The sequence below is a fragment of the Giraffa tippelskirchi genome, chromosome 4, assembly GCF_054371585.1.
Source record: "Giraffa tippelskirchi isolate mGirTip1 chromosome 4, T2T-mGirTip1v1.2.pri, whole genome shotgun sequence".
Lineage (NCBI taxonomy): Eukaryota > Metazoa > Chordata > Mammalia > Artiodactyla > Giraffidae > Giraffa > Giraffa tippelskirchi.
The window spans coordinates 120,866,682-120,938,770 of NC_137278.1; the positions used below are offsets into that span (position 1 = coordinate 120,866,682).

Below are 72,089 nucleotides of genomic sequence, written 5' to 3' on the forward strand. Positions count from 1 at the left end.
CATTGAATAGACACTTCACAACAGAGCATATCCAAATGGCAAAAAATACAAAAAGAAAACACTGTACCTCATTGATCATCAGTTCAGCCCACAATGAGATACCACTACATACCCAGCAGAAGGGCTAAAATAAAGACTAACAAGATCAAGTCTTGACAAAGAAGTGAAACAACTGGGAGTTTCATACGTGGCAACTAAGTGTAATTCTGTCCTTAGACCCAGTCAAGGGGGGCCCGCCCTGACCCTGCTGCATCCCATGGAGTGAGGAACCCAAGAACATGCCCACTCAGAACCTATATCCCCTCCTCCCTGGACAATAGTCTAGACACCCAGGACTCCAGAGTTGGACCTGAAGTAGGCCTCTTCCCTAAGCCCATTTTCCAAAGGCAGGTGACATTGCTGGTGTGGGCAAATCTTGATCCAAGGAATGCCCAAAGGTTGGCTGTGATGACATAGCCTATGCATGTTAGGCTGGTTGCAATACAGGACAGAACCAAAGGTGGGAAAGAATGTCAGACTTTGTGCTAAAGAATGAGAGATGGCTCTCCTCATGCTGAGTATAATGGGCAAAATCACTAGAAACAATGGTTTGGCAGTATATGTGTATATATATACACATGTATAAACAAATATGTTGATTTCTGCTGGTTCTGAACATATATATATATATATATATATATACATACATACATAGTTAGATACATACATATTGTTAGACAGAACTAGTACCACTATTCATTATAATGAATTCATTATAAACAACCAAATTTTCTGTTAAAGTGTATAAATGAACTGCAGTATAATCATACAATGGAGTAATGACACCAATGAAAATGACTAAACTACTGCTACAATCAGCAATGTGGACAAAGCTCAAAAATATAACATTGAACCAAAGAGACCAGATACAAAAGAGTATGTGCCATATGATTCCATTTATATAAAGTTCAAAACCAGGCAGCACTAATCTGTACTGACAAGTCAGGATTGTGATAGCTTCGGGGAAGACGAGGGTAATATGGGGACGTGTCTCTGGGGTGCTACCAGGGTGTTCCATGTATGAAAGTTCATGGAAATGTACACTTAGGATTTATGTGTATCATGTATATGTATATTTTTTTTCAATAAAAATGTATTGAAAAAAGAAAAATGGTGTCTTATCTCACAGGCTTGTTACAGGGATTAAACAATTCAAGAGACCCAAGCTACTGAGACAGAGTATGTCACACGGCGAGTGCTGTGTTATACCTAGGATGTCAGTGCTCTCTTTTTTTTTTCTTTATTAATAGAGTTTAGCTGGTTTACAATGCTGCTGTTAGACTCTGCTGTAGAGCAAAGTGAATCCTCTATATGTACACATATATCCCCTCCATCACACAAGGCATTGAGTAGAGTTCCCTGTGCTATACAGTAGTAGGTTGTCATTAGTTATCTGTGTTACACGTTGTACTGTATGGGTATATGTCCATCCCAATCTCCCAATTCATCCCAGCCCCCCTTCCCCCCTTGGTCTCCATAGATTTGTTCTCTACCTTTGTGTCTATTTCTGCTTTGCAAATAGGTTCATCCATACCATTTTTCTAGATTCCACATATGTGTGTTAATATATGATGTTTGTTTTTCTCTTTCTGACATACTTCACTCTATATGAGAGTCTCTAAGTCCATCCATGTCTCTGTAAATGGTACGATTTCATTCATGTTTTTTGGGCTAAGTACTATCTATATATTAATATTTATTATATATATAAGCACTCTTTCTAAAACCAACCCTGATTCTAACTCTCAGGTCTAAGATCTGAAGCACCTGCTAATGATCCTCGCAGAGCCTAGTGGCTCATCGGATAACTAGCAGCAGCAGTTAATGAACCCATCTAGTTGTCAGCTCCAAGACTTGGTGCCAGACAGGAGACATGGTAGCCGCACAATTCAGTATCAATAGGAAGGGAGCTCAAGGTCCCCGACCCTAACTCAGCGAAAGAGTCACTTGTCCCAGAACATCTATCCAGCATCTCCATGAGAAGCATTTGTACACTTTCTATATGTTGCATTGTGTGTTCTTTCACAATAATTGTTTCCTTCTATACGTGTCTCCCCAAGGTACCATAGGCTACGTGAGAGCAGAGACTGCGTCTTTTATTTTTTTCTTCCCAGTGCTTAGCACTGTGTCTGGCACATGAATGATTCTCAATAACTCTGAATCAAAAACAGAATTCCTGATCCATAGCAGACATGCAACAGAGAAGGCAATGGCACCCCACTCCAGTACTCTTGCCTGGAAAATCCCAGGGATGGAGGAGCCTGGTGGGCTGCAGTCAATGGGGTCTCAAAGAGTCAGACACGACTGAGCGACTTCACTTTCACTTTTCACTTTCATGCATTGGAGAAGGAAATGGCAACCCACTCCAATGTTCTTGCCTGGAGAATCCCAGGGACGGCGGAGCCTGGTGGGCTGCCGTCTATGGGGTCGCACAGAGTCGGACATGACTGAAGCGACTTAGCAGCAGTAGCAGTAGCAGCAGACATGCAATACATGTTAATGCCATACCTCCCATCTTTTTCTCTTCTCTTTTGTTAAAGTCTTTCTCTCTTTCTGAAGTTTTTTCTTCAACCAGAGGAACCTATATGATAAGGCAGAAGGCTTTGTATCTCTTCATATGAGACCCTTTAACAGTCTAAACTAAATAATCTAAACAGTTGAAATAAAACAGTAACTGAGCCTACCTTAAGGTGACTTCACATCCCCACTGCATACCATGATTTCACTCTTCAGTGGGACAAATGTTTCTATTGAAGAAATTTATCACCAACTTGTCATTTAAGCAGCAAACACCTGCAGTGGATGGGGTCTTTAAGGATGGTGGGTAAAGCTTCCAAAGAATCATTCATGCTATGTGGAATGGAAGAACAATAAACTCAACAGCTGATGGCAACCCAACCCACTTCATCTGGGGACAAACAGGTACAGCTAATGCACTTCACAGGCTCCCATGAATGCCGAACAAAATGCCTCCAACAAGGGAAGCATGGGGAGGGGAAAAAGGAAGGATGGGTTCAGAAAGAGAACTCAGCATCCAGTGAGCATTTGCTTATTGTGCACAAGTACAATGTTTTGCACATATTTTATTAAAAGAAACAAAAAAATTACTAAACACTGATGTATAATTGTGCACAAAATTAATTTCTATGATTTTTTAATATAAAAAATATGTATGTGCACAATAATATATGAAAAGAAAGTTCATGGAATAATTGTTTGGGATAATGAAAAGTTAGAATCAATGGAAATGTTTATTGTTAAGAGAAAACTAAAATTATGATGCCACCATACTAGGGAGTGATACACAGTTAATAAAAGAACCTGAAGTTCCTCTGTATGCACTGGCATGGAAGGATGTCCAAGTTATCAAAGAAAAAAATAAAAGCACTTCAGAATAGTATATATTTATTTGCCTAAAAATTTAAAATAAAGAAACATGCTTATAAAATGCACAGAAAATCATCTGGGAGAATTCATGCCAAAAGATGAATAGTGACTACCTCAGAAAGGAAGACTTAAGAAATGAGAAAGGGGGAGGGGCGGGAAGGAAAAGAGATGACATTTTACTTTTTTCTCATATATGTTTCCTATATATATATTCAAGATTTGCTTGACTCTTTCACAATGAGCTTTATTAGTTGAATACTTTTAGAAACTTTGAGATATTGGATTACTTTGAAATCAGGTTTGGAATCAGCTCCATTGCTTATTTTGGGCATTTATTCCATCTTTCTATCTATAACTTTTCCGAGCTGGAAAATAATTATATTGCTATTTCATGGCACGGTAGCAGAAGATGATCTGTGTAAAGCTTTTAACCTACTGAAGTGAAAGTGAAGTCGCTCAGTCACTGACTCTTTGTGACCGCATGGACTGTAGCCTTCCAGGCTCCTCCATCCCTGGGATTTTCCAGGCAAGAATGCTGGAGTGGGTTGCTGTTTCCTTCTCCAGAGGATCTTCCCACTCAGGGATTGAACCCGGGTCTGCTGCATTGCAGGTGGATTCTTTACCATCTGAGTCATTAGGGAAGCCCATTTTAACCCACTGCTGAGTACTAATAACACTGATTGTGCTATCGTGTCCAACTCTTTGTGACCCCATGGACTGTAGCCCACCAGTCTCCTCTGTCCATGGGATTCTCCAGGCAAGAATACTGGAGTGGGTTGCCATTTCCTTCTCCAGGGGATCTTCCTGACCCAGGGATTGAACCCACGTTTCTTACATCACCTGCATTGGCAGGCAGTTCTTTATAACTAGCGCCATGTGGGAAGCCCCCAATAACACTGATTGCTGCTGCTGCTAAGTCGCTTCAGTCGTGTCCGCCTCTGTGCGACCCCATAGATGGCAGCCCACCAGGCTCCCCCATCCATGGGATTCTCCAGGCAAGAACACTGGAGTGGGTTGCCATTTCCTTCTCCAATGCATGAAAGCGAAAAGTGAAAGTGAAGTCACTCAGTCGTGTCCGACTCAGCGACCTCATGGACTGAAGCCTGCCAGGCTCCTCCATCTACGGGATTTTCGAGACAAAAGAGTTCTGGAGTGGGGTGCCATTGCCTTCACCAATAACACTGATTAGTATAGGTTAATTATTTCTGAGTAATAAAGCACAGCAAAATCAGTGGTTCAAAATAACAAACGAATTTATTATCATTCATGCAAACCTAGCTTTTCTGGGGTAGGCTGATATAAACTGGGCTTGGCTGAGCTGCTTGGCTGAAGTTGGCTCTGCTCTGTACACCACTCTTCCTCCTTGAACTAATGGGGTAATCAGAGCATGTCCTTCTCATGGTGATGGCAAAACCACAAACATACAATGTCTTTTAATGCCTTAGGCTCAGAATCTACACTGCCATTTCAGCTTCCTTCTACTGGCCAAGAAAATCACATGGCCAAGCCCAAAGTAAAAGCGTGTAAAAACATACTTCGCTAAGTAAGGGTGGTCAAGAATCTTCAGTTGCCTAAGATAAAGAGGGCTTCCCAGAATGAGGAAATGTTCATGCTAGAACCAGGAAACTCCTGAGTAAATAAGGACCAGATGGTCACTCAGTATCTCTCTACTCCTTTAGTAGGATAACTTCAAAGTCACCCAGCAAACAGAGCGGTTATAGGGACCGGGTGATGAATTAGGGCCAAGGATGCAATTTACCACACTTTTAATAAAGTTATCATCTTCTAGGAAAATAGGCAAATAGCAGGTAGTCAAAATTATTTTTGGCAGGTTGGTTTGAAGCTGGCCAAACAAAATCAGATCCTCCCATAGTCTCCATGGACAGAATATTTCCCAGAATAGTCTCAGAATTGAAAATATCTTGGTAGTAAGGGGTTATGGCATCAGATAGGTGATCAGTCTAGATTCTCAAAAAAAAAAAAAGCTTAAGGTGGCTTTCAATCAAATTCTAATTTCATTTGACAGAGAATAAGACAAGTCTCTGTAAGATCAATGAGAATCGCTCTTATCTTTCCTTCCAGGGAGAACACTCTGCATATAACAGACTCTTAGCAAGAACAGGTTGACTTTTAATCATGTGTTTATGTGTGAACGTTAATATGTATTTAGTTCCCTCAGCTTCACTAATTCTTCCCCCCCCAACCCACAATGTGTGGTTGCCCAGAGGTTAAATCCATAGAGCCACAAGGAGCCTGCTATTTCCTGCTCCCCACCACTTCCTTCTTCCTGTCTAGACTGTGTATTTCTCATCCGAAGACAGATCCTTACTGGATAAGATCGGTGCGTGGTTACAAATTACAATGAATGACTTCTCTCTCTTCATAACCATTTTCTTTATCTGAAACATGCCAGAGGGAGGCCTCTTAAAGCCCACAGGTGTTTGGATGTTCAAATATTTTAAAAAAATTTTTTTAAGGAAAAGCAGGACTAGACATTCCTGACAAGAATGGGCTGTTAAAATGCTTTAGGGTTCATTTTTGTGTGAATTTGAAGAATGAAACAAAGAAATATTAATTTGTTAACTTAAACATATTCAACTGAGGCAGAGCTGACTGTCAAAAGCACTGGAGGATCAACATGTCAGCTTGTTTGGAAATTTCAGGGAAAATCAATTAAAATTCAAGTGACCTCTGAGGCAAGTATCTGGCCACTAACCTCTTTACGAATTACAATGTAGGTGCCAATACAAGTGGATTAAACTGCTTAGAGCACTTTTAATGATGAAGTAGTTTTAATGCTGCAGTTTAGATAGATTACCTTAAATTATAATCAATAATGTTAAAGGTACCCAATCTTGAACTTTATGACACTCTACAGACTAAGTAAGTGGGCTCAACCAAGAATGAAGGTCTTTTTAGCTGCCCATCTGCCCTCACAAATGGACACATTCCCCCCTCTTTGACATTCCACAGTTTATAGTTCTGAACAGACCACCTGCTCTAAAAGGCCTAGAAGCAATTTAATCTAAAGATTTAAGAGGCTGTTAATCACATGGGACTGATAGACACTGACAAGCTCTTTGCGTTGCCTGAGATTCCGGGACAGCTGAGCACCCAGGCCATTCCCAGCTTGAACATAATGAGGGCAAACTGGTCCCAGAGACCAGCTTCTTCCTAGACCTCCTTTTGATCTGTTGCCTCCCCACCCCAGCTATTTTCATTCTTGTTTTAATTTGATGAGGCAGGTGGTCAAGAAGTGCAACATCCCAGGAAGATGTAAAAAGGCATGAGGTAAATAATAATCAGCTGTGTTGCTGCCTTCAATCTTTTCTTTAAATGATCTCACATGACATTAGGATCAGAAGGATAAACTAGGATATTGAGCTTATCGGTTAATCATGATCTTCTCTGAGAAGGGTGGACCAACCAAGCATGCTGACGAATAAATACAAAAGAGATAAGACAAAGTGAATGCAGGAGACCCAGGTTCGATCCCTGAGTCAGGAAGATCCCCTGGAGAAGGGTGTGGCAACTCACTCCAGCATTCTTGGCTGGAGAATTCCATGGACAGAGGAGCCTGGTGGGCCACAGTCCATAGGGTCGCAAAGAGCTGGACACGACCAAGCAACTAACACAAGACAAAGTGATAAAGTTCCCTTAGTGTTTCAAATCATGAAGAAAATTTTAAAAATTGCAAGACAAATATCTTCCTTGATTTAATAGCTGATCAGGGGATAGGAAATAAGGAAGAATCTATTATGCCATAGAAAGGTTCTCCAGAGAACTGAGGCAATTTTTTTTACTTAATATGAGCCATTGATTAATGACTGGGAAAAAAAAAATGTTTAGGGAGTTAGAGACTTGTAATTTTATTTGCTTCTGAGAGTAGAAAGTGCGGAAGGAGGGAGGGCCACCTGAGTAATTAGAATTGAAAGATCTGAGCCTGTGAAAAACAGAGGAAATTAAATTAGGGAGTCTTATAGAAAGAGATGGAAGCTTGTAATATAAAGTCTTCATAGAGATGAGAATGAGAACTAATAGTTTCTGGTGACTAACAATGTGCCAGGAACTTCCCATGCTAATTCTACTCTTTAGGGCAGGCATTATCCCATATTCCATCAACTTTAAAATAAACACATACACAGGTAGATTGTGTGTATATTTAAATTTAATATATACATACATGGACTTCTCTGGTGGCTCAGTGGTAAAGAATCTGCCTGCCAATGCAGAAGTCGGTTCAATCCATGGGCCAGGAAGATCCCCTGGAGAAGGAAATGGCAACCCACTCCAGCAATCTTGCCTGAAAAATCCCATGGACAGAGGAGCCTGGTGGGCTATAGTCCATGGGGTTGCAAAGAATCAGACACAACTTAGCAACTAAACAACAACAATGCATATATATATATATGCATATATAATATCATATATATCATAATATCACATAGATAGATAGACACACATATTTGTTGTTGTCATTCAGTCGCTAAGTTGTGTCCAACTGGTTGCACCCCCATGGACTGCAGCTCCATAGGCTCCTCTGTCCTCCACTATTTCCTGGAGTTTGCTCAAATTCTTGTTCATTCAGTCAGTGATGCACACCCACAGATATAAGACATTTTAACACAAGATGTCACCTTACAATCACCATCGACTAGAGGGCAGACATGATGTAATTCTATCATTGTCTGTGAATGTGTAAACTCATAATACTGTCACTTCAGTTGACTTATGCACATCCTTGGCACTACATATGTTGGGTTGAATTGTTGTTTAAAATCTTTTATGCTATGATCTGGGTTTAAACTGAAGGTTATTTTATGAGCAGAACCAGCATAAAAACTGATCAAGAAAGTGGATCAAATTTGGTATTAGTAAAGCAAGTATTCATCACAGTAAAGACCCTGATTCCTGATTTTCTTACAAAGCAACAGCCAAATGCTTTAAGGGGTCCTAAGAAACGAAGTCACTAACAAAGAGATGAGACTATGCTTTCTTTCATTACTGAGCTTTATGTGAAATAATTGGCTATTACATGCCAAGCAATGCAAATGAAGTCAGGATAAATGACCAAATACCCAAAAAACTACTTAAGGACATTTTCACACTTGGAAAGCCTGGTCTGTCTGATTCATGTGTGATTAGCAGTGTTGTTTTGTAATTTTCTTGCTAGTACATAAAATCACGGTGCATCTTATGTCTAAAGGCACTTAGATTCAATTAACTAAGATATTACTACATCTTTTCTACAGATAAGAATTCAGAGGCTCAGATAAGTTAAAGTACTTGCCCCAAAGCCCACAGGGAGTCCGTTCTTAAAGTCATCTTTTAAACTGAGGTCAATCTGATTCCAGAACTTATACTCTTAACCATCATGATAAATTACTTCCCAAATAAGAGAGAGAAGATTGACTTAGTTCTTTGAAAAAATAAGTCAGATAATGGCAAGTCTCGATAAATATTCATCTCAGGAAAAAGTTGAGAAGTCTTTTTACAAAGGCCTACTACACCTCAGGGTGTCTTTGGTCTTCCCCACTCTGTCTCATCTAGCACTCCCCCTTACTCACTCTGCTCCAGTTTCACTGGCTTCTTGCTTTGCTCTTATGCTCTAAGTTGCTCCCACTTCAACTATGCTCCTATCTCAGGGCCTTTGCACTTGCTGTTCTCACTACTTGGAGTACTTTCCCATCACTGTGTGTAAAACAGAAGCTCTCTACCTCTTTTCAGACCCTCTCCATCCCCTTTAATTTATTGCTATATGAAATATTAGACATGTGTTCCTTTGCTTGTTGCTTGCGACAATATGAGCAAGCTTCAGAGCACAGGAGCCTTGTTGTATACATTTCCATATCTGTATGGAGTGTGGGTACTTGCATGAAAAAAACAAATCTTCCTCTGACAAGGTCAACACACTATCTTTCCTTTCTGTTCTGTCAATTCAAAAAATTACCATAAATTGGCATCTATAGATTATTATTACTCATAAATCAGTAATTCTGTTTTTCATTCCTTTGGGGGCTTAATGAGGAGTTATACTTTTGCAATATATATTTATTCTATTTTGTTTTTGTTTGTTTGTTTTTGGCTCCGCTGGGTCTCCGTTGCTGCTCATGGGGTTTCTCTAGTTGCAGTGAGATCATGGGCTTCTCATGGACATGGCTTCTCTAGTTGTGGAGAACAGGCTCTAGGGCATGCAGGCTTCAGTAGTAAGGGCTCAGTAATTGTGGCCTGTGGGCCCTACAGCACTGGCTTAGTAGTTGTGGGGCATGGACTTAGATGCCCCACGGCATGTGGGATCTTCCCAGACCAAAGATGGAACCCATGTCCCCTGCATTGCAAGGCAGATTCTTATCCACTGGACCACCAGTAGAATGTTTGCAAATGCAGATTCCAGAACCAGACCACTTGGATTTTAATGTGGGCTCTACCACTCACCTTTGTGATGTCATGAAAATTGCTCAACTCCTCTGAGTCTTAGTTTCCTCATCAGTAAAATGGAGTCAATTTTACTATCTGGACTGACTGTAAAGGATTGACTTCTGAGGATTCTAAAAAGGATTAAATTAAATAACACAGGTACATGGCCTGACTCATGTTGTCTTTTTTTTTTTTTTCCTAACTGAAGGATAATTTTTTTACAGAATTTTGTGGTTTTCTGCCAAACATCAACAAGAATCAGCCATAGGCACACCAATGTCCCCTCCCTCCCAGACCTCCTTCCCATCTTTCTCCCCATCCCACCCTTCTAGAGTGTCTCAGCATCCCTGTTTGAGTTCCCTGAGTCATACAGCAAATTCCCATTGGCTATCTATTTTACATATGGTATTGTAAGCTTCCATGTTACTCTCTCCAGACATTTCACCTTCCCCCTTCTCCTCCCCGCCTGCCCATAGGTCTGTTCTCTGTCTGTTTCTCCATTGCTGCCCTGAAAATAAAGTCATCAGTGCCATCTCTTTAGATTCCATATATATATGTCAGTATATGATATTTCTCTTTCTCTTTCTGACTTACTTCACCCTGTATAATAGGCTCTAGGTTCGTCCACCTCATTAGAATGGATTCAAATACATTCCTTTTTATGGCTAAATAGTATTCCATTGTATATATGTACCACTGCTTCTTTATCCATCTGACTCATACTAAGTCTTAAATGAGCTATTTCTTTTGATTGATGAATTACTTCCACTTTACCTAACAGGAGTGGTTAAGATGATTCCCAATCAAGGGAAAAAATTTCCCCAAAGGGATGTTTGGCAATGCTGGAAACAATTTTGGTTATCACGACTGGGGACGCTACTCTGTTTAGTAGGTAAGAAGCCAGGGATGCTGCTAAACATCTTATAGTGCAGAGGGTGAGGGATGAGGGTGGACGACAAAGAATTACAGAACCAAAACGTCAATAATGTCACTGAGGAGAAACCTTTATAGATAGAGAACATTTGTTTTGACATACTATGTGTGTGTGTGTGCCAAGTCACTTCAGTCATGTCTGGCTCTTTGCGATCCTATGGACTATAGCCCTCCAGGGTCGTCAGTCCATGGGATTCTCTAAGCAAGAATACTCGGCTAGGTTGCCATGCCCTCTTCCAAGGGATCTTCCCGACCTAGGGATCGAACCTGAGTATCTTATGCCTTCTGCATTGGAAGGTGGGTTCTTTACCACTAACGCTAACTGGGAAGCACTTAACATATTACTAGCTCCAGTATTTCAGAGAAATTAAGAAATTTTAAAGCGGGAGAGGGGGAACTTTTTTAAACTGAACCACTACTCCTTCTGTAATGCCTGTAAAACCAACTTAGAGATGAAAATCCACACTCACATTGCCCCACTCTAGAAGCCTTGTCTTAAATCTCTTCTTATCTCTGCCTTTTAAAATTTATGGCCATGTACATGCAGGTACTGTTGCCCAGACCCCAGAATTCCCAGGCAATTTTCCTTGGAGATTCTTGTTATTTCAGTTCTGCATCAGACCACTAGAGGGCACAGAAGCACCATCAATCATGCAGCATTTGTGTACCAGACTCAGTTTTCAATAATGCAAATCTTAACAAAAAATGCTGAATTATTCCTGGTCCCTAAAATAGAAACTACTCAAAATATATTTATTAAACACCTCTATAGGTACAGAGTTTAAAAGGTTGGATTCAACTGTCAGGCTGATGCAAAAGTAATTGCAGTTTTGCCTTGTTGAACTTTGCCATTTGATACTGGAGTACCTTCTTAAATAAATGTGGTTATGTTATACATAATTTTAGTATGCATTTCTAGCTTTATGTCTTTTTGCTAGTGAATTATTACTTGCTGTTTTTATATGTATTTTAGACTATGGAAATAATGTTAGACAAAAGCAAATTCAAGCAATTTTCTTATTTGAGTTCAAAATGGGTCATAAAGCAGTGGAGACAGCTTGTAACATCAACAATGCATTTGGCCCAGCAACTGCTAATGAATGGACAGTGGAGTGGTGGTTTTGCAAAGGAGATGAGAGCCTTGAAGATGAAGAGCATAGTGGCTGGCTATTGGAAGTTGATGACAACCATCTGAGAGCATCATCAAAGCTGATGCTCTTACAACTACATGAGAAGTTGCCCCAAAACTCAGTGTCGATCATTCTATGGTTGTTTGTTGTTTGAAGCAAATTGGAAAGGTGAAAAGTCTCAGTAAGTGGGTGCCTCATGAGCTGACTAGAAATCAAAAAAATCATCATTTTCAAATGGCTTCTCTTATTCTATGGAACAGTAATGAACCATTTCTAAATCCGATTGTAATGTGTGACAAAAAGTGGATTTTGTAAGACAACCAGCAACAACCAACTCAGTGGCTGGACCAAGAAGAAGCTCCAAAGCACTTCCCAAAGCCAAACTTGAACCAAAAAAAAAGCAAGTCTGTAGTATGTTACAATAAATCTTCTCATTCTATAAAGGTTTCTCCTCAGTGACATCATGGTCACCGTTTGGCAGTCTGCTGCCCATCTCCACTCAGCTTTCTGAATCTTGACAAAACCATTGTATCTCAGAAGTATACTCAGCAAATTGATGAGATGCACTGAAAACTGCAACCCCTGTAGCCAGCATTGGGCAACAAAAAGGGCCCAGTTCTCTGAGATGATGCGTAATTGCATGTCACACAACCAACACTTCAAAAGTTGAATGAATTGGGCTATGAAGTTTGGCCCTATCTGCCATGTTCACCTGACCTCTTGCCAACTGACTACCGTGTCTTCAAGCATCTCAACAACTTTCTGCAGGGAAAATGCTTCCACAACCAGCAGGACGCAGAAAATGCTTTCTGAGAGTTCATTGAATCCCAAAGCATGTTTTTTTTGTTTTTGGTTTTTACTGCAAGAATAAGCAAATTTGTTTCTAGTTGGCAAAGCTGTGTTGATTGTAATGGTTCCTATTCTGATTAACAAAGACTGTTTGAGCCAAGTTGTAATGATTTACAATTTACAGTCTGAAACTGCTATTACTTTTCCATCAACCTAATAATTTCACTCTAATTGTCATCAAACTGTAAATCGTGGTAGTAATTTAATTCAATGTCATGTTAAATGGAAATATAATGAATAACCACTGATGATATTGTGAAAAGTCTGAGGCTATAATGATGCTATTATGATAATATTTTATGACTATGCTGAACTCACTTTGATGAAGATTTGGTCATGCCGTGAGCTGTGTGTGTGTGTGTGTGTGTGTGTGTGTGCATGCGTGTTCAGTCATGTCTAACTCTTTGCCACCCCATGGACTGTAGTCTGCCAGGCTCCTCTGTCCATGGGATTTTCCAGGGAAGAAAACTGGAGTGGGTTGCCATTTCCTACTCCAGGGGAACTTCCCAACCCAGGGATCGAACTGAGTCTCCTGTGTCTCCTGCATTGGCAGATGGATTCTTTACCACTGTGCCACCTGGGAAGCCCCATGCTATGAGTTAATTCATATCAAATAGATACATATGATCTTATCTATCAGGAATTAAATAAAAATTAAGCAGGAATCAGAACCTAAATACGAACTCCAAGTTGGACTAAATAGCATTATTGTGCTGAGGCCTGAATCAAACACAGACCAAAGCATTAATAATCATTGTCTTAAGCCTGCATAACTGAAAAAAATATTATCACTAAATATTTAGATATATCAATTTCATACACTCAGGTTTAGAATAGAGGCACTGAGGAAAAATTGTAGAAAATTTCAGAAGGAACTGATTGAACAATTATTTTAAAGAGCAGAGCATCCAGCTGTTTCTCCTTTCAACTAAAGATTAACAGAAGCATGAATACAAATATTGCACAGTTGAGTCCTAAACTTGTGACATCCCAAGTTGTTCACAATTATCCCTAAAGAGATTCCAAGATTCTGTTTGAAAGTAATCTTAATTAACTTATACACACACACACACAAATCTAAATAAACAAAACTGCTGTGTATCTTGACATGGAACTGAAGAGCTAAAAATGGTGTCAAGTCCAATAAACGGAAATAGGTAAAACTATTTGGGTGTCGTTTGAGGGGCTCCAAAGAGCTCCAGTATCACAGTCCTTTATGTCTCAGCACAGAAAAGAATTCAGCGAGAAGTGAAGTGATTTATTAGAGTGAGACGCTTGTGAGGTTTACAAGTGGGTGGGCGAGAAATGTCTCACTGAGAACTTACTGGGCTACATTTTTATAATCAAAGGAAGAGTGGGGAAAGGGAAAATAATTTCTTTGTCTTTTCTGAGTAGACATCATTCTTCCATCTTCAGCTTCTCTGCCAGGTCGGGCGGATGAGTTTTCTTGTCCCTACATGGTCAAGCTAGGTCCACAAATGACTGTTTTTCATGTGTGTGGAGAGCACGTCCTAGGGAATCATTTCTGAGCTCACTGGGCAAGATACAGATCTCATGCCACCATTGTTTTATTGTTTTGGGGCATGACTTGTGTATGGTTTTGTTACTAAGAAAGCCTGCTTGGTTTTGTGGTTAAGCAAGACTTCTTTCTTGAGTAATCATTAACTTACAGAGGTCTCATATATATATATATGTGTGTGTGTGTGTGTGTGTGTGTGTGTGTGTGTGTGTATCTATATATATTACATAGCTTAGAACCCTGTAGTGGAACTAATTATTTAATCACCTACTTTGTCCTTTTACTCTATCTCTATCATAGGAATCAATGATTCAGAAAGTAGGAGACTGCATAGAATAGCGATTAACCACATAGGTCTGATATCAGACTCTCTAGGTTAGAAAACTGCCTGTACCAGTTAATTTTTTTCAATTGAGATAGAGTTGATGTATTATGTAAATCTCAGGTGTATAACATAGGGATTCATGATTTTTAATGGTTATATCCCATGTATAAAGTATTGCTGTATTCCCTGTGTTGTACAATATATTCTTGTAGTTTGTTTATTTCATACATGGTAGTTTGTACCTCTTAATCCCCCACCCCTACCAAGCCCCTCCCCTTTCCCTCTCCCCACTATCAGTTAATAGTTTTGAGCTTCTGGGAAAATCTTTTTATGTCTCTATGCTTTAGCTATAAAATAGCTGTGAATATCATAGTATGGTTTACCTCATAGGGTTGATGTGGGGATTACATGAGTGAATACAGGCACAGCACCTAGAACAGTGTCTAGAACATATTAACTCTACATAAGGGTTTTCCATTATAATTATCATTTCCATTAGAGGCTAGATCAACCCAAGATGTAAATATCTATACCCCTTCTCTTTTCAGTTGGCCATGCCCTTTCTTTCTAAAGTATCACTTGAACGTTTTTCTCTAAGAAAAGCAACAGACTGAACATATCAGACTTCATGGACCTTGAGATATACAAAAAAGTTGATTTCTGAGCTGTCACATCACAATCATCATAAAAGAAGCAGCCTTCCATTTTTTCCCTTTCCATTTCCCCATTATGTGCCCACTCCATTTTTTTTAATCAGTATTGATCTTTAAAAAAGTGCAAATAAAGGAGAGAGAAGAAATTATTTTTATTTTTTCATTGAACCTCCAACTTTCAAGCCAGACATGAGGATAAACATAATCTATAATAGAAAAATCCTCTTAAAATTTTTGTAAGGCACCCTTTGAAAAGGTTGAGTAATTTAATGAGAATACAATTTTTTCCTTTTATCAAGTTCTAGAAATGTTTACTGACTGCTAAAAGTTTTTTTTTCCTCCTGTAACAATTGTTTATCACTAACTTGTGAGGAAGTCAGGAATCCAAAGGAAGAAAGAATATAGGACAAACCCAGAACCCAAATCTTGTCATCGTGTAACAGTTAATGCCCTGACCTATTGCCATGGAAATAAGACCTCAGTGTCAGAATAACATGGTTTCCAGGGTGTACAGCATACCTCCCCCAGTATTTCATTCAACTTCAATCAATTTCATTTCATTCAGAAAAATCCTTATTTGGGGAGGTCAGTCCCAAATCCTAAAAAGGCCAAAATGTCAGATGCTCAGTATATTAAGGTGTAAATCCATTAGTGAAAACTCACTAACCCATGTCAGAATCAGTTTTATGTCACATCAGTATGTTATGTATTCCATCACAGCAAGACCAAGTTGCCCAGAAATGAAAAAAACTTAAAACATGCATGAAACTAAGCACAGATAGGGCCTCTCTAGATGAAAAATTCCATTAAGTATTTTTTTTACACCACAGAGCGTAATTGTGAAGTGATCAGACTCTAGAAACAGGGGGACTGGCTTTGGATCCTACCATTCCCACTTCTTATATAACTGTCATCAACATCCCTAATTCTCTATGCTTCAGTTTCTCCATTTGTAGAATAAGAATAGTTCTCACCTCACAGGATCATTGTAAGAATTAAATGAGTTAATATATACAGAGTACTCAGTGCCTCACACACTAGATAAGCACTAGATAGGCATTTGTCATCATAAAAATAATTATTTTATTATAAATTGTGATTGATGAAAGAACATTTCATCATTAGATGTTCAGTTTTTACTTTCATTTAAAATGTCCTGTTTGCAATGTTTAAACATTTTAAAAAAACTTACTTTTATTGTATGCAATGGCTAAATGAATAAATACAACTTCAAAAGAAGGGAAAAGTAAACTCACCCGAGGATTCTCCTTTTTTTTTCATTTTTTGTTTTTGGGCACTGTGCAAAGCATTTTGCTACATCCCATTACAGTTCAGGACAACCCAAAGTCAATGAATGAATGATGAACAGAACAGTTTCGTGACCAATTAGCAGCCAGGCCTATTCATTCTAATTGTGGGACCAGATCAGAGATTACTTAGCAACCACTTGAGTAAATGATGGGGAAGTCTCTGCAGAGCAGTTTCATAATTGTAATCAAGCAAACATCATTAAAGACTTTCTCCTGAACTTATTTCCTGAACTCTGCTTATCTGCAAGTCATCAGAATAAACAGGTCCAATTAAAGAAAGCAGAGACATCCTCCTCAGATCATGGATGCCCAGGAACATGTGGTCTCCAAACCTGGGAAAGAATGCTTGCTGGATCCTTTGGCTCACATGTGAACAAATATAAAGTTAAATAAAACAGTATTTTGGATTATAAATCTTCACCAGGACTTAGGATTAGCATCTTATATAAGCATATCTCAGAGGCTTCCCCAGTGGCTCAGAGGTGAAGAATCCACCTGCAATGCAGAAGTCGCAGGTTCAATCCCTGGGCTGAGAATATCCCCTGAAGGAGGATCTAGCAACCCACTCCAGTAGTCTTGCCTGGAGAATCCCATGGACAGAGGAGCCTAGCAGGCTAGAGTCCACAGGATCACATAGAGTCAGGACATGACTGAAGTGACTTAGCACACGGGCATAAGCATATCTCATCTCTGGGTGGGACTGCCACGTGAATAATTCTCTGTGCCCCTCCGTGATCCTTCTAGCTCAGTTCTATCATCTCCATCTATTCGTCTAAGAGCCTAGAGTCAGAAGGATCTGAGAAGTTGAGTTCAGCCTCTCAGTGGTTTTTGCTATAGAAAGTCACAGGCTGCCACACGAATACTTTCAGCTGTACATTTCAACTCCCCTTGAGTTCATCTACTCCATACATATTTATATAACACCTATATGTTACATATATTGGGTTGTATGTTAGAAATACAAAATTAAAAAAAATTAAGTCTTTGCTGGCAAGAAGCACATTATCTGCTGGAAGAGAGAGGTGTGAGAAAACAACGACAAAAGTGTGAAATAGTTCTATAGGAGTAAGTACTGCATGCTATGTGAGTGTATAATAATAGTTAAAATAGTCAACATTCATTTCGTATCAAGCTCTGCTCTAAAATTCAACACGCATTAACTCTCTCATCCTCACGACAGTCTTAAAGGTAAATTGAGGTGCTGACAGGTTAAGTCACTTACTCAGAGTCACACAGTAAGTGTCACAGCCAGTTTAGTTGAAATATGTACCCCACTCTGAGAGAATTAAGACTTCCTGGAGGAAGGAGGTGGAATAAGAGGATGTCTGAGAGACGGATGTGAATCAGTTAGATAAAGTAGGGGAAGGTCATCCTATGCAGAGGGAAAAATATGTGCCAGCCTCACCCCTGGGCCCCGCAATAGGACCTAGTGTTCATCCAGTGGTGTCCCTCCCCTTGGTTACGAGGACTACAGGCCAAGGGCTCATGGCCACCTAGAGCCCCTGTTCCCAACTCTTCCCATTCTAGACATGCGTGCGTGCTACGTTGCTTCAGTCGTGTCTAACTCTATGACCCCACGGACTGTATCCTGCCGGGCTCCTCTGTCCATGAGATTCTCCAGGCAAGAATACTGCAGCGGGTTGCCATGTCCTCCTCCAGGGGATCTTCCTGACCCAGGGATCATGGTGCTCTAGAAACCTCAATGGCTTCTTCCATTTTCCTAAGTGGGGGCCAAGCTGTTCTGTGCTTCTTGCTGGGGAACGGCCATGCTCAGGGGGTGTGAACGGTGCCTGGGTGTGCAGGCTGGAGTGTCCGTAAACTTACACACAGACGGGTTGTACAAGACAGATGAAGGAGTGGGAAGAGAAGGCTGGTGGGCTGGGTGTTGGGAGCTGGCTATGACATTCTGACGTGAAACTCTGAAGAGTCTGAGAATTCAAAATCTGAACCTAACTTTCTAGGTAGTTACAAAGCTGTTTTTGTCAAAGGTAAAGGATAGAACACATTTTATGTAACAGTGTGTTAGCTTAATGTACACATTTTAGGAACATGGCCTGTGGCCTGAATTTGTACCCAAGCCCTACAAATGTCAGAGGTAAACCTCCTGTGTGTAAGGGATGAAGATGTGAGAAAGACAGCTGGCCCAAGAAACTAAATGTAGCCAAGCTGAAGCCTAGACCAGGAGGCATAGAGTTCAGGGATGCTCCTGCCTGCTGAGTGACTTGAACTTAACTCAGAAGACTGCAGAGGTCATTACAGATTTTAAGGTGGAGAGTAGGCCAGGCTTTAGGTTTGGAGTGCTCACGTCACACGTGTCAAGCTGCTGTCTGCAAAAGAAACACATGATGATATTTTCATTCTCACTTCTTTCTTTTGCCTCTATTCAGAAGCAGGAAAGAAAAAGAATGGTGATGTCTTTTGTGGCAGTAGGAGTCCAAATAGCAAAGCCTGGTACAGGTAGAAGAGCAAACATGTGGGGGTCAAAAATAGCAAGCTGACATTCTTATCTGACTGATTCAGCTGGTGAGAGCCTGAAATCACATATTCAGAGAAGCTGGGCTGCCAAGACAAAGCCCAGGAGCCCACAGATGTCAAGGGTAGGATGCCTGGGAGTGGGTCAAGGGCATGGGGCAGAGCCAGGTGGATAATCAAAGAGCTAACATAGACCTGATGCACGTGAGTCCTTGGAGTGAGGCTTGCTTCACCCCTGGGGTGCAGCAGGAGACTCCCAGTTATTGAATGACATCCTGGAGCAAGGCCAGTTGGGCCAGGCGTTCAGATAGACAGGACATGTCTCTCATGGCCTTGGCCACACAAGACTGCATTTAACCACAATCAATGGACACTGGACAAACAGTAGGTCCTTCAGTAGGTCTCCATAATATACATTTATCAAATTTTGTTTCCAAAAATAACCTGACTTCCTTGTGGAGCATTATCCTTCCACCACCATACATGATTTTGAAAAGAACAATAAACTCTAACTGAGCTTCCCATCAACAGACAAATCTTTTGGGGACTGTCCCATCCCACCTTACAACCAGGTGAAAGTGATGTGACCTAAGTTCAAGCTATCAATCACTCACTGCGTGTGTGAGCTAAATTGCTTCAGTTGTGTTAGACTCTTTGCAACCCTTTAGGCTGTAGCCCACCAGGCTCCTCTGTCCATGGGATTCTCAAGGCAAGAATACTGGAGTGAGTTGTCATGCCCTCCTCCAGGGGATCTTCCACCCCAGGGATGGAACCTGCGACTCTTGTATCTCTTGCATTGGCAGGTGGGTTCTTTACCACTAGCGTGGCATGTGAAGCCCCAAACACTAACCCCAAGACTGTAAATGGTGTGCCAGTAAGGCAAGGATATGAGAACAGTTGGGGCGAAGATTAAAGCAGTAGCAGCCTCTGGGATTTCAGGAATCAGTGCTGTGAATGCCAGGGGTGGTTCTTGACCACATTGCTCCAAGAGAATGACCTTAGAGGCAGAAGATGATTCCCATCCTTTCCCCAAACTTCCTTTGAGCTTCCTTAATCCTGTTAATAAATCTCCAAGGGTTTTGATAAAATCAACAGCCTTTCCATCTGTGCCATGAGCAGTTCTTGCCCCTAGACCAGCAAGACAGTTTCTAACCCTGGAAGTTGCTGCTCAAAGTTCTTCATGAAGATGAAGATTTTCAATCATAGTTTAAACTGGCAAATGGGTGGCTTCTCCATTTTTAGCAAAGTACATTTAACACAATGGGCTTCCCAGGTGGCTCAGTGTAAAGAATCCTCCTGCAATGCAGGAATCGCAGGTTTGATCCATGGTTTGGGAAGATCTCCTGGAGAAGGAAATGGCAACCCACTCCAGTATTCTTGCCTGAAAAATTCCATGGACAGAGGAGACTGGCATGCTACAGTCCACAGGGTCGCAAGAGTCAGACACGACTTAGTGGCTAAACAACAATTTAACACAATGCTACATTATGTCTCTAGGTGCTCTCCTAGAATGCTGGGGTGAGCTAATTGTGACACACCCACTTGACTATAAGCTCACCCTGGGACAGGGGTCCCCAAAGGAAGAGAAGTTACTTTTTTGTGTCCATGGAACCCCATGATCCTGAAACTCCAGTGAAGAGCAAGGGGATGTCAACAGGAAGACCAATTTGCTGAGGTCCAGAGGGAAGTATCCCCTGGCCCTGCTCTCTGCACACAGAGATCCTGACAACTTGAGAAGGAACTACAGATGAAGGGAGAGCAGTCAGCACGTGGGGGGCCTGGGCCTTAGCTACTGGCTACCAGTCTCATTTGAGCAGATAGATTTTCATTAAAAATGTCATTTTGAAAATGAGAAAAGCATACACACACATATGCAGCTAAACAGATGTTCCGATTCCTCCTGCTCTTCCTTCTACAGTACTCACAGGAAACACATGTCTGTGTTGTCCTAAGTCCAGTTACTAATTAGCACGTTTCAGTAGCACATTTCATGGAGGACAGAGAGAATTTCAAAGGGATTCCTCCCTTTTAAGTTGAGACAGCTGGTGCTAATTACCAAGCAGGAAAAGAATGTGCAAACAGATCATTGAGAAGCCATCAGTGGAACAGAAGGCAGAGGGGTCTTTGGGTCCTATTGTAGAACTCCTCTGCAGTGGTCAGAAGGGACTGCATATTATCTACATCTTCACCTTGTCCCCAGGAAGCAGCTGTCAAGTTTCATCACCCTGCAAGTAGGTGGGAAACACAGTCCAAAAGCATGAACTTAAAGATCATTTCACAGCATGCTTACAAATTTCACAGAGATATAGTTCAGAGCTCTGGTAGTAAAACAGTACCCTCTCAGTCGAAGATGCACAGCATCTAGAAGCTAAGCATGGCCTTTACATTTTTAAACAAACCCAGGGGATGATCAGTTCGAAGTTCATCTTTATAATCGTGTTGCTACAAACTGAGGATGATCAAGTCACCCAAAATGATGCCTAATGAGGAAAAAAAGAATCTTGACCTTAATTCCATCACTCCTCTAATAGAAAGACCACTAGACAAGAAATCAAAAGCTTTCTGACATACATACTCATTACAAGACTTTGAGAAAGCTATCTAGTTTTCCTGAGCCTCAGCCTTTCCTCTGTAAAATGGGAATAATGGTACTTACCACATATGAACATTTTGGAATATTATAAGTACAAGGTATATTCAATCTGAATCTTTAGGTAAAGTCATTGGGTATCTTTGGAACGTGATTTCCAGCAAAAGCCAACCAAAGTAATCTCAGCCCAGGAAAAGTATATGAGGACCTTACAGAGGGGGTTGATAGTCCTGGGTTAAGAGAAACCTTGCAGGATGACTAATTGGATTTTCGCGACTGGCTTCACAGCTGGGGACAATTATGCAAAGACAGTGCCGCAAAGTGATTAAAAGTAGAAGTTCTAGAATCATACCACCTTAGTTTCAAATTCTACCCTATCACTTCCCACCTGGGTGACCCTGGGCAAGTCACTTAAACCCCCCTAGCATAAGTTAAGGAAAACAATAATGACACCAGCTCATGGAAGGCTTCATTGTGAAGACTGAATGAGATGTCAAACAGGCAGAGCGCTTGATAGATTATAAATTTCATCTCAAACACGATCAGTGTTATGAAGACAGTGTTAGCATTATTATAGTCACAGAGTTGAGTAATAAATTCATTTTCCTTTATTTTTATTTTAATGACTACTGTCAGCTAACATACAATGCTTACATTGTGCAGCTTTTATGCATAGTGAATCATTTAATCCTCAGATTAACAATCCTATGAGACATGTTAGTGATTAGCAGGGCTAGGATTTGAAGCAGAAGCTTATTCTTAATTATTGCACAAATTAATGTAGGCCAATGATTGAGATTGGGATGGGGGGATTTAAGAGTGAACTACTCAGTACAATGGTAGTTTGTACAGCTGGATTCAAATATGAAAATGCTACGTATGCTTGCTGGACTGAATGTCCACCTACACATCACAAGGGAAAATATATTTAGCTGTTTTGACATTATAAAGTAGTCATGGCTTGACTTATCCAAAGCATTTCCATTTGTCTTTTTCTCTCTGTTTCTATTTTCAGGAAACTGAACACATTCTAACAAATAAAAGAAGTGTTCCCCCATTCCAACTATTCTAAAGAGAAAAATAATAACTCAGAATAACAGCAAGATAAATTTGATGAATCAAATACCATTGAAAACCCACTTAACACCCACATTCACTGTCTGTCTGAAAAGTTCTAAGTTCTATCATTTTTAACAAAGCCCAGAGATTTCACTCAGCTCATTTGGTATCAAAGAAAAAAGAAATTTCTGAATCACCATGAGAGCTTTTTTATAAAACACCTAGTTTTTAGAAATAGTGCCTGCACCCGTACCCTGCAAATCAAGGAACTTGGTAAAAACTTGTTGATTGCTTAAGCGCTAATGAATAGTGTCTGGTTGATATTACATGATGTTTCCATAAATGGGAAATGTAGTGGGTTTTATGCATAGACTCCTTGGAACCAGGAAGACATACCTAGAAGATAGTTAGTGGCTGGCAGTAAGGCTGTAAGTTATTTATGAGTCAGTTGTATGAGACCAGAGAAGAAAATTATTTCATGTTTAAGAATTGTTTCTGTATGTCTTATACAAAAAGTCAAAGAGAGATTGTAGCAAACAAGATGGCCTGAACAATGCCTGGGGTCGTTTAAAGACCAGAGTCCCTCTGGGTACTCTGAGGTCATGCCAGCTTGCCCAAAGACCTGCTCTTCCCCCTGTTGGCTCTCTCTCCCAGATTCCGGTTCTAATCATGCCCACCACTTGCCAACTAAGTCGCTACATCCTGCATCTGTGCTCTTATTTATGCTTGGCTTCCTCTCCAACTTTTCTTCCATCTCTAATAATCTGTATCTGACAATTTTCAGACACCTGATCAAAACCTAGGTGCCGGCTCCCAGACTGTAGTTTTTGTGTACTTAGTAGACTTTACTCATTGAACCAGCACTATAACTCCTTTGAAATTAAATTCTTGCCATTTCATTATGCACCAGGTCTTTTATTACACTTACATTTTTCTCTTATTAAACTGCTTGACAATAGAGTCCATCATTTCCACATCTTTTCCATATGCCAATGAGTTTCTCCTTGTGCAATGCATCACAGCTAGTAGAGATTCCACAACTATAGCAAATTATCCAGAATTTCATGTCTTCAACTTGTCTGCACCATTGTGAGGGCTCTGTGAAAGATGTATAATTAGTTCTTGGTATTGTGACAAGAAGTTGCAGCACCATCAGTGTCGATACTGCCAAAATCTACAGATAACATCTGCTTAAATTCTAGGAGCAGGTGGAAAACTGCTTGATCACAGTTAATGCATGGAAGGCCAGTTAACATCATTATGAGCATGGTTTTGGGAGTTAAACTCTCCAGTCTCTTCCACTGTTTATAGTTGGTTGAGCCAATTAACCTCCCTAACCTCAGCTTTCTCTTCTATTTGTTGTTGTTCAGTAGTCATGAAGTTGTGTCCGATTCTTTGCGATCCCATGGACTACAGCATGCCAGGCTTCCCTGTCGTTCACTAACTCCTGAAGTTTGCTCAAATTCATGTCCATTGAGTTGATGATATAGTATCCGTCTTATAGAGTTTTTATAAATATAAAGAAGATATTAATAATACAGATAGCACTGTACCTGGAACAAGGAAAGCCCTCTATCAGGGTTAAAATAACTAACCAAGAATTCAAATATGTTTTAAAGACACAACAGACTACTGCTAATGATACTCAATGTATCCTGTTTTGAGGCTTAACTTATATAATATATATGTATTTAGTATTTAAGTATTTTATAATTAATAGTTTTTAATATTGAAAGCAGTGTGGCATCCAGGTGTCACTGAAGCTTGATATTCATTCAGACATAGGTTAGAGTTCTAGTTTTTCCACTTACTAGTCAAATGGCAAAGGACAATTTGGCTAATATCTTGAAACTTCAGTTTCCTTCTCTGACATGAAGCAAAAAAAAGGTCATTCTTACTTGGTGAGATGGTTAAAATTGGATGTATATCCTCTAACAGTCAATAAAGACAGCTGTCATGACTTCTGAGCCCTCTATTTTCCTGATTATCCTAAGGGACAGCAGCTGTGTAAGCTGAAGATCAATCTATAGCAGAAAGCCACCCAAGACGCTTCACAGCGTCTTCCTCTTCCTAAGGGCACTCTCTCAGAATTAAGAGGCAAGTATTTCTCTGGGAACAGACTCATGTGGGAGAGCTTGGAGTAGGCAATTTGTGGACTCATTTTCTATAGTGTTGGCAGAATGTGGGTTGTCATCACAGGCTGGGTATTGTCTTTGATTCCTGCAGTCTTACAATTGTCACACTGTGGCATGGTGTTATTTTCATCTCTATGATGGACTGATTATAAGGTAAACCTGTACAGCCTGACCAATGTGCCAGGTGTCTGCTGTAATAACACCAAGTATTATCACTTTAAAAAAAATAATAGAGATGTGGAGGGGAAACAAGGAGCCACTAACCCACAAGCACTTCAAAACACAGCACAAAGAGACCAGATGTTGCTAGGCTGTATTTTGCTAGGATAAGTTCCACTTAATCTTCCCTGGAATCAAATGATGAATTCAACCAGTATCTGGTGGTGATTTAGTCTGTAAGTCATGTCCAACTATTTTGCGACTCTACGGACTGTAGACCACCAGGCTCCCTTGCTATGGGATTTCCCAGGCAAGAAAACTGGAGTGGGTTGCCATTTCCTTCTGCAGGGGATCTTCCCAACCCAGGGATTGAACCAGCATCTCCTGCATTGCAAGTGGTCTCTTGCATTGCAGGCAGTCTCTTGCATTGCAGGTGGATCCTTTACTGCTTGCTGAGTCACCAGGGAGACCCAGAGCTATGAAGTTGAAAATTATTTAGCAACATCTGGAATGGAAGGCAGTTTCTTTTTCTTTTCTCTACTGAAGGGGCAGTGAGAATGTAGACAGAAGGTATATAGACCTATCCAAAAAGCAAAATAAAAATCTAGGTAATTCAATTCATTCTTCCTTACATAAAATAGAATTGGGGCCATTATTTAACTTATATGCAGAGTACATCATGAGAAACGCTGGGCTGGAAGAAACACAAGCTGGAATCAAGATTGCCGGGAGATATATCAATAACCTCAGATATGCAGATGACACCACCCTTATGGCAGAAAGTGAAGAAGAACTAAAGAGCCTCTTGATGAAAGTGAAAGAGGAGAGTGAAAAAGTTGGCTTAAAGCTCAACATTCAGAAAACTAAGATCATGGCATCTGGTCCCATCACTTCATGGCAAATAGATGGGGAAACAGTGGAAACAGTGTCAGACTTTATTTTTTGGGGCTCCAAAATCACTGCTGATGGTAATTGCAGCCATGAAATTAAAAGATGCTTACTCCTTGGAAGGAAGGTTATGGCCAACCTAGATAGCATATTTAAAAGCAGAGACATTACTTTGCCAACAAAAGTCCATCTAGTCAAGGCTATAGTTTTTCCAGTGGTCATGTATGGATGTGAGAGTTGGATGGTGAAGAAAGCTGAGTGCCGCAGAATTGATGCTTTTGAACTGTGGTGTTGGAGAAGACTCTTGAGAGTCCCTTTGACTGCAAGGAGATCCAATCAATCCATCCTAAAGGAGATCAATCCTGGGTGTTCATTGGAAGGACTGATGTTGAAGCTGAAGCTCCAGTACTTTGGCCACTTCATGTGAAGAGTTGACTCATTGGAAAAGACCCTAATGCTGGGTAGGATTGGGGGCAGGAGGAGAAGGGGACGACAGAGGATGAGATGGTTGGATGGCATCACTGACTCAGTGGACATGGGTTTGGGTGGACTCCGGGAGTTGGTGATGGACAGAGAGGCCTGGCGTGCTGCAGTTCATGGGGTCACAAAGAGTCGGACACGACTGAGCGACTGCACTGAACTGATCATTAATGGCCAATGAATTTGTCCATTTCTACTTGTTCCAATTTGTACTAGGAATTGAAAAATTCAGGGGATATAATAATTACGACAAGGACAAACATAAAAATAAAACACAGTCCTTGACCTCAAGAGGCTTATATTCTAGACTCTCTGGGATCCAATGCCTGACAAGCTGAGGTGGAGCTGATATAATAATAATAGAAATAAAAGTGCACAATAAATGTAAGGTGCTTGAAGCATCCCAAAACCCATCCCTGGCCCTGCCTGGTCCATGGAAAAATTGTCTTCCTCGAAACTGGTCCCTGGTGCCAATAAGTTTGGGGGGCCACGGTTCTAGAGGTTTAGCAAGCAGAAACCAACCAAACCAAGAAATAAAAAAGACCATAATTACAAACTAAAATAATACCTTTGAGCATGAAAGAGAGAGAGAGATGAGAGGGAAGAATCACAGGATGCTTATTGCAGAAACAGGCACCTGGAGGAATCATTTAAACTGAGACATAAAGGATGGAACAAGGAATGGATGTTTTCAGCTGAGGGAACAGGATGTGAGGAGACCTGAAGGCAGGAGGTAACCGTGTGTTAAAAGGCCTGAGGGAAGAATTCACTAAGAGTGAGTAATGTGGAGAGTGTCAGGATGAGAGTAGAAAAATAGTCAAGGGCCAGCTCACGCAGGCCCTCTAAGTCATGACGCATATTGTTAGCAGACTAGGAAACTACTGAACAGTTTCTAGGAGGAGAAAGACATAATATGATTTCGATAATCTAATATAACAATTGGAGAGCAGGCTAATGAGACAGATTTCTGAAACTCAAATCTCGGCTCCCCCATGTATTAGCTGTGTGACCTTGAGCAAATTGCTTTGTTTCCTCATCCGCAAAGAGCAATAATCATAGTATCTACTGCACTGTTTTGACGTTTAATGAATTATTTCATAGGAAACTGATAGGACAGAGGCTAAGACATAGTAAGTACTAAATTTTTCACTTTAAAATTTTTCATTTTATGTTATGTTCATTTCTCCTTAAATTTTTTAAAAGCAACTGGATGAAGAGTTGCTCAAGTCCAATGAGAGCAAAGGAGCTCAGTGTTCTGCTTGGGGTATTTGAGTATGTGACATTCACAATTTATACAAATGAAGAAGCAAGAAATAAGTTATCACAACTCAACACATAAAAATTAAAACAATGGAAATGTTTTATATGAGTAAGAAGAAAATTTAGACAAAAGATAAGACCTAGGACCACCTCTGAGCAATGGCAACATTTGAGAACCCAACAGAAAAGATTGAGAAAGAGAAGGAAATTAGGAAAATGATCCTGGAAACCAAGGGATAAGCATACTTCAAGCAAGTTGAGTGTCAGCTTTGAAAAATATTGCTGAGAAGCCAAGGAAGATGAGCAGAGAAGACCTCCACTGGATTAGAAAGCCTGAAGGCTGTTGCTAACCTTACCAGAGAGGATTCCAGGTAGAAGACATATAGAAGCACATTGGACTGAGTTGAAGGGTGGAAGAAAGATGAGGAGGTAGAAGCAGTTTTCTCAGTTATAAATTTAGAATTCAGTTACAAAGGAGAACAGAGAAATAAGGCAGGAACTGAAACAGTATGTAGGGTCATTAAAAAAAAAAATCTTTGAAGAAGGAAAATACTACAGCATGCTTGTATGATAAAGGGAACGATTAAATGAACAGAGAGATGTTACTGCTGAGTAAAAGCATGAATAACTCAAGGAGCAAAGTCTTTGATAACACAAAAGGTAGTTTAAGCCAGTGCAAAGGTGGAAAAATATCCCTTCTTGGCAGAGGAGGAGCACGTCCATTATGGTGGAGGAAGGAGAATTGGGATGCAGATGCACTGCACTGGCCGGTTTTGTGGTGGGAAGATGAGTTCACTTTCAATGACTTCTGTTTTCTCAATGAAGTATGAGTCTGGGTCATCCTTAAGTGGAGGATGTGTGGGAGGCTTGAGGAAAAAGATGATATGGTACAGTCATCTCACAGAGAGGGAGAAACTTAACAAGATTCCTGAGCAGCTCTGAGTGCCGGCTTGAGGTTTCTGAGTTCTGCATCAGTCATCTTGGCTGTGTGACTTTACCCAACAAAGTTGCTGTGTCTTGGGTTTGGGCAAGTGAAAAGCAGGGAAGATTCCTGCAACCTTAGAATAGCTGTTATGAATCACCCCAGGCCTATGGTGTCTGCTTCCTGCTCATTGGCTAGTGAGCATTGAAGGAAGTTCAATGAGCCCATCTGTTAAATATAGAAGAGGAGAAACCTCAGCATCAAGATGTTTTGTGCCTGGACAACTGCCAGCAGTAGTAACAAGGTTATGTCCAAATCCTTGGCTCCAGCTAGTCAAGGCATTCAGTAAGAAACAGTCTTCCAGCTGTACTTTCACTGATAATCAGAAAGGGTTACCATGGAAATTGTCATATTAGAAAGGTCAAAGTTGTCTCAGGAGCGTCAATGCAGCCTAATTTGGTGTGAGATATATCTGAATGAAAAAATAAAATACAGAAGAGATGGAAAGAAACGTATTTGTGTTTCTTCCAAGTATGTTGTTTTGCTGTTGTTCAGTTGCTAATCTTTACAACCCCATGGACTGCAGCATGCCAGGCTCCTCCGTCCTCCAATATCTCCTGGAGTTGGCTCAAATTCATGTCCATTGAGTCGGTGATGTTATCTAACCATCTCATCCTCAGCTGCCTCCTTCTCCTTTTGCCTTCAATCTTTCCCAGCATCAGGGTCTTTTCCAGTGAGTCAGCTCTTCACATCAAGTGGCCAAAGTATTTGAATTTCAGCTTCAGCATCAGTCCTCCCAATGATTATTCAGGGTTGATTTGCTTAAGTATTGACTGGCTTGATCTCCTTGCAGTCCTAGGGACTCTCAAGAGTCTTCTCCAGCACCAGAATTCAAAAGCATTAACTTTTTGGTGCTCAGCCTTCTAAACGGTACAACTCTCATATCCATACATGACTATATACAGCAATCTATTTGAGCTAAATTGTGTCAAAATAAGTTCCAAATGAGTGTGGTCTAAATTAATTACCTGATAAAGGAATGTGGGAAAAGGAAAAATAAAATGTTTATAAATCCTGTAGAAATCACTAAAATAAAAAGTAGGATATGAATAAAGGGTGGATTTTAATGGTGTCAGAAAAGTTTTCATATAGATTGATCAAAGAAGGAATATTGTAGCCACTAATGTTCTCACTATGCATCACATGAATCCTCTGTGCCTTCCTTTGGGAGTTTTCCTGTCTTTCGTCACTTCGTTTAGTGAGGCTCACATGTCCTCCCCTGCTTCTCACCATCTGTCCACACCTACTCCTCCTTCAGGGATCCATTCTGTCTTCTCATTATGCTTCAGGTGGCAGTTTAACAAACTCTCCAGGAAGATTTCCATTATGCCATTCAGCCTTGTTAATTCCATTTTACAGAATATGCTTTCTTGAGAACACTTAATAATCATATTTTTTTGGAGGGTATGGGGAATTGTTTGGTAGCCATCCATCTCTGCTAACCACTATATTCCCAGTTTTTGTCATACATCGTGGCACACAGAGACCATTACATAATTATGAAAGGAAAGAAAGAAAGAGAAGAGGGGACAAGGAGTAAAAACAGGGAGGAAGAACAACAGGGATGCCACTCAACCTACAAAGGTTTTCTCCCTTCTTTGAATTCATAGGAAATTGGTTCTTTGCCCTGTATTTAATACTTACATATATGCCACTCTGATACAACTCTTGTGTTTTCTGATGTACAAATTTGCACACACAGTTAAGTACTTAAATGTGTAAGACTCATACCATTCATATGTAAGAATACAGGAAATACCATATGCTGAGAATGGCATCAAAAAATTTATGTGGATAATTTTATCATGAATCTTCTAGGGTTTTATCTGAAATATTGTTTTTATTGATCTTATTCACTTTTTAAATTGCTATTTTTTTGAAGTATAGTTGCTTTGCAATGTTTCAAGATTACAGAAAAGTGATTCTGTTACACACACATATGTATATATTCTCTGTTTTTTTTCCATTGTGGGTTATTACAGGATATTAAACACAGTTCCCTGTGCTACACAGTAGATTCTTGTTGTTTATCTATTTTATAAATAGTAATTGTATATCTATTAATCCCAAATTACAAATTTATTCCTCTCCCTCTTTCCCTTTTGGTAACCATAAATATGTTTTCTATGTCTGTGAGTCTATTTCTGTTTAATAAATGAGTTCACTTGTATTATTTTTTAGATTCCACATATAAGTGATCTCATATAATTTTGTCTTTCTCTGTCTGACTTGTTTCACTTGGTATGAAAATCTCTAGGCCCATCCATGTTGCTGCAAATGACATTATTTCATTCTTTTTTAATGAGTAATATTTCATGCTATATTGGAATATGTACATCTTCCTTATCCACTCACCTATCTGTGGATATTGCAGTTGCTTCCATGTCCTGGCTGTTGTGAATAGTGCTTCTATGAACATTGGGGTGCCTGTATCTTTTCAGGTTAGAGTTTTCTCCAGATATATGCTAAGGAGTGGGATAGCTGGATCCTATGGTAACTCTATTTTTTTTAGTTTTTTAAGGAAACTTCACAGTTTTCTAGAGACTGCACCGATTTACATTCCCATCAATAGTGCAGGAGGGTTCCCTTTCCTTCACACCCTCTCTAGTATTTATTATTTGTAGATTTTTTGATGATGGCCATTCTGACTGGTGTGAATTGATACCTCATTGTGGTTTTGATATGCATTTCTCCAAAAAGCAGTGATGTTGAGCATCTTTTCATGTGCATGTTGTCCATCTCTATATTTTCTTTGGAGAAATGTCTATTTAAGTCTTTTGCCCATTTTTTGATTTTTTTTTTTTTTATTGAGCTATACAAGGTGCTTGAATATTTCAGAAGTTAATCCCTTGTTAGTTGCATCATTTGCAAATGTTTTCTCCCATTCTGTAGGCTGTCTTTTTGTTTTGTTTATGGTTTCCTTTGCCGTGTAAAAGCTTTTAGGTTTAATCAGGTCCCATTTGTTTATTTTTGCTTTTATTTCCATTACTCTAAGAGCAGATCCAAAAATATATTGCTGAAATTTATGTCAAAGAGCATCCTGCCTATGTTTTTCTCTAGGAGTTTTATAGTATCTAGTCTGACATTTACATCTTTAATCCATTTTGAGTTCATTTTTTATATGGTATTAGAAAATATTCTAATTTCATTCTTTTACATGTAGCTATTCAGTTTTCTCAGCACCACTTGAACTTGGGCCTTTCCATGGGATGATATAATCCTTAAATATCCTAAATGCCATCTAAAAGTAGGGTTCTTACTTTCTAGCTTTCATTGCCCATCACTCTCAACTTCACGTTTCATGTGTATATGTTAGTCGCTCAATCGTTTCAGACTCTTTGCGACTCGGTGAACTGTAGTCCGCCAGGCTTCTCTCTCTATGGGATTTCCCAGGCAAGAATACTGGAGTGGGTAGCCATTCCCTTCTCCAGGGGATCTTCCTGACCCAGGAATTGAACCTAGGCCTCCCACATTGCAGGCAGATTCTTTATTGTCTGAGCCACCAGGGAAGCCCACTTCATGTTTTAAGCTCTATCAATTCTGAATAATGCTCATAGTTCCTCAGAGGCCCTTTCTGTCTTCTGACTGCAATGTTTTCTTCTGAGGATCAAACTCTACTCATTCAAGATTTACTACATCCTTCACATCATCTAGGAAGCCCTCTAGCATTCCTACCACCACCTCTGTTCTACATAAATTACCGTATGAGTCCCTACTTCACTGCAAGACTATTTTCTTTGTATTCTCAGGGCTTAGTACATGGATTGAAATTCATAAACTCAATAAACATTTATGAAACTGAGCTATTGTTCATTTTGAAGCTACACCCTTCATGATTTCATAGACTTCACTTCAGCCTTCCTGAATATTTGTTCCAAGTTAATTACTGTAATTTTTATGTGTGTGTGTGTGTACCTCTTTCTAATTGTATTTCAAGTTCTTCCCAAAACAAGGCCCTGGGAATCCCCAAGTTGAAATACACCCTTGGCTTGGTCTATTGCTATCTTGTATTCATAGTTGGGTATTCATTCACAAACATTAAACTTCAGGAAACAAGATGTGACAAAACAGGACTCCCTCCTCCATGGCATGAGTCCTTGGCTGGTTTCAGAGTGGTTGGTGGCCAATGGGGAAAACACACAGGAACTTTTCCTTGGAACTGAGGTAAGATGAAAAGGGCCTGCTGTGTATATCACCATCTTTTCCCTGACACTTCCCTTTCAGTTTCTGAGAATATAACAGTAAATAACCTTTGAAGATGGGCTTCCCAGGTGGCTCAATGGTAAAGAATCTGCCTGATCATGCAGGAGCTACTTGAGATGCAGCTTTGATTCCTGGGTCAGGAAGATCCCCTAAGGGAGGAAATGGCAACCCACTCCAGTATTCTTGCCTGGAAAATTCCACAGACAGAGGAGCCTGGCGGGGTTAGTCCATGGGGTCACAAAGAGTCGGACATGACTGAGCGACCAAGCATGCATGCAACATTTGAAGATACTGGGTAACACTACAGGAAACAAAAACATGTGCTTCCAATGCACTGTACTTTCAGAGATTCTGGGTTTAGTTCACCTGCCCAGTGAGCTGAGTGTTGTGTTTGCCTCCATAACCAAGTGAGCCCACCTCCTTGAGGAAGCCCACTCTATTCTAGGTAGCACAGTGGGCCACTGAGAGTTGGAAAGGGCACAAGAACCCTGAGATCACCTGAAAATTCTTCCCTGGGAAGGCAATTTTATGAATGAAATCTTCCAAGCAAATAACACCAAACTTGCCCAAGTGCTGCTCAATCATTTTGTTGTCTGTCAGAGGGACGCTTTTATTCTTCTTGACCTTGGCTTGTCTGTGTTTCAGGTTAAGTTCCCGAACAGACTTTAGATTTGTAAATCCCCAGGTCTCATAAGGGTTTCCCTGGTGGCTCAGACAGTAAAGAATTCTCCTGCAATGCAGAAGACCTGGGTTTGAGCCCTGGGTCAGGAAGATCCCCTGGAGAAGGGAATGCAACCCACTCCAGTATTCTTGCCTGGAGAATCTCATGGACAGAAGAGCCTGGTGGGCTACAGTCCATGGGGTCACAAAGAGTTGGACACAACTAAACACGCACACGTACACAGGTCACATGAAGTTCCACTATTCCAAAGTGAGTTTATGGTATGAAAGGTTACTTTCACAAAGATACCACTGAAAATCTTATTCAGGCGAAGTCTTGGAACGATCCTCAGCGCTGGTTAATTCACCCCACTAACCCTCTGGATGCCTAGAACAAAGGTCAAGAAACGTTTATCTGGGACTTCCAAGCCATGAAGTTTCACTTCTAACTGTCTTAAGGCACACTCTGTTATGCAGTTGCTACCAGGAATCATTTACGAACCCTGATGCCTAAACTTGAGCTCTTCTCATTTCCTCTGCTTCTTCTTTTTTGCAAAAGCACCTGCTTTTCTTGGGTAGCTTTGGGTAGCTTTGAGGGCCTGATATGCCTTCTTCTTTCTAGGCGACTTTCTTTCTCTTTTTTTACTCTTCCTCCGCCATCTTTCTAATGTTGCTGCTACTGCTCATGCGCAGCCCCAGTGCCTTAACTAACCCTAGAGAGGTCGGATGGGAGGGGGAGGGAGGCCCGGGGAGGGGGGTGGATACACATATAATCATGACTGATTCATGTTGCTGTACGGCAGAAACCGACACAGCATGGTAAAGCACTTATCCTTCAAATAATAAAAAAATTAAAAATAAAAGATAACCACATTAGGAGAGGGCATGATACTTACCAGAAAAAGATTTTCCACATTAAACCACCCTTTTTTAAAAACTGTATATTGGTTATACAAGCGTGTGTCATAAATTTTACAAAATTATTCATACCTATAAAAATTACTTAAAAAAATCATACTATTTTATCTTCAGAAAGTGGCATCAGCTTATACCACACAATAAAAAATAAATGGCATTAAATGGACATCTTGAAAATAAGAACGCATGCTTTTAGTCCAGGCACTCTTCAGATTTGCCTCTTTCTTCTTCACCCTATTCCCTCTCTCCTACCATTTTCCTTCCTTTGTTCATGTCCATTTCCCCTCTGTTTTCCAACTGCCAGTGACAGATGGGACTGGACTTGCTTAGACTCTTGTAGAGCAATCATGGGTTTTAAGCTCGCTGATGACTTTTCTAGAATGAGGATATAGGCAGCGTGGAGCACAGACTGGGAAGGTAGGCTTATGCTCCCAGGTTCTAAATATCACCAAATCAGAAGAGAATTGCATTTGTGAAATTGGATAGAAACTGTTTTTATCTTTTAATAACCCCCTACACCATCCTTGGAGAAGGAAATGGCAACCCACTCCAGTATTCTTGCCTGGAAAATCCCATGGACAGAGGAGCCTGGTGGGCTGCAGTCCACAGGGTCGCAAAGAGTCGGACACGACTGAGCGACTTCACTTCACTTCACTTCACTTCACTTCACACCATCCTTAGCACCAAATGCAAAAGAAAGGGTGAGAGAAAGGGCAAGAGCATTTATCAGAGAGGGGACTCACTGCTGGGATGTTATAAGTAGCATGAAGGAAGAGTGGATTAACTTTCAATTAACAGTGCTAAACCCACAAAGGAAAGGATAGGAAAAGCCTGTATCTAACTGTAAAGAAGGCTGGGAAATATTATCTAGCTACATGTCCAAATGAAGAGTTTGGGGGGAAAAAAAGTCGATCCGTTCTACAGTGACTTAGGCCCACTTTTTAGCTAGGTGACTTCATCTAGTACACAAGCCTTAAAGGCAACAATTCAAATATGTGAATTTACTAAAGCACAAATTGCAACATGTGCTATACATTTTGCCTCATGTGCCATGTATCTTTGGAAAGGATGGTCTGTTTTGCTGTTATAAAAAACCATGCTGACACAAACTGCTGAATCACTATGTGCAATGGAATTTCACACCTGGATTAGGTTATTTATAAGCTAACAGGTAGAAGAGAAAAGCTCAGCCACAGAATAAAACCAGACACAGAACACCATCATGCTATGCTTTATGCAAACATACAAACCACCCCCCACAGGAGGAGGGGCGGGGAAGGAGAGACAGAAAGGAAATGTACATGAGGAACTGAACCAAATCAAATGTTTTGGGATACGCTTGACTACTTGCCCTGAAGAGGAATAAGGTGAACTCATAAGATTTGTCTGGCCTGGTCTCACAGTCAATAATAGGCCTAACATGGATGACATCACGGAGGGCAAATGAAGATCATCTCCTTCTACAATCATTGGTCCTTGAGGTTTGTTTATACCCCAGCTGCCTGGGCCTTGTTGTAAGTAACCAGATAGCATAGGTTTGAAACAGGTTTTCCATTTGCATCACTGGGCAATGAGTGCAGCCAACAGGAAGCCCAGTGACTGAGATAACTTGTTTTAATTGAAATCAATACCAACACAGGCAAAATCTGCCTGGAATGGCAGTGCTATGCTCTGATGGAAGATTTTCATGGTCTCTGCCAATGATAACTGTAATTAAGAATGAACTATTAACTTCAATGTTGACATATAGCACTTTCCAAGAGGAAAGAAAAAATTTTTGGACCAGTGACTGTTCTCAATAAGGAAAAATTTTTTTTTACTTCTTCAGTCCCAGACTGAAGGTCAATTCCAATTTGAGTTTCCATTAAATGGAAAGAGACAATTAGCCACCCTAGTCTCTCTTTTGCCAATTCTTCTCCATCCTTTCTTTTCCACTTTCACCCAGATTGCTGCTGCTGCTAAGTCGCTTCAGTAGTGTCCGACTCTGTGCGTCCCCATAGACGGCAGCCCACCAGGCTCCGCCGTCCCTGGGATTCTCCAGGCAAGAATACTGGAGTGGGTTGCCATTTCCTTCTCCAGTGCATGAAAGGGAAAAGTGAAAGTGAAGTCGCTCAGCCGTGTCCGACTCTTAGCGATCCCATGGACTGTAGCCTACCAGGCTTCTCTGTCCATGGGATTTTCCAGGCAAGAGTACTGGAGTGGGGTGCCATTGCCTTCTCCGTTCACCCAGATTAGGTCTGGTGAAAAAGAGAATAATTACGACAATTCTCTTCCATGTGCAGGGCTGTGTTCTACTACAGGGAACAGCAAACTTTGTTTATAAAAGGCCAGATAGTAAATATTTCAGGCTTTATGAGCCATACCATCTTGATTGTGTCTATTCAGTTCTGCCTATGTTATGGAGACACATAGATAATATATAATAAATGGATGTCCCTGTGCTTCAGTAAAACTTTATTTGTAAAACAATCAGCAAGCCAGATTTGGCCTATGGACAATAGTTTATGGACATAGTTATGGATAGTAGAGTTTATATGTTTCACTTATTCTCACAGAGGAGAATATTACTATTCTTATTTTACAGATGAAACTGGCACCCCAAAAAAACTTTCACTTTAGTTATGGGTGAAGCTGTGTCTAACACCAAAGGTGAATCTAACATCGAAGCAGCCTATACTTTCCAGTTTTGCCTCTCTTCTGCTTGACTGAGTAGCCTGGGCGATAGCAGAAGCTGCACCCCTGGGCCTGATGACAAATTGTAGCTGCTAGTTTGAAAAGCCGTCCAACTTCTGTTGTGGTGATCCAGTGTTGTTGTTAATGTTGTTTAGTTGCTAAATTATGTCTAACTCTCTGTGACCCCATAGACTGCAACATGGCAGGCTCCTGTCCTCCGCTATACCCCAGAGTTTGCTTACATTCATGTCCATTGAGTCATTGATGCTAACTAACCATCTCATCCTCTGCTGCCCCTTTCTTTTGCCTTCAAGCTTTCTCAGCATCATGATCTTTTCCAATGAGTCCACTCTTCACATCAAGTAATCAAAGTATTGGTACTTCAGCATCAGTCCTTCCAATGAATATTCAAGGTTGATTTCCTTTAGGATTGACGGGTTTGATCTCCTTACAGTCCAAGGGACTCTCAAGAGTCTTCTCTAGCACCACAACTTGAAAACATCAATTCTTCAGTGCTCAGCCTTCTTTTTGGACCAACTCTCATATCCATACATGACTATATACATCTTTGTTGGCAAAATGATGTCTCTGCTGTTTAATATGCTGTCTAGGTTGGTCATAGCTTTTCTTCCAAGGAGGAAGCATCTTTCAATTTCATGGCTGCAGTCACCATCCACAGTGATTTTGGAGCCCAAGAAAATAAAATCTGTCACAACTTCCACTTTTGCACCTTCTATTTGCCATGAAGTGATGGAACCAGATGCCATGATCTTAGTTTTTTGAATGTTGAGTTTTAAGCCAGCTTTTTCACTCTCCTCTTTCACCCTCATCAAGAGGCTCTTTAGTTCCTCTTCATTTTCTGCCATTAGAATGGTGTCATCTGCATATCTAAGGTTGTTGATATTTCTCCCGACAGTCTTGATTCTGGTTTGTGATTCATCCAGCCCAGCATTTCGCATGATGTACTCGGCATAGAAGTCAAATAAGCAGGGTGACAATGTACAGCCTTGACATACTTCTTTCCCTATTTGAAACTAGTCCATTGTTCCATGTTTGGTTCTAACTGTTGCTTCTTGACCTGCATACAGGTTTCTCAGGAGATAAGTAAGGTGGTCTGGTATTCCCATCTCTTTAAGAATTTTCCACAGTGTGTTGTGATCCACATTCAAAGGTTTTAGCATAGTCAGTGAAGCAGAAGTAGATGTTTTTCTGGAATTCCCTTGCTTTCTCCATGATCCAACAAATGTTGGCAATTTGATCTCTGGTTTTTCTGTCTTTTTTAAATCCAGTTTGAACATCTGGAAGTTCTTAGTTCACATACTGCTAAAGCCTAGCTTGAAGGATTTTGCACATAACTTTGCTAGCATATGAAATGAGCACGATTATTTGGTAGCTGGAACATTCTTTGGTATTGCTCTTCTTTGGCATTGGAATGAAAACTGATATTTTCCAGTCCTGCAGCCACTGCTGAGTTCTCCATATTTGGTGACATATTAAGTGCAGTGCTTTAACAGCATCACCTTTTAGGGTTTGAAATAGCTCAGCTTTAATTCCATCACCTCCACTAGCTTTGTTCCTGGAGGTGCTTTCTAAGGCCCACTTGACTTCATAGTCTAGGATGTCTGGCTCTAGATGAATGACCACACCAGCATGATTATCTGGATCAATAAGACTTTATTATATAGTTCTTCCGGAGAAGGCAATGGCACCCCACTCCAGTACTCTTGCCTGGAAAATCCCATGGATGGAGGAGCCTGGTGGGCTACAGTCCATGGAGTCGCTAAGAGTCAGACACGACTAGTGACTTCACTTTCACTTTTCCCTTTCATGCGCTGGAGAAGGAAATGGCAACCCACTCCAGTATTCTTGCCTGGAGAATCCCAGGGACGGCGGAGCCTGGTGGGCTGCCGTCTATGGGGTCACACAGAGTCAGACACGACTGAAGCGACTTGGCAGCAGCAGCAGCAGCAGCATATAGTTCTTCTGTGTATTCTTGCCACTGCTTCTTAATATCTTCTGGTTCTGTTATTGTGCCCATCCTTGCATGAAATATTCCCTGATATCTCAGATTTCCTTTAAGAGATCTCTAGTCTTTCCCATTCTATTGTTTTCCTCTATTTCTTTGCACTGTTTATTTAAGAAGGCCTTCTTATCTCTTCTTGCTATTCTCTGGAACTCTGCATCCAGTTGGGCCTATCTTTCCCTTTCTCCCTTGCTTTTTGCTTCCCTTCTTTCCTCAGTTATATGTACAGCCTCCTCAGACAACCAGTTTGCCTTCTTGAATTTTTTTGGTTTCGGTCACCACCTCCTGCACAATGTTACAAATCTCCATCCATAGTTTTTCAGGCACTCTCTCTACCAGATCTAATCCCTTTTATCTACCCATCACCTCTACTGTATAATCATAAGGGATCTTATTTATGTCATACTTGAATGGTCTAGTGCTTCCCAAGTGGTTCGGTAGTAAAGAATCAACCAGCCAGGCAGGAGATGCAGGTTTGATCCCTAGGTGGGGAAGATCCACTGGAGAAGGGAATGGCAACCCACTCCAGTATTCTTGCCTTAGAAATCCCACGGACAGAGGAGCCTGGCAGGCTACAGTTCATGGGGTCACAAAGAATCAGACACAACTTCATGACTAAACAACAGATCCGGTGTTGACCTAACCCAATTTTTCATGAAACAAGGTATGTAAAAAGTCAGATGCCACCAAAAACAAGCACTGTCAGAGCACATAAACCTTAAAAATTTTTTTTGCTCGTGATGGCCCCTGCGACCTCAACTCCAATGTAAAAATTCAGGCATTGGGCCAGATTTGAAGGATATTTGAGCATTACATTGGTATTACAGAAATACCATATTTATAGCACCTATGTGTTTAATGCCCACCAGAAGGGTGGAAATTGAGAGTATATATATCCCTAGAGCTTTGTACAACACCTGACACATAGAAAGTTCTCAAGAAATATTGTGCCATGTCTTCATGGATTACTGAGGTAATAAAACATATTTATTATAAATAAAAATATAATATACAGTTGCAAATATTATAATAATTATATTATTTATTATAATTAGTATATATCATTATAATTACATGTAATATGATTCTATTACATGTAATTATAATTACATGTTACAATATATAAATAAATTAAAGGTTTTTATAAGCAATGTAATAGAAGTAAGGTATTATGCCTGCTTTCTGTAAGCTGACACACCAATAGAAAAGAAAAGAGACACATTGTTGTTGGCCCTGCATTGTTGCTGAGAAGCAAAAAGTGCTCTAGTTGTTCAGAAGAGAACAGAAAGCTTAACTCTCTCTCTTCCGTAGGCATAGCTTCATAAAGGAGATGACACAGAAGTTGGTCCTTGGAACTGAGTAGGATTAGTTAGGAGGAGATGTTGGAGGAAGGGCATCTTGGGCAAAGGAGACCCAGTGAGCAAAGACAGAGAGATGGGGAAAGGTGGGGCATATTAGAAGAAGGGAAGCTGTTTGGTCTGACTACAGCACTGAGCAGGAAGGGAGAATAATGAAAGATACTGCAAGGAGATCAAACTACCAGTCAATCCTAAAGGAAATCAACCCTGAATATTCACTGGAGGGACTGATGCTGAAGATGAAGCTTCAATACTTTGGCGACCTGATGTGAGAGCTGATTCATTGGAAAAGACCCTGGTGCTGGGAAGGACTGAAGACAGGAGGGAAAGGGGACAACAGAGGATAAGATTGTTGGATGGCATCACCACCTCAGTGGACATGAGTTTGAGCAAGCTCCAGGAGTTGGTGAAGGACAGGGAAGCAGCCTGGCGTGCTGCAGTCCATGGGGTCACAAAGAGTCGGACACAACTGAGCAACTGAGCAACAGCAACAAAGGCCAGAAAGATTAGGCTGGAAGAAAGTAGGACTTAAATCATAGTAGAAGAGTTTTGAAATAGAGACTAATAATGAGAAATACATTTCCAAACAGAAAAACAGTTCAAAGTTTTCCATTTACTCCAAAAAGTGGAGTTATTTTCCTAATTGAAAAAGACATTGACAGAAAAAAGAAATGGTGCTGAATTGTAATAAAGTAAAAAAAATTATAGTCTGAAGCTAGAGGAAATGATGCCATGAAACACTCATCTGTAAAGTTATCATGTTTTTTATTTGCTAAATATGTGAATTTGCATCTAATTTATCATGTCTCAAGAGGATGAGTTAGGAGGATTGATTGGTCAAGAGGTACTATAACCTCATGCAGTAAGAACTGAATCTATTTTTTCTCATAGTTGTATTCCTAGCACCTAACACAGTGCCTGATATGAAGCAGATGTCAAATAAATGTTTAAAGAAGAAGTGAATAAAGTCATACTGCCTTCCATATTCATACAAACAAGCATCTTTTTTGTTTATTTCCAGGTATAGGAAATTACATGTCAGTTATTTGAAAGCCAACTAGGAAATTCACCAAAAAAAAAGAGTTCTGTCTAAACACCCAACAAAAAAACAAACACTGCTTAGGTTGAGACTCTTGCTTTGATTTTAGTGTTGATTGATAAAAGAACGAATTAAACCTAGGTTCTTATTTTAAAACCAAATTCCTTTGAATTTAGCCATATGTGAGAGACCCATGTAGTACATTATTTTTTGGTGACTACAAATAATTTTAACATAGAAGGAATCCTATGTTTAAATTAAAAACACGATCATCAGCCTCCTGACTGTTCTTCCAACCCACGCCCATTGCCCACTCCTATCTGACCTACTCTGCTCCAAAGTTATCTTCTTCAAGTACGGTCTTGATTTTAGCATTTTGTAATCCCAAATGAATGGGTCAATTTAAACGGAAACATTTGCAAAATTTCCTAGCAAGAATATTGCAACAGCAGAAGGTAAATTATGGCCTGCAGCCTAGAGGGTTTTCATGGGAATTCCTGTGTCTGTCTGGGCTAGTCTTTGGGGTCTAGACTGAGGGAAATCACTCCCTACATTTGCTAATCACTGAAGCTAAAGCAGGATTTCCGTGCCAAGCAGGCGAAGCATAATCCTTAGAGACACTCCTGCCTCTGAGTGAGATGATGAACCCCCCAGATGGTGGCTTGTTATTTTCATACAGCACAGGCAGATGTCCAGGGTCAACTAGGCATGAACCTGAAGCATGAGAATGGTCCAGAGCTGAACAGTAAACGCAGGGTTTTTCTTTTCCTTTTCTTTTCTCTTCTGTCTTTTCCTATTGTTTGTTTTCTGTTTTTAGCTATTGTTTGTACTTAGAGAACATTTCTTGGTGGTAATGGTTACAGTGGTGGTAGATGGCATCCTGTTTCCTTATAAGAAACAGCTAGCTTCTGAGGTTATTGCAGTGGTTCTCTCTGAGCAGTGTGGCTTCCAAAAGTGGAGGTGGGAATTAAATGGCATTTATGTAGCAAAGCTGTAGGGATAATTAGTAATTCGACACACAGCCGTTCAGGGCAAGGTCAACGGGAGGAGTAACATAGCATCATATGACAACCATTTAATGGGCTGTGTGAAATGAGTGGGTGGTCTAGGCTCAGCTCTGCCCAGGTACTGGTTCCCACACTCCTAGGCTCTGGAAAGGGGCAACTGCACACACAGAGTCACACAAACAGCTCTGGCTGGATCGAGTTAGCCACCAAAGCCCTACTAGACCAGAGGTTGGAGCTCTGTCTGGTTAAAAAAAGTCATTCAATGAAGCTACAAATGCGTGACATTTTAAGTGTACTGACCTAACTAAATTATACCAGTTGGTATAATTTTTCGGCTTAATAGTTTTTCCATTTCTTTGCCACAACATTGTGACAGGAGCTGGACAGAGTCATGCTAATCCTGCTGAAAATGAGATGTTTGGATAGAGAAAAGGCAAGAAGGCTTCCTGTGGAAGGTTTACTAGCTGCAAAAAATTTTAAATGTCCTTCCATTCATGAGCAAGGCTTCACAGTACCCTGACACCATGAAAATTCACCAGAGAGTTGGGTGGAGCTCAGCCAACACTAATTATGAAGTTTTCACTCCTCCTTCACCTCAACTGATTCTTGAGAGTGTCCATTTCCAATGATGCCAAGCCTTTCTTTAACAGTAGCGATCATTCTTCTTGTATTCAGGGCAAACCAATTAAACAAGCAGGAAGAGTAAAAATTTATGTCATTATGCTAAGAATTTCTACTAACATTTTTTTTTCTAGACTTTTTTTTTTTGTAGATATTTAATTCAACTGACATTTGTCACAGACCTACTGGGTCCTATTGTAGAAACCATCTACCCTATTTAACTTATATGCAGAGTATATCATGAGAAACGCTGGGCTGGAAGAAACACAAGGTGGAATCAAGATTGCCAGGAGAAATATCAATAACCTCAGATATGCAGATGACACCACCCTTATGGCAGAAAGTGAAGAAGAACTAAAGAGCCTCTTGATGAAAGTGAATGAGGAGAGTGAAAAAGTTGGCTTAAAGCTCAACGTTCAGAAAACTAAGATCATGGCATCTGGTCCCATCACTTCATGGCAAATAGATGGGGAAACAGTGGAAACAGTGTCAGACTTTATTTTTTTGGGCTCCAAAATCACTGCTGATGGTGATTGCAGCCATGAAATTAAAAGACGCTTACTCCTTGGAAGGAAGGTTATGGCCAATCTAGATAGCATATTTAAAAGCAGAGACATTACTTTGCCAACAAAAGTCTGCCTAGTCAAGGCTATGGTTTTTCCAGTGGTCATGTATGGATGTGAGAGTTGGACGGTGAAGAAAGCTGAGTGCCACAGAATTGATGTTTTTGAACTGTGGTGTTGAAGAAGACTCTTGAGAGTCCCTTGGACTGCAAGGAGATCCAATCAATCCATCCTAAAGGAGATTAGTCCTGGGTGTTCATTGGAAGGACTGATGTTGAAGCTGATACTCCAATACTTTGGCCACCTCATGCGAAGAGTTGACTCATTGGAAAAGACCCTAATGCTGGGTAGGATCGGGGGCAGGAGGAGAAGGGGACAACAGAGGATGAGATGGTTGGATGGGATCACTGACTCGATGGACATGGGTTTGGGTAGACTCCGGGAGTTGGTGATGGACAGGGAGGCCTGGCATGCTGCAATTCATGGGGTCGCAAAGAGTCGGACACGACTGAGTGACTGAACTGAACTGAACTGAACTGAACCCTATGCTCTGGGTTCGATCTAAAGAAAGCCTAAGCATAGGTCAACACATAAATAGCTTTCAAATTCTTTACAACAGATGTCATCAAATTTTTCTTGTAAAAGTCCAGATAGTAAATACTTTCAGCTTCAGGGGTCAAACAGTTTATTCTCTGTACAACTACTCACCTCTGCTTTGTAGCCTGAAGGCAGCTCTGTACAATACACCGATGAGTGGGTTCAGCTGTGTACCAATAAAACTTTATTCTAAAACCAAGCACCAGGACAGTGGATTGTAATACAAAGTTACTCAAATGTCAAACTGAGAGGGAAAGAAAAACAACCAAAATATACTATTTTGCTGAAACCATAATCTGACTTCTTTTAGTCATTGTTGTTCTGTTGCTAAGTCAGGTCTGACTCTTTGTGACCCCATGGACTGCAGCACACCAGGCTCCTCTCTCCTCCACTGTCTCCTGGAGTTTGCTCAAATTCATGTCTATTGAGTCAGTGATGCTATCTAACCATCTCATCCTCTGCCACCCCCTTCTCCTTTGCCTTCAATCTCTCCCAGCATCAGTTCCAGGAAGATGGCTCTTTGCACCAGGTGGCCAAAGTATTGGAGCTTCAGCTTCAGCATCAGTTCTTCCAATGAATATTCAGGGTTGATTTCCTTTAGGATTGACTGGTTTCTTCTCTTTGCAGTCCAAGGGGCTCTCAAGAGTCTTCTCTCTTTCAGTCATAGCTATGAAGAATTAATCCCCTTAGTCAGATGCAGAAGCAGCTTCACAGTCAGAGTGTTTTATTAATTCATGATTTATGCTTTACCTACTTTCAAAAAAAAAAGTCCTAAGTGGCTGTCACTGGGAATACATACATAAAGATTCATTTGCATGGTGTAGGCAAAGAGACTTCTCCAACTAATGCAATTCTAGGTAAAATTATAAGTCATTAATTGGAAATTCAGCTGAGACAAAATTTGCCTTCCTTTAACACTTAGTTAAGATGGACTGTGTCAGGCTTGAGCAGACAAAGATAGTGAGGGAAGAGGGCTTCTCAGGAAATGAGTAAATCAAATCATGAGCCAACAGAGAAAATACTCTTTAAGACAGAACATGAGCTAAACTTAGAGTTAGTATCAAATCATAGTATTACGCATCATTAAAGAGGAGAAAACAGGGAAAAAATTAAAAAACCCTAACATTTTTAGAGAAATTACTATATGACTAACATGTTATTAATAAGTACCTTAAAATGAGCTATCCATTCAATTTTTGTAATACTCCAAAGTAAGTATGCTTATCTAAGTATTACAGGGGAGAAAAAGAAAACATTTTCCTTAAATGTACATACTAGTACCCCTTAGAATTGGAATCTGAACCCAGCTCTCTCTAGTTCCAAAGATTATGGCTTTCTGTTATACAGCACTACTTCATGGGCACAAAACATCAGCATTTTGCCTATCTTAGCTCAAGAATACTCTTGCATCTTCCTAATTCTTTTAACTTATAATATACTCTTCTTGTTTGTTCATTGTCAAAGCAAATCACGGTCAACATAACCTTAATCAAAACCCAATCCTATGATTGGTATGTAGTTCCTTGGGTTTGAAGTTAACTATCCCACTAGAGATCAAAGAATAGGTCATGTGTCAAAAACTATATTCCCCCTCCTTTCTCACTCAGTTAACTGAGGCTGGCTTTCAAATAATCCATACCTCTCATGCATTTAGCTACCAGTTAGTCCTGAGAGTATAATAAAGAAAAAGAATAGATAACATTTATTGTGTCTTAAGTATGTACCAGTCAGTGTGACATCATTCAGAATTCTTTGACGGTTCTGTTAGGAGGGTAGGACTGTATCTCCATTTTATGTAAACTGTCTCTCACTAAGAGTCTGGATAATCTGCTCTGGGTCACCCAACTGGTAAACAACCAAACTGAGATACAAACCCACATCTTGTTAAATTACTTCTAAATACAGACCTTAGAGAAAAATCACATGGATGTTTTTCCTGATAAGCAGGAAAGCAGTCTTCCTGACGAGGCTTCCAGTTAGGAAGGTACTTTCTTTCTTTTAGTACCTGAATGTACTTTTGACTCCCAGGAAAGGAGTTTGAGGAAGAGTAAGCAGTATTATTCACTCTTTCTGCTATCTCAAGAGCCCCTACAGAAATTAGGAGCCAAAAGTAGTAAAAAAAAAAAAAAAAAAAGAAAGAAAGAAAGAAAGAGAAGGGAAAGACATTGTTGAAGGAGAAACAGAATCGGCTTAGTAATAAGGTCTTTTCAGAAATGTGCTTTGAAGAATTTAAACGTATGTACATGTTGCTCCAAAAGTGATCAAAAGTAAAATTCAAATACTGTACTTGCCAGTACTTGTATTTTACTCACATAGAGATAGAATTTGTACAAAATATAAAAGAAAGTGAATAAGAGTTCTTTCTCACATTTCTCAACAACCAGCTTCCTAGAGCACCTCATAATAGGTTTTTCAATGTCATGAACACAGGAATCCATGACTTTATACTAAAGTTCAGAAAGCCCACATTCTATATGCACTCACCTAAGGTTGTGAGTCAAATGACAAACTGTGTGTTTGATTCCCAAGTAGGAACATTCCAGTTTTCTCTGAATTGTTTACACATATATTGTCCTTTCAGTCTTTCCTTACAACAGAGTATGGTGATAAATCTCTTTGCCTATATGGAATCAAGATATGATTCTTAAACAACAAAGACTGTAATTGTATTAGCACAATGAGTCACCCTATCACTTATATCCTGAATAAATGTGAGATGCATCTGTTGAAATGGAATCTGTGGGCTCCCTTTAATGGGCCAAATGTCTCCAAGGACAGAATAGTGGGAGGAAGTGATCCAGCTGCTCAGACTACAAATCTTTTGTCCTTGAAAGAAAAATCAGGAAAGCATCCTGTAGAAAAAATAATTGTATGCACTTTACCTTGGGAAAAGATTAACAAAGCTTAGTTAGAGCACTGGTCATTTAACTATTTCTATTTCTATTATTCCTCACAAGAGGTATGGCAAGAGTGCATTTTCCTCCCTGATGTGTTTCTCGAATGTGATTTTCAAATTTCCTCAGGGATACTTCAGGGGGCCAAGAGAGAGGCCCTACCCACTCCCATTGCTTCTGCAAAGCACAAACACACACATACACGCATATCCCGCACACATAAAAAAAATTTTTTTTTACCAAATGAATGGAAAGAAGAGTATAGTAGATACGGTGCTAAGGGAAGAGATGAAGCAAATGTTCCTTAGTGTGAAAAAAAAACACACAGCATAAAAATCACTGCATAAAGTAGGGACATCTCAGCACTTTAAAACTGCTCAGGGCCACTCTGAATGGCCCTGTGCTTTGCTATGTGCTGTGCTCAGTCACTTCAGTCATGCCTGACTCTGAGATTCTATGGACTATAGTCTGTCAGGCTCCTCTGTCCATGGGATCCTCTAGGCAAGAAAACTGGAGTGGGTGATCTGAAAATGCTCTTGGACCAGGGCAAGGCTAGCCTGTAAGAGAAAAGAGGCTTTTCTTCATGAGAGAAAGTTGGCCTAGGGGTTGGGTGGGAAAGGCAAAAAAGGGCATATCTGAGAAATGGAATATTTCCTGCCATACCAGTAAACAAGGATGTCACAATCGTCAGCCATTGCAGCCCCCATGGATGGTGAGCTGGTGAGCCCTGAGGGAACTCAAGATGGAAAGACCATCTGCCATCTGGCAGCCACCAGGCTATAGTCACTCCCCGTGGTGAACCCTGAGGAAACTCAAGATGTGAAAACTCAGGATACTGGCCCCAGAGAGCTGGGGTACATATCAGAAGAATGATTTCACTGAGCCTAGACTCTTGCATTTTCCCATACATAGAAAAGCACTAAATTCCTTGACTTGAGATACCTAATTTTCTTTAATTAACATCATCTTTTGATGTTTGACTACCTGCCCTTTGTTGTAAAACTTCTATATAACCTCACTCCCCCCACCCTCACCACCACCCCACCTCACCCTCCATCACTTCCTTGGAGCAGTTCTCTCAAGGTTACTTGAGATGCGGTCTCCTGGGCCTGAAGTCATAAAGTGAAGTGAAAGTCATTCAAGCATTCCAACTCTTTGTGACATGGACTATACAGTCTATGGAATTCTCCAGGCCAGAATACTGGAGTGGGTAGCCTTTGCCTTCTCCAGGGGATCTTCCCAACCCAGAGATCAAGTTATAAAAATTTCTCACCACATAAAACATAACTCTCAACTTTTAGACTGTGAATATTTTTTTAAGCCCACATATATTCTATAGTTGAAAGGAAGCTTGCACAATAATTGCTCCAAGTTTCCTAGGGTTGACACTCTTTCCTGTCATTCTCACTGCCCCCAACATCACTGATGTAGGCAGAGAAAGCCATCATCTAGAATCTTCAGGAAGATCATGACATTGCTTGCCTTGACCCTCTCATGCATGCCCCTGAGAGAGGAAACCTCAAAGGAAAAAGGACACATTAGAAAAGCTGTGCCTCGCAAGTCACTCATCTTTCTCTGAGAGGGTTAGGCTTCATTACTTTTCCTATTCTGCCAAAAACAGTAAAGAAAAGAGGGAGGGAGCCCAACGCTGCTGAGGAAAGGGAGTGGCAGGGGCACCATTGAAGATGACAGAGTAGTTCTGGCAAAGGCCCTGGCAATGGCTGAATGCGCATAGAGGTGCCTGCCTTGGTGTAAGCAGCAGAAAAAAAAATACCAGGCAAGCTGAGTAGCTTGGAGCCATGGCAGACAGCAAGAGCATGCAAGGGAGTAAAGCAGACTCTGACCAGTGTGTGCAGGATATACCCAAGGAACCGCACTCTGCTTGCTGTGAGTAAAGATGAAATGGGAAATGCATAAAGGATCACCTAGGGATTTCATGATTGAAATTAGCCACTGAAAAGACTGGGAACCTCTTGGGAGTTTTGTTAACAGCAAGAAGATCATTATCATCACATCTTAATGAACATTTATTGGTCATTTGCTTTGGCCCAAGCATTGTGGTAAACCCTATGCATGCTTTTTCTCTTTAAGTCCCCATAACAACTCTGTATGGTACACACTGTACTTCCCTAGAGTGGTATGGCCATTTTACAAATAAGGAAAGGGAACCACTTGGAAAGTTAAGAATATTGCCCAAGATTACATAGCTGGCATATGGGAGAGTGAAGACTGGTTCTCAGGCCTGGCTTATTTCAAAGGTAGACTCTTTAAATAATGGTGAAGTACTAACAGCAGCCCTGCTTTGGCTCTCTCCTTCAGGTTTTTATGTACATTCATATTTGTCCATCATTCATATAACAAAGACTTATGAGAACCTACTATGTGCCAGGCCCAGTGCTGTGCTCAGCATTGGTGAAACATTTATGGACATGTCAGCAGAGTCCCACATCTTTTGGAGCTTTCAGTTTAGTAGAGGAGATAGATATTAGTCAAATAGTTGTACACATAAATATAAAATTATATCTGTGATAAATGTTATGAAGGATTTTGAAGCACATAACAAGGGTCTTTGCATAATCTGAAAGTGAAAGTGAAGTTGCTCAGTCGTGTCCGACTCTTTGCAACCCCATGGACTGTAGCCTACCAGGCTCCTCAGTCCATGGAATTTTCCAGGCAACAGTACTGGAGTGGGTTGCCATTTCCTTCTCCAGGGGATCTTCCCAACCCAGGGATCGAACCCAAGTCTCCCGCATTGCAGGCAGATGCTTTACTGTGTGAGCCACCAGGGAAGCAAGGTTCTCTACAAAAGGCACCAGTGAGTTGACAATGGATGAATGAGTAGAAAATAACTAAGTTAAAGGGTAGAGCTGAGAAAAGCATCTTAGCTGGTACTAAAGACCTGTGGGAGGAAGGGAACTGGACCTACTGGAGGAAATAATTTTTAAAAAGTTCGGTGATAGTATCATGACTACATAGGAGAGTCTTGCACAGGTTTCAGTGTTGATAGGAAGGATTGTGTTGTGTGTTAGTTGCTCAGTCATATCTTACTCTGCATTCGTATGGACTGTAGCCCACCAGGCTCCTCTGTCCGTGGGCTTCTCCAGGCAAGAATACTGGAGTGTGTTCTTCTCCAGGGGATCTTCTCCAGGGGATCTTCCTGACCCAGGGATTGAACCTGGGTCTCCTGCAGAACCCAGGTCTCCTGCATTGTGAGCCAATTCTTTACCATCTGAGCCGCAGAGAAGCAAACCCTCAACAAATGAAAGATATTAGTGTTCTTCATTTCAGATTCAAGGAACCAAAGAAGCCCTTCAAGAGACCACCTGAGGCCAGATTAAAGGACTCACAGAAACTCATGAGACCATCTAAGGCCAAATAAAGGCCTGCAGGCTCTTCACACAGCCTAATCCTTATCAGCAATCTGCCCTTGAACCACTGCTATGAAACTCCTCATCTGGGGCACACAGTTTGGAGAGGCATGAGCCTGCTGTGTACCCCTTTGTCTGGTAAAGAAATAAAGATATTCTTTTCTACTTCATCTAAAGCTCCATCTCTGAGATTTGAGTCAGCACTGGTGCAAAGAGGCTGAATTTTCAGCATCAAGAGAGCAGTCAGAAGGCCAGACGATTGAGGAAAGACTAGATGCAGAATGGAGATAAACTAAATCAGCTAAGGATAGCTGCAGGCTTGAGGTCCTACAAGAGGGAATCAATAAGATCCAGAGAGGAAAAGAGGTACTTATGGCTGAAAGGGAAGTAAATGAGACTTGGTTTATATACTGTGTCCTGGGTTGCAACAGGCATTGTTTAAAACTTCTTTTATCCCAGAATTATTTCCCAGAACTTGCTACTGGGCCTTTCAGAACACTGATATGAACATCTGAAAAACTGACAGGGACAAGGGGGAACATCTGTGGTCTGCAGCTTACACAGCTAATGGCCTTTCCCTGACTCTTGTGAAGTAAAGTGAAAGCTGCTCAGTCATGTCCGATTCTTTGTGACCCCATGGCCTACACAGTCTATGTAATTCTCCAGGCCAGAATACTGGAGTGGGTAGCCTTTCCCTTCTCCAGGGGCTCTGACTCTTACATCACCAGAAAACACAAACCAACACAGGCTGTAAGGATGTAACCAGCAGTAGGGAAAACATTCATTATCAGGAAGAATTGCCCATCTCCTAAGGATTCAGCTATAGAAGAGAAAACATTCTGTTGAATGACTTTTCTTAGTTCTTTCAATGGATTGTTCTCATTGCTTATTTCAATCACCCCCAAGAAGCAAATCAAAACTGGAGTCAGATTTCAAGTTCAAGCAACTCTCGACTATCCGTGTATTTCACAATTTATAATCCACATGAACCCAAAAGTGTTACTTAGCTAACCACTTCCACTGCCTCCTCCTCTTTACCCAGAAATAACTTCCCTGGCACCCTTAACTGGAAGAAAATGCTTATCTTGAATTTAACCTTGTAACCCTTCAGCCTGCTACCATGAACTTAAATAGTCACCATTCAGGCATATAGAAGCCTTCTGTTTTCTGGTTCCAAATGTAAGGAGTTTGGAAGTCCCCATTCTGTCCTAACAAAAGTAAGAAGCTAAACAGACTGAAGAAGTAGGAACTCTTCTTGCATCCATAAGAGAGTGGAAGACAGAGAGCAAAAGGCTGCAGTGAAGATTGGAGAGATGGGAGTCCCTAGTGGCTCAGCGGTAAAGAACCTGCCTGCCAATGCAGGAGACAGAGGAGACTCAAGTTCAATCCTTGGGTCAGGAAGATCCCCCCTAGAAGCGGAAATGGTAACTCATTCCAGTATTCTTGCCTGGATAATCCCATGGACAGAGGAGCCTGGCAGGCTACAGTCCGTGGCGTCACAAAGAGTCAGACATGACTGAGCGACTGAGCACACACCCACAGGGCTGAAGAGACGGGTAAACATGGAGTCACGGCTCCCAGGAGCAGTGACTTTGGAGCGAACACCACCAGTGCTGGGGCAGGAAAACCTGAGCTGTAAATCACGAACTCCTGGAGGCTCCCTGTGGACAACCCTGAGAGTTAAAAACTCGAGGGGGACCCAGTCACAGGAGGAGCCCCACAAAATCGTGAGAAGTAAAAGGGGCACCTCTTACCCCATGAAAGTGACCTGGGCACAACAGGTAATATCTCCACCTCTCCACTCCTCCTGAGCTGAGGGGAAGAGGACAAACTCCACTTACTAAGTGGAACTAGAAACAGAACCTCCCTGGGCAACCAGGGGAGAATGTCCATGAACTGAGGCCAAGCTGAAGCTGCCATCCCTGGCTTTGCGGGCAGTCAGCCCACCCCTTCGGAAGTGCCTCAGACAGGACTCTGTTGTGTTTCTCCAGCAAGGAAGCTTCCTGTAGGTCATAGTGTCTCCTGCCCTGCCACCATGAGTACGGCCAGAGCTCAGTCATCTGTGCCCCTCATCCTGTCAAGGGGAAGAGTCAGAGAATTCTCATTTAAAAAACCTCAACAGAGCTGACGGAAAACAGGAGAAGAAAGAAAAAAACTGCAGAACAGTCCCAAAGATTGTAGGAAATAATTTACATAAACATTACATAATTTATATATACAAATAATATATATATACCTAACACATATTATATATAAAATATCATAAATATATATGGATATACACATCTATGTATATATGTGGATGTGTATATTTTACATATATATATATTTTATAGAGAGAGACAAACATATATATACATTTTATAGAGAGAAGGAAATGGCAACCCACTCCAGTATTCTTGCCTGGAGAATTCCATGGACAGAGGAGCCTTGTGTGCTATGGTTCAGGGGTCACAAAGATTCTGACACGACTTAGCAACTAAATAGCAACATATATATGTATTACATATGCATATAAAATATTGCCCTTCCTCCCACCCAACACATATGGGCTCTGACTTTTTAGTGCATAACCAAAATACTCAAGAGAATTCAACTTAAAAGCACAGAGCAGGTCCCTAGCCGAATGGGTGGATGTTGTCAAAACTTGATTTTCAAGTCCAAGTTTAAAAGCTGGTCCAGCCCATGGTAGACAGATGCCTCAGGAAAAAAATGATTTGGCAATAGCTTCCAACATCCTCCCATCTCCAAACACACAAGTTCAACAACCCACACTGTTCCCTGATTCTTCCTCCAAATAGGAAGAAACACTTCTGGTAAGACATCTGTTTTAGCTCCCAAATGCCCTCAAAACACATTGAACAGCCTAGGACCTGCCTGCTGGGAGGAGGTCAGAGTAGGGAGGAGCCTGCTTGGGACCACTCTGTGCCCAAAGGCACCTGGCTTTTGAAGTTTGTAAAACTTCATCCATGGCACATTGATTTTCATATACTTTGATCCTTCAAAAGATATGGAAAGGATAAATTTCCCTCCCCAAAGTAAGAGGAGAGGGAAGCAGTTAGAGATGTACACATTTTCCTGTCATCACAAATAATCCTCTCATGATCAGAGCAGCCTGCAGCAAAGTCCTGTGTGCCTGCAGCTGAAAAGAGAAAACTCTTTGCTTTCTTTATGATAATAACATTACTAGTGGAAGTGTGCTTGCATTGTGTTACGTCTTCCTAGATGAATGAAAAGGTCCTGTTTTAAAATGCAGAATGACAGTGCCAGTTCGAAGCAAGCATGGTTTTTCTTCTATTTTTGTTATCTTCCATCTCAGAGGAGCCCAGCTTGGCTTCTGGCTTTACTGGCTGGACTACAGTGGTACTGTCAGGACACACATTTAACTAAAGGCAAACATCACCAATGCAAATTGCTGGTATTTAAGTAGTTCTAAATGAAAGACTTCTCCCATGGGATTGTATGTTAGAAGCTTAATATGACTTAAGTGAAACTAGCTAAAAATAGAGATCATAAAGACCCTTTGCTCCTGGAATGCTCATCAATGTCTGTCTAGTAGTTGAGATTTAAGACTCTCAGCAGCCTACCTCCATCACCTTTTCTAGACATTACTTTCATTTCTTCAAATCAGGCACTCTTCTCCAGTCATATCAAGCTTCTTCTGGCCTCCTATTCACCATGAATTTATTGCCTCACTGGCTCTTCTTCATCTGTCTCCTAGCCTTTATCATTGTGATTCTAACCAGCATCAATCAAGAATCGGCTCCTGGCTCCTTGTGGATTTGAGACTTTAGACCGCTTGATTTTCCCTTCCCTGACTTCGGTTGTACTCTCTCTTGCATGCAATTAATTGACCTTTCAAACTATCCTGCTCCCTAGTTATCAGCACTAAACCAGCAATTGTTTCCTTTAAATAGAGTGTACTGTATTATACAAGCAATTGTTTCCTCAACTATATGTAAACAAATATGTCAACAATAAAAAAATATTGTATGTTGTATTAAAAAAAACATTTTAATGGATAGAGGAAGACAGATGGAAGTGAAATTTTTGATGGGTGATCAGGGAAAACATTGAAAGTACATTTGAAATGAACTATAGGCTACAGTCAATGGGGTCGCAAAGAGTCAGACAGGACTGAGCGACTTCACTTTCAAGTGAGCCAGATGTACAAAGGAATGGGGAGAAGAAATGTGAAGATGTTGTCAACAGCAAGTCAAAAAGATCTGAGAGGAAACAAGCAAGTGATCCTGAGAGGAACAACAACAACAACAAAAAAACTGGTGCCTGATGGAGAAAGTGATCATGATGAATTCAGAAAAGAAGACAATGGGAGATTATGGGGATTGATGCTGGCTGGATAAGGAGTTTGGGCTCCATTTTAGGAGCAATGGAAAAACCCTCCAGAGGACTTTAAACAAGGAAGTGATTTAAGTTGGTTTATGTTTTTAAAAGATCTCTCAGTCCACTAGGTGAAGAACAGACTGTCAGCCTAGAAGCTAACCAGTTGGGATTCGAGATGAAAGGAGAGAAAGGCTTGCCCTAGGGTGGTAGGCTTGAAGATAACAAATGGTCCAACTGGGAACACATTCTGAAGACAGGGTTGGCAAGATCTGGTGACAGAGTGAATATAAGTTATGAGGGAAAGAGAGCAGTTGAGGATAATTGCTGGATTTTTTAGCCTAAGGAACTGGATGTCATATGGCCCTCATGGACCAATGTTTCCGTTACATCTTAATCAGTCGACACTGCAGTCTACCCATTATTGAATATCTATTGTATGTTATGTATTTTTTAACCATTATTCATAATCACTACATAAACTTACAAGGTAGGTATTGTGATCAGCAAATAACAGATGAGGAAGATGAGCCTCAAGAGATTCATTTTCCCAAAATCATACAGCTAAGGCGGGTTTCAAACAGTGCCCAATATAGCTCTAAAATCTATACTGTCTCCATTCAGTCACTTGTCTACTGTGTGCTAGACATGCATTAGCACTGAAGTCCCTCCTTCCACTGTGTAGGCATAGAAAAGAGACTAAGCTGGATGGCAAAAGTGAACTTCACTACTTCCTGGAGAGGATGACTACTTAAGATTTTTTAAACATGCTTTTGGGAAGTCTTTTTCTGCTTGATTGATTATTGCTTTTTTAAATTATATTTTCTATAAGGCAAGTTGAAAACTATAAAGCCATATCTGAAGACAACCAGATTTAAATGCCAGCTCTAACCCTTAACAGCTGTATATCCTTCAACCAGTTTCTAAATGCTGCTACGAATGTTAATTTCCTTATCTATAAAGTGGGTGTAATAATACTTATCTTGAAGTGGTATAAGGATTAAATGGGAAATGTTGGAAGCATATAACACAGCATCTGACAAATACAAACCCTCAATAAATAAATGATATATATATTAATGGTAGCTTTCAAAAGTGGATACCAGGACACAAACAATTATCCAAGTCAGCATTTTATTATCTGTAATTTATTTTTACCTCACTAGATGAGGCAACTCTGACAAAAGAGAAAGTGACTTGCTTAATGCTAAGCTAAATTAAAGTCAGGACAAGGATTTTCTTTTTGAAAAATTCCCTGAACACATCCAATAAATCACCCAACATCTTGGATATCATGTATTTTTAAAACTGCTATCCCATTAATTGCTCTTGGGTTCTGTAGGCATTCAAACCATAGCTGCTACAGACTAGCCATTCAAATAAATAAACCACAGAGTCATGTAATCATTCTCAGAAACATTCCTCCATCAAGTTTCTACCTAGAATACACACTGATGAAAAAAATCGATTGCTTGCAGGAAAAGTGTCAATATGGCCGTAAGAGACATTTTCATTTGGAGGACCTACAATTAGTTAATCTGTGTGTTTTAAAGGAAACATATTTTCTAGTCTACTTTATCAAGTCACCAGACATAAAGAATGCTAAAGTCTGCAACACAGAGATCACTTCACCCTAAGGCTAAAAGAATTTCCTTGAGAAAATTTCTAGGTTGGCAAGCAGTTCAGATAGCTAAGCTTGGTTGATTATCAAAATCACCTTATCTATAAAGTGGGTGTGGTAATATTTATCTTGAAGTGGTATAAGGATTAAATGGGAAATGTTGGAAGCATATAACACAGTATCTGACAAATAGCAAACCCTCAATAAGTAAATGGTATATATATTAGTAGTAGCTTTCAAAAGAGTTTAGTAAAAATTTTAGATGACTCCAAACACAAATTCTCAGAGATTCTGATTCAGTAGATCTGGAGCAAAGTCTAGGAATAAACATTTTTTAAAGCTGACTATTAGCAATCAGGGAAATGCAAATCAAAGTCACAAAGAAATACCACATCATAACTGTTAGGATTACTAAAATCAAAAAGGCAGGTGTTGGTGAGGATATGGAGAAATCGGAAACCTCACACACTGCTTGTGGAAAGGTACAATTGTACAGGAGCTTGGGAAAACAGGCTTACAATTCCTCAAAAGTTTAAACAGAGAGTTACATGACCCAGTAATTCTACTCCTGGGTACATACACAAGAAAAGTGAAAAAATATGCCCAGACAACAACCAGTATATGAATATTCATAGCAGTATTATTCATAATAACCACAAAGTGGAAACAACCCAAATGTCCATCAAACAACAAATAGGTTAATAAAATGTGGTCAGTCCATACAGCGGAATATCATTTGCTCATATAATGTAAAGAAGCACTGATGCACGCTTCCACATGAATGAGGCTTGAAAACATTGTGCAAAGTGAAAGAAGCCAGTCACAAAAGACCACGTATCATATGATTCTATTTATACAAAATGGCCAGAATAGGCAAATATGTATAGAGAGAAAGTAGGTTAATGGCTGCCTAAAATATGAGGGAAGGGAAGCTGGTGGAGGGAATAAGGGAAGGCATTTCTAATAGGTGTAAAGTCTGGGGGGAAGGTGATTATAATATTCTAAAATTGCTTGTGCTGATGGTTGCAAAACTCTGTGAGTGTACTAAAGCTATTGAATTGTGCAATTTAAATCAGTGAATTTATGGTATATGAATTAAATCTCAATAGAATTCTTATATTAAAAAGAGAGAGAGAAAGGAAAAGTTGTCCTAGTGATTCTGATGTGTGGATAGGATTAAGAACCACCATCCCGAGTCCTGGCTACTCAGAGTATCGTCCATGGACCAGCACTATAAGCATCACGTGAGAGCTTGTTAGACATGCAGCATCTCAGTGTTGAGGTAGAACTTGTGATTCTGCATTTTAACAAGAACCCTGGGTGATTGAAGTGCACATGAGAGCTTGAGATGTACTACTCTAAGGGACTATTTAGAACCTTCTCAGATCCTGTCTACTCAATTTCAAATAGTCAGACCAAAGGTTTTGACTTTCTTAATGTCTAAACTGGATGAACATGCTAACATCAACTGTTTATTCAGTTGGGGGGAAATTCACCAAAATGATATGTAGGGAAAGCCCCAAAGAGAAAAACTTTACAAATAAGTCTCCTTAATATGTCACAGGAGTCTTAAGTATTAATAGTGTTGCTGGAATCTCACTGGGGAACATAATAATGTTTCTGATTTTAGTGAAGGGGGAAAGAAAATTATGTTTACCTGATAGTCAGTTGGAGATGAGGTAGAGAGGTTTAGATCAGTTGAGGCTGGGAGAAAGGTAGATGCTTACATCATCTGTAATGTAACCTAAGTCTCTCTCATTATTTTTTATTTGCCTTTAGTTATCTTGAAAATTTTGTGACCTTTTTACCATGACACAAAAGAACTAAAACTTTTCTTCCATGGTTTATGTAGGTCATTTCACATGGTTTATCATATCTCCAACAGTTAGGGTGACTTTTTATTTAATATTTTTCCAGCTTTATTGAGGACATCACGTGAAGTGAAATAAGCCAGACATAGAAAGACAAATACTGTATGATCTCACTTATATATGGAATCTAAAAAAGTCAAACTCATAGTACCAGAGAGTAGGGTGCCTTTTTTAACAATTTAATTCTGCATCACTGAGACATTATGTTGAACCCCAGGGGCAATGTGTTCAAGTAGACAGGCACAGCATGCTCACTTGACATTCCAATTAACACTGCGGGGTCAACCTACCTCAAATGCACGCTATCACGCACCTACACAAAATTGTAAAAGCTATAAAACATCACAATAAGGGACCATTTTTATGTTCTTACTCTATTCAGAGTGGTTTTATTATACAGTTATTAGATGAATAGTTGACAAACCAACTTAGTTGGAATCTCAAGAATACTCCTTAATAGCTGTATGATTTTGTGCAAGATATTTAAGCATTTTAAGCCTTGGCATCCTCTTCTCTAAATTGAAATAATAGGGTCATAAAATTGTTGTAAGGAAAAGATGGCATAATGCACGTAAAGTACTTAATACACTTCTGAGAACATAGTAAGCTCTCAATAATGTTAGCTATTATTATCATGATCGACCTCAGATTCTAAAACAGGGATGTCGGCAATGTTTGACAGCATATTTGCTTTTAAACCATTTTATAATCTGACTACAATTTAGTTTTAAAATATGAAATGTTTTTAGACTAAAAATTGGCAATCTTTGGCTGCTCTTCTCTTCCAGTAACCACATTTTGAGAGCCACTGATGTAGATATTCAGAAAAAGACCCTGGGGATTGGAGGTGGTGGGAAGTGGTGGGAGGTGGTGATCAAGAACCCATTAGTGCAGGAGAACACAAGATTTAAAGTCTTACCTCCTCAGAAAACCTCCAAATCTCCCCTCCATGCCCCCCATACTGCATTCCTATAACAAATTGGGATAACTAGTTTATTTTTAATTAACAAAATGTATTGTTTGCATAATAATTGTTCCAGCTGCATCAAATCAGTCAGGATTGGGAACTGCTATTCCAAGTCCTTGAAAAATAATTTGCCAATGAACTCCTAGGAGCTAAAGTTGAAGACTTAAGGGTGCATCAGAATTACCTAGGAGATCTAGGACCCACTCTAGACATACTGAAACAGAATTTCTAGGGATGAGGGCAGAGTAACTGAATTTTTAACTGGTTCTTCTGGTGATGGACACCCCAAAGTCTGAAAAATATTGTTAGTCTTAGACCATCCCATAATCCACTCAACTTTTTTCTCATATGCACAGGAACTTGTCTTTGTACCAAGGGGAAGCTCTGAGACAGTAAGATAGAGTGAAATAGATATGAACTTTGGATTCAGTCTAACTTGGTTCATGTTCTGCCTCTGCCCATAAATAGCTGAATGATTTTGGATGCTTTATGTAGGCTCCTGGGTCACAGCTTATCCATCTATCATATAAGGTAAGCCATGCTCATTCTTGAACTATTTGAGAATTAGCACTAACATACAGACATGTGATTTACAAAATAATGGATATTTATTAGAAATAAAAGACAAAGACATTATCTGCAATACTTCTGGAAACTGCACCTATAATCATAACTCTTAAGACAGTCTCAATAAATAACAGTTAAATTCCTGACTTTACCGGAAATTCCCTGGTGATCCAGTGGTTAGAACTCCAATCTTCCACTGAAGGGAGCATAGGTTTAATCCCAGCTTGGGGAACTAAGATCCTGCAAGCTGCATAGCGCAGCAAAGAAATCAATAAATTCCTGACTATATTTACAAAGTTTTAGAGACATTAAATATCCCAGCTATCTAGCAATGCCTAGCATATTGGAGGCACTGCTATAAATTTATTTATCATGATGAAATCACACCTGATAGCATAAGTGGTAAGAACACAACATTTGGAGCCGTATTGTCTGAGTTCAAACCTTGGTTTTGCTAGTCTCCCTTTGACTCAGTTTCCTCATTTATAGCATGATAATAATACAAACTACAATCACAGAGATGCCAGATGTATTAAACGAATTATTTTATGTAATATAATAATAAAATGGTACCTGGCACTACCAGAGCTTGCTTTATTTTTCTTATTCTTATTAATATTATTATTAAATATGTAATTATTGAAAGGGGCTTCCCAGGTGCCTCAGTGGTAAAGAATCCACATGCAATGCAGGTGACGGATTTGATCCCTGGGTTGGGAAAATCCCCTGGAGAAGGAAATGGCAACCCACTCCAGTATTCTTGCCTGGAGAATCCCATGGACAGAGGAGCCTGGTGGGCTGCAGTCTGTGGGATCACAAAAGAGTCAGACATGACTTAGCAACTAAACAACAAACACCAACAAATTATTGAAGGGATATTAATAAGAGCTTGGTGTTGAGAAACAGAAAACTTTTTAGGGAAAGGTAAATTTTGAGAAATAGAAATCAACTCTGTATTATCATATACTAGAAATGTTTCCAAGTCATTACAATGACTTGTGGGGAAAGCGATTAGGAAATGAAACCCTTTCATAAGTCTGCTTTATATAGATGATCACCGCTGGTAATCTGTGCCTCAAGTCTGCATTTTAAAATAAAATAGTGGAGATCAGGGATCAAGAGAGACAACTCTCTCTTAGACACCTAACCACAATATTTTTTACTATCCATCAGGCTGTGAGTTGAGTCCATGTGACATATGGATGAATATTCACAAGTTACCTTGATATCCAGATTTCTCCAAGCATAGCAGAGTCCTGGTTTAATGTTACTCATTACAGCATGATTTGGGAAATACTACAAGGTCCCCCAAATGTTGGGGCCTGTTTGAGCTCTCCTTGACTACATAAGAAAACATACAGGAAATGTACAACAAAGGTCTGTCTAGTCAAAGCTATGGTTTTTCCAGTAGTCATGTATGGATGTGAGAGTTGGACTATAAAGAGGGCTGAGTGCCGAAGAATTGATGCTTTTGAACTGTGGTGTTGGAGAAGACTCTTGAGAGTCCCTTGGACTGCAAGGAGATCCAACCAGTCCATCCTAAAGGAAATCAGTCCTGAAAATTGATTGGAAGGACTGATGCTGAAGCTGCAACTCCAATACTTTGGCCACCTGATGCGAAGAACTGACTCATTGGAAAATTCCCTGATGCTGGAAAAAATTGAAGGCGAGAGGAGAAGGGGACAACAGAGGATGAGATGGTTGGATGGCATCACCGACACGATGGACATGAGTTTGAGTAAGCTCCGGGGGTTGGTGATGGCCAGGAAAGCCTGGCGTGCTGCAGTCCATGAAGTCTCAAAGAGTTGGACATGACTGAGCGACTGAACTGTACCTGGCACATGAAAGAATATTCAATCAAAGTTAACAGATTATGAAGAAAACCATACAACAGAGAATAGTCTTACCCGTGTTAAGAACCAGGCAACAGGTAAATAAATGGAGTCCAGCGTTCAAAAAAGGAGTGAGAAGGGCATACAAAGGGGCTTCTTGAGTGGTCACTGATTTTTTCCAGATTTGACTAGAGCGCCCTCTTCAGGGAAGATGGGTTGTGGTGGAATCTCAGACTTGGCTCTATTAATGCCTTTTATCCCCGGGGTTCCCAGGTGGCTCAGTGGTAAAGAATCCACCTGCCAAGCAGGAGACCCAGGTTTGATCACTGAATTGGGAACATTCCCTAGAGAAAGAAATGGCAACCCACTCCAGTATTCTTGCCTGGGAAATCCCATGGACGGAGGAGCCTGGCGGGCTACAGTGTGTGGGGTCACAAAGAATCGGACATGACTGAGCACAAAAACATGCCTTTGATTCAGGAGCTACACAAGAGCCAGGGAACATGAACTCAGAATCTGAGCTGAGCAAATGAATGGTTTTAGTGGATTCAGTGATTTGTGGGCTTCTTTTTGCTCCCCAGCTGAAAATAGGAGTCCTACTGAACCCGCTTGTTTTCTGGTTCTGTCATTTGCTCTATGCAAACTTGACCAACTTGACCTCTAGAAATCTCCATCTCCCTATCACTAAAATGAGGAGAATCATAGCAGCTACCTCCAAGGATGTTCATTCACTCAACACATATTTCTGAGTGCTTATTTTGTGCTGGGTGATGTTTGAGATCCTAGATATACAGTAGTGGTAAAATAGACAAAATCTCTCCCCATGTGGAGCCCAGCATGGAATTTATGCCCTAGCTGCAGGGAGCTGACAGAGCAGCTTACACAGAAGTCTGGACTTGTTGGAGAACCCCTTCTTTTTCCATGCCCCACTCAATGCCAGCAGTTTTCTTGGATGTCACAGCACACTCAAATGACATATATATTACCTCCATTAATCCAAAGAGATCCATAAGTCACTTTTTTAATTGCAGGAATGGAGACTTTAAGCTTAGAAGGGATAAACTGGACATGGCCCAGACCACTGCATGCCTAGAAATTTCAGTGAAGTGCAAGGCCCCGAATTTTTGTGGGATTCATTTCCCACCTCCTAGCAGACAAGTGTATTACGAAGTTTCTAGAATAGTTTCTACTTCCTCATTTCCAAGTCCTGTCAGCTTTAATATCATCCATATAACCAACCCAGGTGAGGTCTTATAGAAGAGATTCAGACTGCACTGGAACGATGGGGTGAGTATTGAATGATACATGTCCAAATGCTACTTAATACAGGTCTAGGCCAGGGAAAACCCTTGATAAATGATAGCTATTGTTACTCTGCTCAGAATCGATCCTATATGTCAGAATGCTAGTCAGGTGCCAATGGCAGCCACCCAGGAAAGCTGCTCACAGAATAGGCTTCTTTTCTACAAACTGCTCTGGTTTTTCTTCTCCTTAGTTACCATCAAATTGTTTTTCACAAAAATATGAATGAATGCTACACCTCGATAAATACTTCTCAAATTAAAGCAACACTTAATTGCATCTCAGCAATGCTCCCTTGTGACCACTCCGTTAGGCTTAATGAATAATTTATCAGCTTCCTGGGGTGAATTCCTCTGATCTTAAGAACAAGGAGAAATAATTCTTCAGTGTTTGCTTTCTCCCCTCTCAATTTTTCCTCTTCGCAAATGCAGGTGCACAGCTGCCTAGCAAGGCAAGAAATGCCATGGGCAAGCCGGCAGTGGAAGGGTAGGCCTGAGCCTGGACCCACCTCCCAATCCCACCTGGTGCTGGCACAGGAGGGCTCTTTTGGGGGCCTCTATCCTTCCCAGGCCCTTGAACAGCAGCTGCCTCCCAGGAGTTGTGGTTTAACCCTCACTAGGCAGAGGACAAAGGAGACCTCCCACAATTGCAATAGGTGAATTACAGGCAGCAGGGACTTTGCTCAACAGACCAAACTGGAGGCAAAGGGTTTGGGATACGCAGGCTGGCTGCAACTGTCAGGTGCCAGAGCATCCGGCAGTCACAGTGGCAGTCAGAGACCTCCTTTCTCTCAGTGAATCTGCTGGGAATGGAGAGGTGGGAGATGATGAGTGAACTTTCTTTTTTTATCTTTCTCCCATCTTTTCTCTATTCAGAGCATCACCTGTTTGGCAGCAAGGCAAATTGGACCTATGTGCATTTGATTCCTCTCCGCCCTTTTTGTTCACCGTTTCCCTTAAAGGCCAAGAAATTCTTTCAGTGACTTCCTCCCAGAAAGGACGCCATTAGACCCCAAGTGTACCCCAGACCAGACCCTGCCAACTCCTTCATCTAAAAATCATATTGTCTATCGTTTACACAGCATCAGCTCTGCATCTACAAGGATTATTTCCTCTAATACCCACGAGGTCTATACCGTGATTATCACTGTTTTATAGATGAGATCACTGAGGCCTGTAGAAGTGAGCCAACTTGCCCAAGGCCACATAGTTAGAAAGCAGTAAGACTGGGTTGGAAATTCAGGTAGTCTGATTCCAGAACCAGAATTCTCCAATTTCCGTATTCTCCCCACCGCATCCCGCCCCATCTTGACTTGTATGTTCTCTGTTTGATTGTTTTCTTTTCCTTTTAAATTTCAACCACCCTCTGTGATTTGATCTATATGAATGACAAGTCCTACGTCTTTATTTGCTCTGTTTGGTGATAAGAATAGTGAATGTATGGGAATCAGTAAGCTTAGTTCTTTTATCCTTTTAAGTTTTCCTTGTTTTTTGAAATTTTCTTGGAGTTTTTGAAATATAGGGCTTCCCAGGTGACGTCAGTGGTAAAGAACCTGCCTTCCAGGGCAGGAGATGTAAGAGACACGGGTTCGACCCCTGGGTCAGGAAGATCCCCTGCAGGAGGGCATGGCAACCCACTCCAGTATTCTTCTCTGGAAAATCCCACAGACAGAGGAGCCTGGTGGGCTAGAGTCCATAGGGCCGCAAAGAATCGGACACGACTAAAGCGACTTAGTACTCACTCATTTGAAATATAAGTGGCATAAAACCCAATATGATCTAGATTGCCAAGAAACTTGGTAAAATCATATTCAGGAGCTGGTTCCAGGTGATAGACTGGAAAACTCTGGGCTTGAAGTCAGATCCTTGGGTTTTATTGCTGCATCTGCTCAGCTGAGTGACCCCCAGGTATGTCCCTTAACTCCCCTGAGCTTAGTTTCCTTATCAGGATAATGGCCGAAAGGTGTCATAGCCCACGGGCATTGTCTTGAGGATTACAAAAGATATGTGCAGGTGCTCTTTGTTATCTGTGTAGCCCTTCCTTCTGTTATCTTTTATCAATGCTGTGTCACCAAGGGAAGGAAGAGGAGGTGGCAGTATGAGGACTGAGGGAACTGAGATAAAGCTGCTGAAGCAAAGCAGAGTAACTTTTCTCGTTCCTCCTGGGGCCCTCCTGGGAGGCACCCTCTCTTCCCAGGACCAGCTGGAATGTCCCAGCTTTAGGGGAGGGTCACATCCTGGTTACCACAGTTTCAAAAGTCAGCTCTAAATCATAACTGACCTCCATCCTTTCCTTGACAAAAGTGAAAGAAAGAAAGTGAAGTCACTCAGTCGTGTCCTACTCTTTGTGACCCCATGGTCTGTAGCCTACTAGGCTCCTCCGTCCATGGGATCTTCCAGGCAAGAATACTGGAGTGGGTTGCTATTTCATTCTCCAGGGGATCTTCCCAACCCAGGGATTGAACCCTGGTCTCCCGCATTGCAGGCAGACGCTTTACTGCCTGAGCCACTGGGGAAGCCCTAAAGGCAGCCTCCAAATAAGCAACAGACATTTCCCCTTGTCGGTTCATCAGTGGACGACAAGAAATGTGCTCCGTGACGGAGCAGAAAAGCCACATCAGGGGTTCCCCGTCCACTCCCCCTAGTACTCCATTTCTCTTGGAACTTAGAAATGGAGGCACACAATGACATTACGCCTTCATGAGTCAGTTTGTGTTGTAGGTTGGTTGAGAAAAGGAAACACACACGCGCGCGCGCACACACACACACACACACATACACACACACAACAGACAGACCTTCTGGAAATGATTATAGCCAAAGAGGATGGATGATTTTCTTCTCAGATTGTCTCTAGGGAACAACTTTAACCTTTGTTTCTTCATTGTGCTCCTTATTCTCTGCAGAAGAATCATGGCACTGTCCTAAAAATCGATACTGAACAGCCAGCCGTCTTTCCACATCCATCCCAAGGGCGTGAACAGCTTGTGTCGCAGGCCCTCCCATGCATCTGTCTCCTTGTCGCCGTCACTCTTCTCCGTCTCTCTGCTTCATTTTTCTCACCATTGCCAATCTCCCCCATGTTATGAGTACACTGTTGTCAGGTCTGTCTTGATTAAGAGCTTTCAAGACAACGGCACCCTCCACACCTACCCTAGGACTTTGTCAGCTCCTTTCTTTGGGGGACACGGATATCTGCTTAAGTGGAGGAAAGAAGAGAAAAGAGCCAGACAATCTGTGAGATAAACCCAAACTGGAGCAGGACAGGGTGGGGTAGGGGTGTGGGAGCGAAAGCCTGAGGCCACCTGTTTGGAATAGATTAGTGCGGTTGGAACAAAAACATCCCCAAGTCTCCATTCAATCTCTAGAAAAAATTGGTGCATTCTCTCATTTCTTACTCCCACACTTTACCCTGAGAAAGGAGAAAAAAGGGAGAAAAACTCGAGAGCGGACAGGGGAGGGCTGTCTCAGAGAAGGATGGGAGACTTGACTGAGTCTCACGGGGTGGTCCACACTCTGACACGGAAGTGGGAGGTGAAGCAGCATCTGCAGAAGGCTGCCTCCGCCGAGCACTGCCAATGGCTCAGAACTAGACACTTCATTTTATGGGGGTGGGGGGTGCCCAGACTGCCAGAAATAGGATGTTATCTGCTCTCTGGGGACAGTAACCATAGCACAGTGATGGTATTTCCTGAGTTAGAAGGCAAAACAAATAAGTTGATGAAAAAGACTTTATAAATTGGTAAATGCAGTTTATAGAAATTAAATAATACATCTTATATAAATATATTTTTGAGAACTAAATGATTTCATTAAAAATAATCAAATCAAGACTGTCCTAGAAAATGCTTGAACATATAGATATTGTACCCATACTTGTGGCCACTGCTGCTCTCTTTAGGCAGATGCCTGCCTGCACACACACACACACACACACACACACACACACGCTTAGACACACACAGGCTTGTTATATAATTTGAAACCACTTTTTCTGATTACTGATGCTTTTCCATCATGTTCTCCTGGGGAAAAAAAGATACTCTAATTTCTAAGAAAGTCCTTATGAATGAACTTGTATTGCGGGGCTGATGGGGAAGGTGACTATACTTGGTTGTGTTCGTGCTGACATTTAAACAGATGGACTTGGCCTTCAAATCTCACTGTGTGGACCATGACATTGGCATTCATTGTTGACTCAAGTCTAAACTGATAAACTGTTTGGAAGCAGTTTGGTGAAATTATTAACTGTCCATTCCTTTGACCCGGAAATTCCACTTTTAGAATGTTTGAGGACTTTTGCAATAGCACTGTTTCTAGCATGAAAATCGAAAACAACCTAAATGTTCATCAATAGGAGATTGGCTAAGTAATTTGTTATTCCTATAAAAAAAAATCTGTTATAGATCCACATGTATTTACAGGTAAAGATGTTCACGATACATAGTTTAAAGGGAAATAAGGGTTGCAGAAAATTCATACAACATGATCAAAATTTGTTTTCCATAAATATGTGTTATGTTTCTATATATGTATGAACATACATACGTCTTGGGTATGCTCAGGAAAAAAAATCTACAACAAAATATTAAGAAGGTTATATCTGAATGGTTTGATTACACCAAATACTCTTTTTTATCCAAACATGTATCTGCATTTCCTGATTATGTTTTGCAATGAGAAAATATTATTCTTTACCTAGAAAACATATCAAAACTCTTTTAACCAAATTACACTGGGATTGACCAACTCCTTACCTACCCTGTGCCTAGCCAGTCCTGCTGCTAAGTGTTGGGTTGGTCAAAAACAGCTTACGGAAAAACCAGAATGAACTTTTTGGCCAACCCAATCCATGACACTTGGCACATGACACTGGCAAAGATGGCCAATCCACCTTCCAGTGCCAACTGAGAATGATATAGAGGGGATTCACACTGGAGCTGCAGTCACACTGGCCTCTAAGATCTGTTTTAAATTGTCACTCTTTGGCATAACGGCAATAATGAATACCAAGCACCAAGATGGTGAACTGGTAATTGAAAAAATCCACAAATTCATCTATGACTGATTTGCAATAGTTGGCTTGGTTTTTCAACTCAAGAGATTGGGAAACAGGAAACGTAATTCCCTTTGAAAATTGACCTGGAATAATTTGTTCTAATTTTTAGGTGGGCCTGTATCCACCTGCACGCCTCAGCAGCATGATAACATACTAGAGTGGGTAGCCGTTCCCTTCTGCAGGGGATCTTCCCAACCTAGAGACTGAACTGGGTCTCTTGCATTGTGGGTGGATTCTTTACCAGCTGAGCTACCAGGGAAACCCAAGTATATTCATGGATGTGTTGTTAATTGTCAGCAGTACCTGTTGTTGTGCACCAGGCAACAGTTGGAGAATTTCACGCTTTTGTGTGGATGATGATTCAACAAAACTAAGCTGTCGATTTCTTTTTTTTTTAATTGAAAGATAGTTGACATACAATATTGTGTTAGTTTCAAGTGTACAGCATAGTGATTTAGTTGTGTTTTTTTCTGATTATACTTCATTACAGGTTACTGCAAGATTTGTAAAATAATTCCCTGTGCTGTAGCAAATCCTTGTTGCTTCAAAGCAGTCAATCCTTGACTTTTAGATTTCAGAAAAGTTTGACACTCATAACAGAGACAATAGTATGAAAACAAACAAAACGAGTAGCTGAAGGACACTTGGCATATTATTTTTAGCTCTTAACGAAAAGATGTGCATGAGTTATTCTCGTTATAAGAGGAAATCATCCGTCCCAACCTCTACCTCATTTCACTGAGAGGTCAGTCAGTTCAGTCGCTTGGTTGTCTCCGACTCTCTGCGACCCCATGAACCGCAGCACACCAGGCCTCCCTGTCCATCACCAACTCCCTGAGTCCACTCAAACCCATGTCCATTGAGTCGGTGATGCCATCCAGCCATCTCATCTTCTGTCGTCCCCTTCTCCTCCTGCCTTCAATCTTTCCCAGCATCAGGGTCTTTTCCAATGAGTCAGCTCTTCGCATCAGGTGGCCAAAGTATTGGAGTTTCAGCTTCAGCATCAGTCCTTCCAATGAATATTCAGGACTGATCTCCTTTAGGATGGACTGGCTGGATCTCCTTGCAGTCCAAGGGACTCTCAAGAGTCCTCTCCAACACCACAGTTCAAAATCATCAATTCTTCGGCACTCAGCTTTCTTCACCGTCCAACTCTCACATACATACATGACCACAGGAAAAACCATAGCCTTGACTAGATGGACCTTTGTTGACAAAGTAATGTCTCTGCTTTTCAATATGCTGTCTAGGTTGGTCATAACTTTCCTTCCAAGGAGTAAGCGTCTTTTAATTTCATCACTACAATCACCATCAGCAGTGATTTTGGAGCCCAGAAAAATGAAGTCTGACACTGTTTCCACAGTTTGCCCATCTATTTCCCATGAAGTGATGGGACCGGATGCCATGATCTTAGTTTTCTGAACGTTGAGCTTTAAGCCAACTTTTTCACTCTCCTCTTTAACTTTCATCAAGAGGCTCTTTAGTTCTTCTTCACTTTCTGCCATAAGGGTGGTGTCATCTGCATATCTGAGGTTGTTGATATTTCTCCCGGCAGTCTTGAGTCCAGCTTGTGCTTCCTCCATCCCAGTGTTTCTCATGATGTACTCTGCATATAAGTTAAATAAGCAGGGTAACAATATACAGCCTTAACGTACTCCTTTTCCTATTTGGAACCAGTCTGTTGTTTCATGTCCAGTTCTAACTGTTACTTCCTGACCTGCATACAGGTTTCTCAAGAGGCAGGTCAGGTGGTCTGGTATGCCCATCTCTTTCAGAATTTTCCGCAGTTTATTGTGATCCACACAGTCAAAGGCTTTGGCATAGTCAATAAAGCAGAAATAGATGCTTTTCTGAAACTCTCTTGCTTTTTCGATGATCCAGTGGATGTTGGCAATTTGATCTCTGGTTCCTCTGCCTTTTCTAAATACAGCTTGAACGTCTGGAAGTTCACGATTCATGTATTGCTGAAGCCTGGCTTGGAGAATTTTAAGCATTACTTTACTAGCATGTGAGATGAGTGCAATTGTGCGGTAGTTTGAGCATTCTTTGGCATTACCTTTCTTTGGGATTGGAATGAAAACTGACCTTTTCCAGTCCTGTGGCCACTGCTGAGTTTTCCACATTTGCTGGCATATCGAGTGCAGCACTTTCACAGCATCATCTTTCAGGATTTGAAATAGCTCAACTGGAATTACATCACCTCCACTATCTTCGTTCATAGTGATTCTTCCTAAGGCCCAATAACTTCACATTCCAGGATGTCTAGCTCTAGGTGAGTGATCACACCATCGTGATTATCTGGGTCGTGAATATCTTTTTTGTACAGTTCTTCTGTGTATTCTTGCCACCTCTTCTTAATATCTTCTGCTTCTGTTCGGTCCCTACCATTTCTGTCCTTTATTGAGTCCATTTTTGCATGAAATGTTCCCTTTGTATCTCTAATTTTCTTGAAGAGATCTCTAGTGTTTCCCATTCTGTTGTTTTCCTCTATTTCTTTGCATTGATCGCTGAGGAAGGCTTTTTTATCTCTCCTTGCTATTCTTTGGAACTCTGCATTCAAATGGGTATATCTTTCCTTTTCTCCTTTGCTTTTCACTTCCCGTCTTTTCACAGCTATTTTTAAGGCCTCCTTAGACAGCCATTTTGCTTTTTTGCATTTCTTTTTCTTGAGGGTGGTCTTGAATTTCTTGAGGGTGGTCTTGATTCTTGTTTCCTGTACAATGTCACGAACCTCCATCCATAGTTCATCAGGTATTCTGTCTATCAGATCTAGTCCTTTAAATCTATTTCTTACTTCTACTGAGAGGTAAAGTACTACAAAGTGAGGAAGGTGTGCGAGAAGACTTACAGAAAAAGTATGACGTTCTTATGCTGTTCAGTGGCTCTGAGAAAAGGCTGTGTATAAGAAAAGGCTTCCCTTCTCTCAACCTAAGTCAGGGCAGCGAGAGAACAGGATAAAAACCCTAGGTCCTTGTTTTCCAGGTGAGGGGCAGCCCCTAGTGCAACATGAGGACAGCAGCAGATCCAGGGCTATGAGGGAGTCTAAGGAGAAGGGCCCACAACAGCTTCACAGAGGCTCCAGAGACATGGCGAGCATCCAAGAGCCACAAGAACATGGCATGAGTTGCAAAGAGCTGCAGGAAACCCCTCAGTGGGGACTGAGGGCACGTGATAACTGCTCCTTGGTGCTTTGAGGTTACATGTGACTCCAAAATGTAAGTGCAAAATCAAGAAGAAAATGAGAAGGAAAAAAGTAGCATTTACTAAGTTTACTTTGAATTGGCTAAGTTTAAGGTGCCACCACTTGGGAGATTTTTTTAGAAATATGTTCTATTGTTCTTGCTGTTGTTATTTAGTCACTAAGTCATGTCCGACTCTTTGCGACCCCATGGACTGTAGCCCACCAGGCTCCTCTGTCCATGGAATTCTCCAGGCAAGAATACTGGAGTGGGTTGCCATTTCCTTCTCCAGGGGATCCTCCCAATCCAAGGATTGAACTCACACGTCCTGCACTGGCAGGTAGATTCTTTATCATATGCCACCAGGGAAGCCCAAGTTTTATTGTAGGAAACTGGATAAAAAAATTAATATATAACCTAGATTTTCCCTGAGTATGTTACCTGACCCATATCATACTGGCCAAGGACCCCAAGTGAGGGATTCTTCTCCACTCAAGAACTCCTTGACATCATCCTGGACCATCTCATGGTCAGTCTCTCTGGCTAATCTTGCTGACCTAGCCCTCTAAACTATGCTGGTGTCCTGGCTGGCTACACACTTATCAGATTGGCTTCTTTGTTGAAATAGGCCTCACACCGGCCACTCTATTTTTCTAGGCCTCTCTTTCAGTATGTGTATCCTTGGATAGGCCCTCAAATAATTGCAAGGACCTTTCCATCTGCCCTTTATTTGATATGAAAGAAAGTGGTTTAAGAATAGAATGTCACTATTTTAAAACACTTTTTATATTTTCCTTTAAAAACTTTTTCCAATTCTTTCCCAGAGACACATACACATAC

General features: G+C 40.8%; 2 long non-coding RNA genes and 1 pseudogene across 3 annotated transcripts; 1 reads left to right on the plus strand and 2 right to left on the minus strand.

The window, feature by feature from the left end:
* Positions 1-20,906: 20,906 nt before the first annotated feature.
* Positions 20,907-48,257, minus strand: LOC145545021 (uncharacterized). 2 transcript variants are annotated; one of them, XR_014081795.1, is made up of 3 exons: positions 44,361-44,599; positions 23,612-23,781; positions 20,907-21,259 (listed from the first exon to the last, which is right to left on the minus strand). It is a non-coding gene; the product is annotated as an uncharacterized LOC145545021 (long non-coding RNA). The 2 variants fall into 2 exon arrangements; XR_014081796.1 differs by lacking the exons at positions 20,907-21,259; positions 44,361-44,599 and adding an exon at positions 48,194-48,257 and having other exon boundaries at positions 23,578-23,781.
* LOC145544544 (large ribosomal subunit protein uL30 pseudogene) lies at positions 33,148-41,836 on the minus strand (annotated as a pseudogene).
* A 76-nt stretch (positions 48,258-48,333) lies between the features above and the next one.
* LOC145546128 (uncharacterized) lies at positions 48,334-50,681 on the plus strand. Its single transcript, XR_014082530.1, has 2 exons — positions 48,334-49,030; positions 50,432-50,681. It is a non-coding gene; the product is annotated as an uncharacterized LOC145546128 (long non-coding RNA).
* Positions 50,682-72,089: the final 21,408 nt, after the last annotated feature.